This window comes from Miscanthus floridulus, chromosome 13 (assembly GCF_019320115.1).
Source record: "Miscanthus floridulus cultivar M001 chromosome 13, ASM1932011v1, whole genome shotgun sequence".
Lineage (NCBI taxonomy): Eukaryota > Viridiplantae > Streptophyta > Magnoliopsida > Poales > Poaceae > Miscanthus > Miscanthus floridulus.
In genome coordinates this window covers 9769838-9841926 of record NC_089592.1, presented here as the reverse complement: position 1 = coordinate 9841926, position 72089 = coordinate 9769838, and the positions used below count along the sequence as shown (strand labels likewise).

The 72089-nt window shown below is 44.8% G+C and overlaps 2 protein-coding genes, 2 long non-coding RNA genes and 1 pseudogene across 6 annotated transcripts in view; 3 read left to right on the top strand and 2 right to left on the bottom strand.

Moving 5' to 3' along the window:
* Positions 1-35829: 35829 nt before the first annotated feature.
* LOC136498853 (uncharacterized) lies at positions 35830-47808 on the top strand. 2 transcript variants are annotated; one of them, XR_010769806.1, is made up of 4 exons: positions 35830-36260; positions 36330-36519; positions 37375-37496; positions 47509-47808. It is a non-coding gene; the product is annotated as an uncharacterized lncRNA (long non-coding RNA). The 2 variants fall into 2 exon arrangements; XR_010769805.1 differs by having other exon boundaries at positions 35830-36519.
* On the bottom strand, positions 37736-38547 carry LOC136499205 (uncharacterized). Its single transcript, XR_010769940.1, has 3 exons — positions 38440-38547; positions 38247-38315; positions 37736-38172 (listed from the first exon to the last, which is right to left on the bottom strand). It is a non-coding gene; the product is annotated as an uncharacterized lncRNA (long non-coding RNA).
* Positions 47809-49645: 1837 nt separating the features above from the next.
* Positions 49646-57116, top strand: LOC136499428 (kelch repeat-containing protein At3g27220-like). The gene is made up of 4 exons (XM_066495086.1): positions 49646-49771; positions 49870-50043; positions 50369-50598; positions 56933-57116. Exons 1-4 carry the CDS (start codon positions 49646-49648, stop codon positions 57114-57116), a joined length of 714 nt encoding a protein of 237 aa, XP_066351183.1.
* A 603-nt stretch (positions 57117-57719) lies between these two features.
* LOC136500994 (cyclin-B2-1-like) lies at positions 57720-62131 on the bottom strand (annotated as a pseudogene).
* A 9263-nt stretch (positions 62132-71394) lies between these two features.
* LOC136501057 (uncharacterized) overlaps positions 71395-72089 on the top strand; it is a 4186-nt gene continuing 3491 nt past the window's right edge. For both annotated transcript variants that reach the window (XR_010770154.1, XM_066496546.1), the window contains exon 1: positions 71395-72089. This exon is cut by the window's right edge and continues 248 nt beyond it. Coding sequence is in view for 1 of the 2 variants with exons in the window: in XM_066496546.1 (XP_066352643.1) it covers positions 71837-72089 (253 nt within the window). In the remaining variant the exon portion in view is untranslated.

Sequence of the window (72089 nt, the reverse complement as noted above, 5' to 3'; positions counted from 1 at the left end):
ATAACAAGTGTATCTTGTTTTACTGAGTATGTGCATATCTCTTCTTAATTACTCAATCAAACACTTCAGCAGTTCATGTACCACGCTATAAAACAGCAGCTACTTGTTTTACTCATAACTGAAGTTCTACTTATCAAAATGTGGTGACCTTGGACTTTCTGGAAAGTTTATAAAATTGTATACAACTCTTATTTAATCACCAAAAGCTAATTCATAATTTATCTTAACCAAAACAGATAATCAATCCAGTGCTGTCCAGAAATTCCAGAGAGCAAGCAATTCAGAAATACTAACTTTAAATAGCTATAACTCCTAAACCCTGTGGCCTATGGTCCTAAAATTTTAACACAAGATACATGAAGAAGTTATCTACAACTTTGTTATTAACCATTTTTACATCAAACTTCATTTTCACTATGCAACACACCAAACTACAGAATCTGTCTGAAAACCCTCCCAACTCGAATTATAAAGCAACAATACTTTTACTTCATGTAAGCATTCAAATTTTGACAACACAAAGTCTACCAACAGTTCAAGCATACCAAATACACTCAAGAAAACATAATGGTAAAGCCCAAACTATTTATTTAAATTCCTTTATTATTTTGTTTAGATACTTAGGTGAAATAATAAATATATACCAAATGTGCATCATAAATTCTCCAAAAATTACAGTGCCTTACTAATGCTACGAACAGACTACTATAAAAGTTTCATGCTATTTTACCAATTAAAACATCCTATGCAAAAATGACAAGGCATAAAGGCTTAAAATAGCATAATTAGAAAACCCTAGTGAAAAGTGTCAAGCAATAGATTTTATATTTTTCTTAGCATCCATATTGTACTAGGACAACCTCCAACAAATTTCATGAATATAGGATTCATAATTAATTTATAAAAATTCATACAAGGATTACCTAATTATAAAAGGAAAATCTATAACTACAAATCCATACATGCACTGACCCTCACAACTTTACCAGAGCTCATACATGTCAAGAACAACTTACCACAAAAATTTCATAATTTTTGGAGCACAGGAACTCTAGATATAAAATAAACAAGTTTACATACATTCAAAAACACATTTCGAGTTTCAATTTAAATCCTCCAAAAATTCTACTACAAGGGTCAAGATTATATTTTTCCTAAATACTACACTTCCTAAGGAACACTACAAAATTTATTTCACAATTTTTGAATCTACATAGCTCAACTTATCAAATTTGAAAGATGCACATAAAACAGGAAATAAATGAACTGTCTTTTGAAACGGTGTCGCTGACAGGCGGGGTCCACCGGTCAGACGAACCCACACGTCAGCGACCGAAAATAGGGGAGCGGAGCTGCTTCGACACGGTCCAGCCATGACTCACCGCCGGTGAGCTTTTTCGGCGACGCTAAGGGCACCATCGTGACCTACAACTCAAACCGCGTCGGATGGTCAAGTGGTGACCGTGCAGGTGCGGTGGAGCGGGCTCGTCGCTGGCCATGGCGGCACGGTGGCGCTGCTCTGCGGGTGCCGGCCGTCTCCGGCCACGGCGAAGCCTAATGACATGCGCAATAGCACCATGGCGTCTAAGCGACTGTGACTAAGCAACCTAGGCGGCTAGAGGTACTCTGACGAGGTACGGCCACAGCAGTGGCCATGGGGCACTCCGGCGAGGGCGTACCCGCGATGGCGCAAAGCGAGCAGCAGCTCACCTAGGGCACAAATGAGGGTGCTGCAAGGTGGAGACGGTGGAGAAGGTTGAGGCGGAGCTGCTAGCACAACCGATTGGCAACTAGGGCCGAGGTGAGCACTGGCGAGCTTGGCGGAGTAGCTGCGACGGCAATGGCGTTGGCGACTGCGCTGGGGCGAAGAAGGAGACCAAAAATGAAGTGGAGAGCGCGGGGCAATGCGGGCGAGCACGGGGCTTGATGTAGTGCACTCTGGCCTGGCTTGGCCACGCGGGACAGGGCGCCGGCGACGCGTGGCTGGCTGCTGGCTCCACGCGGCGCGCAAGCTCTAATGCTGGCCGGCCACTGAATCGCCCGATTCAGTTCGTCAGTTATGCGATGCTAGGCCTGACAGTGTACTTTCGTGGTGCTTGGTCTTCTAATCCGTGAAGTATTAGTGCACATAATCTAAACAAAAGTTGTAGCTCTATGTACCGGTTGTAATTCGTCTTAAACGATCAAGACCTAATTCTCAACGGTTAAGGAGAAATGTCATCCCAAAGTTGAGGTTTTCAAACTGTTAGAGTACTTGACTTAGCAAAATTTGCTAAGTGTTGAAAATGTTGATTTGCTGATTTTTGTGAGCCTAATTCAAGCATGTTAGGAGCTAAACCAGTCAATGACCAAAAATAAAAGTTGTTACTCTTGCCAAATACTACAACTTTGCTTTAGTGACCACCTCCATGCAAGGTCTCTAGCACATAGTTCAAACTTGGTCAAACATGCTACATTCAAATGATGGTATTCATTCAAACTATGGCTTGGTGACCAAATTGCCCCTAACCATGAATACCAAAGTTGTTCATAATGATACTCTAAACATGTTTAAGCTATTTGCAAGGTCACACAATCATTTCATGCATTGGTCACACATAGGGCTATCCAGGTCAACACATGCAACATCACTTAAGTGCTTGATCATGAAAAGTGACCTTCATGAACAATGTTCCATTTGTTAACCTAAGTGTAGTTAATATGTTTTAGTGACTCCCATCAACCATCTACATGTAATCACTTATGGTCATATGCATATATACAAAGAGACATAAAATAACAAGCAATGTTGCACATGTTTCAATCTCAGGTTTCAATTGTAAATGCTTATATATGAATGCTTGATGCTCATGCTCATGCTATGGAAGTCAAATTGTGCAAGGCTAACACCTAGGGTGTTACAGCCCCTCTCCCTTATAAAAATCTCGTCCTGAGATTTGCAAGACCTACCATTCTTGGAAAAAGGCGGGATAAACCTCTCGTAAATAATCCTCTCTTTCCCACGTAGCATCTTATTCACTATGATTGTTCCACACCACCTTATAGAACTTAATGATCTTACTCCGTGTTACTCTTTCCATCTCTTCTAACACTCGGATAGGCTTTTCTTCATAGGTCAAATCCGATTGAAGCTGTACGTTGGTGGGTGCAATAGCTTCTTCAGGTACATGAAGACATTTCTTCAACTGAGAAACATAAAAAACATCAAATATTGCACTCATCTCTGGTGGGAGTTGTAGCTTGTAAGCAACATTTCCTTTCCGTTCTAGAATCTTGTATGGTCCTACATATCTAGGCAAAAGCTTCTTTTTCATTCCAAATCTCTTCACCCCTTTCATGGGTGATACTTTCAAGTATACATAGTCACCCACTTCAAAAGTCAGTGGTCTTCTTCTTTTATCAGCATAACTCTTTTGTCTCGATTGAGCTGCCTTCATATGCTGTTGGATAATATGCACTTGATCTTCAGCTTCATTGACAAAGTCAATACCAAAGTATCTCCTCTCACCGGGATCAATCCAATTCAACGGAGTTCTACATTTTCTATCGTACAAAGCTTAAAATGGAGCCATCTTGATACTTGCTTGATAACTATTGTTATAGGAGAACTTAGCTAAAGGTAACCATTTCTCCCACAAACCTTTGGAAGATATAACACAAGCTCTTAGCAAATCTTCTAAGATTTGGTTCACTCGCTCTGTCTGTCCTAAAGTTTGTGGATGGTATGTCGAACTTCTGATTAGCTTAGTTCCCAAAGCCTGGTGTAAGTGCTCCCAGAAATGAGCTACGAACTATGGTCCTTGATATGAGATTATAGTCCTGTGTACTCCATGTAGTCTCACGATCTGAGAAACAAACAGCTTAGCGTACTTCCCCACGTGATACCTTGTGTTCACTGGTATAAAATGGGCTGACTTGGTGAGACGATCTACAATGACCCATATTGAATCATGACCTTGCTGTGTCATTAGAAGGCCTGTGATAAAGTCCATACTAATTTCTTCCCATTTCCAACTTGGAATAGGCAATGGCTGGAGTAATCCAACAGACTTCATATGAATAGCTTTTACTCTACTGCAATTGTCGCACCTAGCGACATAGGCTGCGATCTCTTTCTTTATCTTAGTCCACCAAAAATGGGTTTTCAAATCTTGATACATCTTACTGTTACCCGGATGGATAGACAATTTGGATGAATGAGCTTCATCTAAAATTTGACTTCTAAGCTCACGGTCTTTCGGTACCACAAGTCGGTCCTCAAACCATAATACACCCTTTTCATCTAATCTAAAATGTTTGGTTTCTTGCTCTTACATTTTTCTCTTGATGTGACTTATACCTACATCTGTCTGCTGTAGCTCTATGATTTTGCTCTCAAGTGAACAACTGATAGTGATGTTGTGCAGTACAGTAGGATGTAACAAATTGAATCCATCTTCCAATAATGCTTCCATAGTGTTGCAATGAGACTTTCGACTGAGTGCATCTGCTACTACATTAGCTTTTCTCGGATGGTAGTGCACTTCTAAATTGTAGTCCTTAATTAGCTCTAACCATCTTCGCTATCTCATGTTTAGCTCTGGTTGGGTAAAGATATACTTGAGACTTTTGTGGTCAGTATATATATGACATACATTGCCCAACAAGTAATGTCTCCATATCTTTAATGCGTGAACAACTACTGCAAGTTCTAAATCATGCGTGGGGTAGTTGACTTCATGTTTTCTCAATTATCGAGAAGCATATGCAATAACTCTTCCTTCTTGCATAAGCACACACCCCAAACCTATACCTGATGCATCACAAAATACATCGAAAGGCTTCTCAATGTCGGGTTGTGCTAAGACAGGCGCTATAGTTAACAGAGTTCTAAGGGTGTGAAAAGCTGCTTCACATTCTGGTGTCCATTTGTACTTCTCATCTTTCTGAAGTAGTCTGGTCATGGGCTTAGCTATCTTTGAGAAATCTAGAATGAAACGACGATAATATCCTACTAACCCTAGAAAACTCCGAACTTCATGAACCGAAGTCAGGGCTTTCCAATCCATGACCTCTTGTACTTTTGATGGGTCTATAGAGATTCCATCCCTTGATAAGATATGACCTAAGAAAGGTACTTTGCTCAACCAAAATTCACACTTGCTAAACTTTGCATATAACTTGTGCTCCCTCAGTCTGGATAAGACAATCCTCAGATGCTCTTCATGATCTGACTCATTTTCCGAATAAATCAATATATCATCGATAAACACGACCATGAACTTGTCAAGCTCAGGCATGAATACCGAATTCATCAGGTACATGAAGTAGGTAGGAGCATTCGTTAGTCCGAAAGACATAACCAAATACTCATATAGGCCATACCTAGTGGAGAAAGCAGTTTTAGGTGTGTCCTCTGGCCTAATCTTTATCTGATGATAGCCTGATCTCAAGTCAATCTTGGAGAATACCTTTGCCTTTGCTAACTGATCGAACAAGATGTCGATGCGAGGCAATGGGTACTTGTTCTTGATGGTCACAGCATTGAGTGGTCTGTAATCTACACACATTCTCAGCGACTTATCCTTCTTTTTCACAAACAATGCTGGACATCCCCACGGAGATGAACTAGGTTGAATGAGACCCTTGTCCAATAGATCCTGTAACTGAATCTTAAGTTCTGCTAATTCATTTGGTGGCATTCTATAGGGCCTTCTTGAGATGGGTGCCATACCTGGCACTAACTCAATCTTAAATTCCACATCCCTATCAAGTGGCAAACCTGGTAACTCCTCTGGAAATACATCCGAAAACTCACAAACCATAGGGATATCACAAAGGGTAGTGGTTTGGATAGCACAAGCTAAGTGTTGGAGTTCAAAGTTGCGAGAGAGTGGTACTAGAAAAGCATTCCCTCCCTTGGGTTCTCTCAACATAACAGTATGAGTGCTAGTGTCAATGAGAACACCATGATCCTTCATCCAATTCATGCCTAAGATTACACTTATTGATAACCCGAGCAATATGATCAAATCCGTTATACCTTTATGTACTCCCTCTCTTGTATAGAGATGAGCATATTTTTGACTATCTTATTTGTAGAAATAGTAGCCCCTGCTGAACTTATATTATAACCCCCCTTGCTTACTTCAATTATTTCCTGATCATGTCTAGATGCAAATGCTTGACTCATAAATGAATGAGAAGCTCTCGAATCAAATAAAACAACAGCGGGATGCTTGTTGACAAGAAACATACCAGCCATGACAACTTCTCTAGTGGGCACTTCCTCAATAGCGGTATAGTGCACGTATCCCGGACATGCTCTTGAGTTCGCCTGCCTCTGATTGTTCTGATTTGGATTGCTATTCTTCTTGGGGTGGGGGCATTCCTTGGCCCAATGCCCCACTTGATTGCAGTTAAAACATGGTTGATTACTCCTTGGTCCGGTGGAGCTTCCCTGATTGCCATTTCCTTTAGGTAAGGCAATAGTGAATGCCTTACGGAACACTTTTTGAGGCCTGCTGTTCTGAGCTTTAGGTGGTGGAGGCCTAAACTTGGGTGCAGGTGGACGGAACTGTGGCCTAGATGTGATAGGAGCTCTAGACTATGAAGATCTAGAGGCACCTGCCTCAAATGCCCTCTTGCAACCCTTAGCGGCCAGATGCATGTTATTGTGGTTTTCCTTAGTCAAAGCATCACTAATAAACTCATTGTAAGTGGTGCACTTGGAATTGGCCATGGTCTTCATCAGTTTGGTGCCCAGGCCCCGCTTGGAGCTCTCTATCTTCTTCTCCTCGGTATCCACAAAACCTGGAGCATACCTGGATAGGTTATTGAATGCGTGCATATATTCTGTGAGGGTCTTTGTCCCTTGAGTGAGCCTCATAAATTTAGCCGCTTTCATGCGCATTAGGCTTGAGGGAATATGATGTCCCCCAAAAGCCAACTTGAACTACTCCCATGTTACTTGCACATTAGCAGGTAGAGATGACAAGAAATGTGTCCACCAGATCCCTGCTGGTCCTTGCAACTGGTGAGAAGCATACTCAGCCTTCAGATGCTCGGTGACCCTTAGCAGACGAAACTTCTGCTCAATGGTGTTGAGCCACTCGTCAGCCTATAGTGGTTCCTCTATCACCTTAAAGATAGGAGGCTTTGTATCCAGAAATTCCTTGAATGTACTGTGCCGATTTGGCTTGGGCCCTTATTGCTGTGGGTGGCCACGAGCTGTGTTCTGCGCGATGAGGCATAGAGCTTCCTCCATTGTCCTTTGGCTCCCCAAGAATTGGGCAAAGAACTCCTGAGCGGACGGCGGCAGCGGCGGTGGTAAGTCATCACCATTGCCATCATGGCTGCTACTAGCTCCTGCACGGGTGCGCGTCATCTGCGAAGTTAAAACAATAAGCGATTATTGGTTGATGCCACAAGATTGCAGATGAATTTATAATCATGCCAAACTGAAATTACTAGGGACAATCTCATATTCATACAATAAAAATAGAGGCATAATGATTCATTCTCGCAACATGTCACCACCAATTTGATCACTTATCGGACTCATAGCACATTAACATTCAACTCATGACCTCTGATAAATCAACTGGAATTTGCATTAGCGTTTAACCAAACATGCGATAGTCATGCAAATAATAATATTACATGATAGTTCAATTCATCAAGACCCAATTCAAACTACAGGTCCATTACATAACCAACGATGATACATTAAGCACTTCTACTAAGTACTAAGCGATCTAATCCTCATCATGATCACTATCGAGGTCAGAGATAGGATCATCTCCTTCCTCAGGCTCCACCTCTTCCTCTTCCTTGTCATCATCTTCTTCCATATTTGGACCATCTTCTTCCCCATCCAAGATTGGGTTCAGCTGGTTGTTCAAATAGTGTACTTTATGCTGAAGGTTCATCACTTGAAATTGAGCCTGTGCAAGCTGCTGATGTAAGCCCTTTCGGCATGGTTCTGGGCATTACTCATGTCGCGGTGCCTATCTCGCTCTATCCTTATTGTAGCGACACGGTTTTCTGCTGCATCACGCTGACGTCTAGCTATGGACACCTCCGCTTGGGCGATCTCCAACTGCTCCCGTAGCCCTGCAAGCAATGCTTGATCATTAGCTCTGGCTTCTTGGGCTGCTGCTCGCTGCTGATCCACTTGTTCCATTTGGGCATGGAGAGTGCCCAAAGCTGCATAGGCTTGGTCAGATTCCCATCGGGCTTTACTTGCGGCTTTCTTTTGCTTACGCACATACTTCTTGAGCTTATGCTGCGCGGCTTCAGCTCTCATGAGTTTGTCCATGCAAGTGGTGTATTATTCCTGCCAGAAATCCCTAGTGTCCTAGCGTGCACAAAACATCTTCATCACCGCAAACATTGCAGTCATGGAGGGACTAGAGCTATTTGCTCGCTCATCCCGATCTCTGATCAATGCATTTTGGTTGCGTTGTTCCCATATTGTGGTGGACAGATCCACCCAAGGAAACATACTCGCTGCACTGCCAGTAAGTGCATCTCCATGCTGTTGGCAGATTTGCCTCAAAACCTCAAAGGCTACAACTTGGGCAGCCTCCCAAGGAGTTTTCCCTTCCTATTCTACCTTCCACTCCTGCCAGAAGGGCGGTTGGGTGTGGGTTGGTATAGTTAGCCGCACCTCGTACCATGGCTGTCCCTCCAAGTACTCTTCAATCCAATGAAAAAGGGGCGGTTCATGGTACCCCACAAAGTGCAAAACTCTCCACAGTAGCGTAGGCGTTCCAAAAACCATCAGGAAATTCTCACATCCAACTGGTGCTACCATCTGTACCATCAACATGTACACTTTGGTGAGACAAGGCCATAATGGATAAGAGTTACATAACCGAGTAAGAAATTTATAAGGGAAGGAACAATGTAATTATTTGAATGGTAATTATCATGATGCATGCTCGTTCCGTACGTCCTCACAAACTTAGGAAAATTTTATTTCTAACGGTAGACACGGTGGCATACATATGTTCTCTCATATATAGCGTAACTAGTCAAGCTACACGTTTCGTTGTTAGTGTACCTGCATAAAAATTTCATTTCAGCCCAAACCCATAATGAAATATGCAGAATGTAAAGTTAAATAGTTCCATATATGTATACCCATACATATACTTCCGTATCAAAGCTACCCAATAACAGTTTATACCCACAATTAAATACGCTCCACATACACATGCAAGCATGCATACATAGTCGTACCAAAGCTAACTCTCTCCGACCGCATGCTCACATCTTGTGGTCATGCCACTCATCAACTTACCTTGGCGTAGAGGCATTTGATCCATACATTACCATTCAAGTGAATGTCATCCATACAATAGCACGCCGTATGGACGACGAAGTAAAACCCCCCATGTTAGTACTTAAATAACCACCTAATAGTCCTTAATTTGGGCATAAGGAAAGTGATCATTGGCACACTTTAGATTTCAAATACCTATTTATATAGCTATTAGTTGCTAGAGAAGGGTTTTTGGGAAAACAAAAACTTTTGTTTTAAATACACATGTGACAATTTACGTTGAATCTTGCTCTGATGCCAGCTGTTGCAGAACCGACCAATTTATAAGAGTACAAGTACAATGGCATCCCACAAGCGGTCGTACTGTCATACTTGAACCCATATAAACCCGGTAGTCCATCGAGTACCACGACGGGTCTCGATAAACGATTTACAACAACCAAGATCATACATGATTCAACATACATGTCACATATTATATAAAGTTCACAGATACATTTTCATCATCAGAGTATGAAACAAAGTTATCACAAGCCAAGTTTGATAAACAAAAGCGGAAGCAAATTAAGTTTGGAAGTAGCAATTGCCAACATAGTTTGATACAGTGCCAACATACGATCACAGTCCATAAAAGCATGTAGAGGGATTAAATAAGAAGCCTACCCAAGGCTTACTCCTCATCCACAGTGGGATAGAAGCAACTCTTGCAATAACCATGATAAAACAGTGCCATCTGCAACAATGGGGAAAATAAACCCTGAGTACGAGAAGGTACTCAGCTAGACTTACCCGTCATAAACCAGAAATAAAATGACTCCAAGGATCAAGCAAGGCTGTATAAGTGAAGATAGCTTGACAACATTTTGCATAAAAGCGATTAACTTAGTTATACAATTATGATTCCGTTATCAAGTTAATTATAACTATCCATCTCTAAATTAGCAACTATCCTATGCTAAACATGTGGTATATCATTTTTAATAGCATACAATAGTAACCATATCAGGTATTGTAATTCCATGTTCATTCGAACCATCATATTCCATAATACAATTACTACGATGTTGGGGCTAGCCAAGTTTCTCACTATCCGGGAGAGACGGTGATTCAAATCAATTTCAACTAGCTAGGAATTTATTTCTAACACAAACCTAGGCAGACCAGATCATTAGTCGCCTTAGGTCACCTTTAGTACAACTCAGGTCTACATTTCGTGGGTTCGTACCACGCCACACAGTCAGGGACACCAAATGCCAGGACGTTTAGGCCTAGCCTGCCCTTGGGCTCAGTCTAGCTCCCTACAAGGAGTGCATAATAGAACAGGACCTGGCCTGAGTTGAGCTACTCAGCTTCGCGGTTAGAATGAGTTATCTGGCCAGCTAAGTGATAGGCATGCATTCAATCTTGTCAGAAGTGCCAACAATGGTACGGTCCTTAACTGGCATAGGCAGAATCACATGAGTCAACCTACACATAGACTCCGTCCGGCCTTGATTTACATCACCCCATGGTTCTATTCCATGATAGCAAATATAGCCAACCGTGCTTCGGTATCCACCTAAATCTCGTAGGTGACAGGAAATCACCTGACTTCTACCGGTCTAAGCATGGCTAAGCATATATTTGATCCTGGACCTACATAGGGCTAAGGTAGTATTTGTATCTAGGCAAGGTAGTTCCATACATCAAGTGTTTCCAGACAACTCTTATACCTAATGCATAAATCATAAGGACTTAAGTAATCTTTTGTAAAATACTGGGAGACTTAGAATGCTCCGGGGCTTGCCTTTCAGAAAGGAAGTGGGGCGGTGATCAGGGCACTCCAGAAGCTCTTCTGGGTTCTACTCCTCGCCTTCGGGAGCTACAGCTTAAGGATTCTCCTGCTGGTCCCCTTCCTCTACTTCATCGAACTCCAGCAACGTTATCTCTTCCTCCGATCCTAGATGCATGAATATGGCATAAGGTATTGCGAATGTATGCATGCCAACAAGTATAATATGATGATACGTGATGAATGCATTCTTGTATATATTCTTAACATCATGGTGCTGAAGTAATAATAAGTGTATCTTGTTTTACTGAGTATGTGCACATCTCTTCTTAATTACTCAATCAAACACTTCAGGAGTTCATGTACCACGCTACAAAACAGCAGCTACTTGTTTTACTCATAACTAAAGTTATACTTATCCAAATGTGGTGACCTTAGACTTTCTGGAAAGTTTATAAAATTGTCTACAACTCTTATTTAATCACCAAAAGCTAATTCACAATTTATCTTAACCAAAACAGACAATCAATCCAGTGCTATCCAGAAATTCCAGAGAGCAAGCAATTCAGAAATACTAACTTTAGATAGCTATAACTCCTAAACCCTGTGGCCTATGCTCCTGAAATTTTAACACAAGATACATGAAGAAGTTATCTACAACTTTGTTATTAACCATTTTTATTGCAAACTTCATTTTCACTATGCAACACACCAAACTACAGAATCTGTCCAAAAACCCTGCCAACTCGAATTATAAAGCAACAATACTTTTACTTCATGTAAGCATTCAAATTTTGACAACAAAAAGTCTACCAACAGTTCAAGCATACCAAATACACTCAAGAAAACATAATGGTAAAGCCTAAACTATTTATTTAAATGCCTTTATTATTTTGTTTAGATACTTAGGTTAAATAATAAACATATACCAAATGTGCATCATAAATTCTCAAAAATTTACAGTGCCTTACTAATGCTACCAACAGACTACTGTAAAAGTTTCATGCCATTTTACCAAGTAAAACATCCTATGCAAAAATGACAAGGCATAAAGGCTTAAAATAGTATAATTAGAAAACCCTAGTGAAAAGTGTCAAGCAACAGATTTTATATTTTTCTTAGCATCCATATTATACTAGGACAACCTCCAACAAATTTCATGAATATAGGATTCATAATTAATTTATAAAAATTCATACAAGGATTATCTAATTATAAAAGGAAAATCTATAACTACAAATCCATACATGCACTGACCCTCAAATTTTTACCAGAGCTCATACATGTCAAGAACAGCTTACCAAAAATTATTCATAATTTTTGAAGCATGGAAACTCTAGATATAAAATAAACAAGTTTACATACATTCAAAAACACATTTCGAGTTTCAATTTAAATCCTCCAAAAATTCTACTACAAGGGTCAAGATTATATTTTTCCTAAATACTACACTTCCTAAGGAACACTACAAAATTTATTTCACAATTTTTGAATCTACATAGCTCAACTTATCAAATTTGAAAGATGCATATAAAATAGGAAATAAATGAACTGTCTTTTGAAACGGTGTCGCTGACAGGCGGAGTCCACCAGTCAGACGGACCCACACGTCAGTGACCAAAAATAGGGGAGCGAAGCTGCTTCGACGTGGTCCGGCCATGGCTCGCCACCGGTGAGCTTTTCCGACGACGCCAAGGGCACCATCGTGACCTACAACTCAAACCACGTCGGCTGGTCAAGTGGTGACCGTGCAGGTGCGGTGGAGCGGGCTCGTCGCCAACCATGGCGGCACAGCGGCACTGCTCTGCGGGTGCCGGCCATCTCTGGCCTTGGCGAAGCCTGGCGACGTGCGCAATAGCACTACGGTGTCTATGCGACTGTGACTAAGCAACCTAGGCGGCTAGAGGTACTCCGACGAGGTACGGCCACAACAACGGCCATGGCGGCACTCTAGCGAGGGCGTACCCACGATGGCGCAAAGCTAGCAGCGGCTCACCTAGGGCACAAATGAGGGCGCTGCAAGGTGGAGACGGTGGAGAAGGTTGAGGCGGAGCTGCTAGCGCGACCGATTGGCATCTGGGGCGGAGGTTAGCGCTGGCGAGCTTGGCGGAGCAGCTGTGACGGCAATGCTGCTGGCGGCTGCGCTAGGGCGAAGGAGACCGAAAATGAAGTGGAGAGCATGGGGCAATGCGGGCGAGTGCGGGGCTTGATGTAGTACGCTCTGGCCTGGCTTGGCTGCGCGGGACAGGGCGCCGACGACGCGCGGCTGGCTCCACGCTGCGCACAAGCTCTGAAGCTGGCTGGCCACTGAATCGCCCGATTCAGTTCATCAGTTATGCGATGCTAGGCCTGACAGCGTACTTTCGTGGAGATTGATCTTCTAATCCGTGAAGTATTAGTGCACACAATCTAAACAAAAGTTGTAGCTCTATGTACCAGCTGTAATTCGTCTTAAACGATCAAGACCTAATTCTCAACAATTAAGGAGTAATGTCATCCCAAAGTTGAGGTTTTCAAACTGTCAGAGTACTTGACTTAGCAAAATTTGCTAAGTGTTGAAACTGTTGATTTGCTGATTTTTGTGAGCCTAATTCAAGCATGTTAGGAGCTAAACTAGTCAATGACCAAAGATAAAAGTTGTTACTCTTGCCAAATACTACAACTTTGCTTTAGTGACCACCTCCATGCAAGGTCTCTAGCACATAGTTCAAACTTGGTCAAACATGCTACATTCAAATGATGGTATTCATTCAAACTATGGCTTGGTGACCAAATTGCCCCTAACCATGAATACCAAAGTTGTTCATAATGATACTCTAAACATGTTTAAGCTATTTGCAAGGTCGCACAATCATTTCATGCATTGGTCACACATAGGGCTATCCAGGTCAACACATGCAACATCACTTAAGTGCTTGATCATGAAAGGTGACCTTCATGAACAATGTTCCATTTGTTAACCTAAGTGTAGTTAATATATTTTAGTGACTCACATCAACCATCTACATGTAATCACTCATGATCATATGCATATATACAAAGAGACATAAAATAACAAGCAATGTTGCACATGTTTCAATCTCTTGTTTCAATTGTAAATGCTTATATATGAATGCTTGATGCTCATGCTCATGCTCATGCTATGCAAGTCAAATTGTGCAAGGCGAACACCTAGGGTGTTACAAGACACTGAGAGGGTTGGGAGGGGTGCGATGAAGCAATGGATGGCACATGCTTATATAGGCAAGAGTTGAAGGAGGAACGGGCGCCTCTGCATGCATGGGTGCAGATGCAATAATGGTAGCTGTATTAATGGCGACCAACCCCAACCACCGACCACCTTAGGAGCATTGTGCACACAACCCAAGCCGTCTCTTAGATGCATGGATGCATGTGTAAGTACAAATGTTCCTACATGGTCAGTGAATTGTTTTTATCTGATGGTAAGGAGGAGAGGCATTAAATGTGTCCACCTGCCCGACTTGTTTTTATCTGATGGTAGCATGGAGGGGAGGCATTAAATGTGTCCACCTGCTTTTGACCCACCCTACGTAGGTGAAGATATCCAGTGCTTTCAAATTTACGGAGTGAATTTCTAGATAGCTTAGGGAATGGCCTCGGACATTGTTTGTCTCATGCGCGTGAAAATCCTACCGCTTTCCTTTTATTGGTCTCCACGCTAGACTCATTGGTGGACTGCGCCAGGACCAATGACTGCTCTACCATTACAAAAGGCCTAGCCTAGCCACTTGGTACCACCACTCGGTGAGTCTTAGCTCACCTAGCCTTTCTCTCGAGCAAGCTTCTCGCTTGATCCTTCCTTGTAACCACCATCCACCAAGGATGGCAGGAGCCTAGGTTAGCAGCTATTGCCTGAACACTAAGGGTTTTCCCAAAATCCTGTATGTCACCTTACAAAAACTCGGAGTCAAGGATCACCCTGGGTATGAGGGTCGTGAGTATGAGAAACATGGCATTGAGCGATGTGAGGTCACCATCTACATTGGGAAGAGTGAGGAGTTCCTCGATATCACTGAAGCCTAGAATGTGACTGCAATCGGGTTTTGCTTCGTCGACACCTACCAAGTTGTGGCCCGCAAAGCCTTGCGGCATCTTTGCCAGATCTATGAAGAGCCCATTGCTTGTACCCCCATGAAGTTCTTTCCACCTTTGGAAAAGAATTGATGGGCATGGAGGGCTCGCATGGAGCCTTTGCAAGGGTGGGATGCGCAAGAAGACAGCCCAACTATGGTACATCTGGCCACGTATTTGATTACTCTAGATGAGTAGTATGACCAGCAGGCCTCGGAGCTGAGGAAGTGCCTCCATTGAGCCGAGGAACCCGAGATCTTCTCCAAGATGCTCGAAGTGCAACTCACTGATGCGCATGCTAATGTGGTAGCCATAGAAAGTCGTGAGACTGCCATGGTGGAAGCCCTAAAGGAGGCTAAAGATCGGCACACCCAGTAGCTGGAGGATGCTATCTGGTCACAAGGGCCAAGTGTAGGATGCTTGACACAGAAAGGCAGGAACCCATGGTCTTAGAGGGAATCCCTGTCCACCCACTGAAAAGGAGAACCGGTGTTGTAGTACCACCAGCACCTCCACCCTTGGAGGTATTAGAAGTAGAGTCCTTGCATCCCCTCACTCAGCCACCACCATGAGAGGAGGTAGATCCTTAGCCAGTGTAGAAGAAGAACCAACCGAGCCCGGGAATGAAGCCGTTTGGTCCAACGAAGTAGATGAGTTGTCCTAGGGGACATGTACCCGTAGTTAGTAGTACTTTTCATCGCTGTCCTCTAGTGTTGTAATCTTTCCATTGTATTTCATTCGTAGATGTTAAGAATCGTTGGGTCACAGGAGACAAACGATGTGTCAAGAATGGGAGAGTGAGTGTCTGTATGTTGTACCCATATAAGGGCATTTGGGACATGCATTTTGCTTTATCCATTGTGTTTGTCATGTCGATTTACCCTTAGACCTCGTTAGACTTACTTAGGGTTCTCGAGGCACAAATCAAGCGGGTTACAAGAAAAGCAACCATTCAGATGTAAGCAGACCAGCTATGATTGGATGACAGAGAACATTGTATCAACTAATTATAGATGTCCCAGCAGAACACTTGAATTTCCTTAAAAATTAAATTCGTTGTGGGATTTGATTTCGTGGCCCCTTGCCATGAAAGGAACCCTTGTTGTCTGAATCTTCCCTTGCAATCCTCCCCTAGTTCCGTGGTCAGTGACCCCACTGCTTTCATTGCGTGTAAGTTGGTAAAGTTGCCTGGTTAAATGCTTATGGTGTCACGATGAAACCGAGGGCCCCTATGGAACAGCTACCACATGGCGACGCTGCTCGGCACGTGCCGGTATAGAGGTGGTTAACTAAGCACCTTTGCCAAGTTACACCACCATATCGCTCTCGCAACAAAATATTCTCCTTTGGAAAAATATCCTTGTGTTCTAACGGAAAATCTACAACGGGTTGATGAAGTAGTGCTTTTTCAAAGTAACTAAGTTAATACGGTTTCTAAAGAGAGAGAAGAGCTACAAGGAAATGTTAGTATTCGAGTAGTCGGGAGTGATTGAAATGCTTAAATTGACGCCATGTCCCAATCCCAGTGTCCGGTTTGACCGCTCTACGCACGCATCGACACCTGCGGACGCTGTCGATACCGGGACCCACTTGCATTCAGCTCTCATTTGGCTATGCCACACTTGCCTTGTTCACTTGCACTATTTGTTTTCTCTCCTTTTCCCGCACCCTGTCGGCTCTCGACTCTCGCCCTCGCCTCCGTATCGAACCCCTCCTTTTTCTTCTTTTGGGGCACGGCCGCTCGCACGCCTCCTCGTCGAGCGAACCCATGTCACCTCCTTTTTCCTCCCTCCACTCAAGCTCGCGCAGGGAGCGCACCATGGCCGATGCTCTCCCCACCTCATGACCCGCCAGTGTTTCCCTTCCACGCCGCCTCCACTTCCCGGTTGCTTGGGTGCGCCCGAGTTAGCTACATTCACTCCACACCCATGCAACCAGCAAAGCGCATAGCACACCGCATGCGAATTAAAGCCACGCGTACCGCCAGTGGCCACTCATCCGCGCTCCTTTTCTCGCACACTGGTGCCATTCTCTCAGCGTCACGCCGCTATCTCTTCTACGCTGCCACCCACCGCACGTCGCACCACCGCCCATGACACCGCTCGTGATGTCACCTCCATTGGCCTGATGCTATCGTTGCTGTCCCCCACAAACCTGATTCCCTCAGCCCCCGATGTTGCTCAGTGCCGCCGATAATGGCGCGCACCCACCCTCTAAACCCGCCGTCAATCGCCTATAAAACGCCCCTAACTCCCCCTTCACAACAAGACACTCCACACTCAACACTAATCACCCGCATAAGCCCCCTATTCAAATGCCAACCTATTTCAACATTTTAAGAAAAAGCCTGAGATAAGTGCTACAAGCTGGAGACTATCAAAGAAAACATCAAGCAGGAGCCGGAGTACATTGTCAGAAGCAAGAAGCTGACACTCTCAAGATGTGCTTAGATGAAGATGAGCTCACCATGACCATCTTTGCTATCCTAATTCCTACTGTGGTGGCATCAATCATATTGTATATCTTTGTAATGCGCCGCTACCCTACGAGAGGCCCAAATATAGTTGTTGAAATAAGAAGAGTTGAATAAATATTCAAGTTTCACGGATTTATTCAAATTTCGAGGGCATAGGGCCTGTCCACAACTTGACTATGCATGATTAAGTTATTTCTTACATTCACCAAATAAATAACGGCGTAATTCCTATACCAGCTATATTGTGATGCGAGGTCCTTTGCAATTGTCATTGTGGTTAAGTTTTTACGTAGCTAGCATAGTACCAGTGCTGGTTATCCATGTGAGTTCCTTGTCAGTAATAACTAAATAAAGTTTGGACAGGCTACACTTTAACATTTATGAGGGATACTATGGCGGCTGTAATATGCAATATTATTTTTACTGACTCTGCCGTGGGCTATCATTATATGTGGAACCATTTCACGTGGTAGTACTTAGACCATATATATGGCAGCGATAATGCATTTGTATGGTTATATGCCTGCTACCACTGTGTCCTCCCATACTCGTCTTCGAAGCAAGGTACACATATTTGTCGCGCGCGTATTAGCTAAATTTAGCCCGGTATGCCCCTAAACAGGGTTCGGTCTAGTCACCGCGAACTCATTCACGGATTTATTCAAATTCTGAGGGCATATGGCCCGTACACAACTTTTGTATGCGTATCCCACTGACCTATCTAAAATGTCAGCACCGACCACGCCTTCGACGCAAGGGGAGTTCCCTATTTTTTATACATGTCATAGTGCCTTTGTTCTAAGGCAAATGTTTTGATTTTGTACCATTAATTTAAGTCCTTTGTTTCCCAATACTCGGAATAGATACTATCAAAACATTTCTCGGAGTGAACCTAGGAACATATAACCTCCATCGCAATACTAAAGTTATTTCGTAGATTCACCAGATGAATAGTGGTGTAAATCTATATAATTGTTTGGGATACCAAATGGTTTAATAAATACATATTTGACTACCCGAGCTAGGGTCCACATACAGCTGCAAATGAGTCGTCTCGACCATATCTAATATATCCGGGCAATAATTTAGCACGTAGATATTTGGGCCAAAAAAAATTAGCACGCAGTCACATATATGCCATTGTAGAGCTAAGTTTCTCTTTTTTCCCATGATGAGAAGGCTGTAGGCCTAAGGTTGCACACTGCTATCAGCATCGCACTGATCAAAGCAGCCTATACACACAGATACGACTTATTGCCATCCGGCCCACCAACAACTCCTGAAGACCTACCGCGTCAGCGTATCACCAAATCCATTGATTATCTACTATCTCCTACAAGTAAAAAAAACTAAAACTGAAACATTTTTTAGTGCCAGATTTGTGTTGAGTCGTCTTTCCCTTGGGGTTCATCGTACGCTGCGCAAAAAAGAGCGAAGAGAAGGAAGGTGGGATCGCCAAGTGCGCCCTCGTCCCCGTGGCGTTGATCACGAGAAAATTGCTATTATAGGACGCGAAACAATAGGCTTCGCTATTATAGGACTTCAATCGTCGACTTCGCTAAAACGACATTTGAAACGTTGGCACTTTGTTTTATATGACATTTGATCATTTTAATCACTTTTCTCATTTCAAATACATGTATTTTGCCATTGGATGACCGTATTGCCCTTCAGTCATATTCACCTAAGAGTGGACAGGCAGGTGTGTGGGCTGGCTGGCTGCTGCCGCCGCCGCCTAGCCTGGGCAGGCTGGCTGCTACCGCCGCCGCAGCAACCTGGCCTGCCTGGCTGGCAGGCTTGCCGCCGCCGCCGCCTGGGCAGGCTAGCTGGCATGCTTGTCGCCATTACTAGATCATCTCTTGCCGTCCATATACGTACTATAGCGGCCGGCCATATTCTGCGGTCAGGTATCCTCTTTAATTTACTTGCTTCTTATACCAATATTGATACTCCTGGGTAGGCTGGCTGACGGCTGCCGCCGTCACCGGGGTATGTCACACATTATTAAAATTCAAAAAAATACAGTAAAAATTCTCAGATAATTAGAGTAAAATTCTGGACATATAACACAATATTAAGTACACATGAATTTATCTCACATCATAATATTGTTCCAAATAAGATTCAAGTCATATCAAATAAATCATGAGTTTACATCTCATCACTGCTAAAATAATTCATCCAATGTGTAGCTTTCTTTTCGAAGTCATCTTTTTTGGTGCTGCTGCTGTAGGTATCCTCATGGGACAAGTGTTGTCGGTTTGTGAAGATGTGCCCTCTCCTAATAACATCGCAAGCTTGCTGCATATAAATACGATACCACAATTAGATGTATGGAAAGAATTAGTGTACGATAAATGTCTTAATATTCCTTACCTTCTTGTGACCCTTCCTGGACTATCCTGTATGATTTCTTCTCTAGTCGGCCTCCGTAGGGTGCTAGGTTCTGCTGATGCAGCTTTTGTAACATTCTTCCTAGGTTGCCTACGCTTCTTACAAGTAATCAAATAAATTAATATTGACATTTACGTTCAAGTTTCTAGATAAAGAAAATCAGTTCATACCTCTTTTTGCGGTTCCATTGAGTGGGCACTTGGCACTTGGCACTAGCTTGCCTATGACCTTTTTCTCTGTATTTTTTGCAAGTCATAGGTCCTCTGATCATTTTCTTTCCCTTTTCATTAGTTGGAGCTGCATCGTTGTCACATCCCTTCTCACCTTCACTATCGTTGATAAATTCATCATCTTTGAAACCTTTCTTCCTGTGTTCACCTTCCATCCATCCCTTCATTCTTAGTTTCCTTCGTCGTCCAACAGGTAGTTTAGCAAGAGGTGCACCAACTAAAAATGGTAGGTCAACTTGTGGCCATTGTGTTTTATCTGTCATCGGCTCAATCTCTCTTCCATAAGCAGCCCTTAATCTATTGACCGAGTAGTAGTCATGCACAAACTATTCTAGGTCAACTCCCCGATGGCGGGTTACATATGTGAAAAGTCCTAATGGCTAGAGGGGGTGAATAGCCTATTAAAAATTTCTACAACAACACTTAGCAAAAAGGTTAGACAATTATGAGGCGAAGCAAGTGTTGCGCTAGCCTACTAAAAATATAAGCCACCTAACACAATTCTAGTTTTTATAGTTTCTAACCACACAATGGCTATGTCACTATACTAAGTTAGTGTGCTCTCAAAGGCTAACTAAAAAGCCACACTAACCAAACTAACAAGCTCTCACAACTAGCTACACTAAAGAGCTTGATAACTAGTTTACGGTAATATAAAGAGAGTGCGCAAGATGTTTATACCGCCGTATCGAGGAAGGAGCCAATCAATCACAAGAATTCTATCTTAACTGGGTTGGCAAAAAAATTGTTTCATATAGATTTCTTAGCTTGTGTGACTCTTAAAAGATTTATAATGGATACTCTCTGACTCATTAATTCATTTACTTATTTCTTCTTACTCTTTTTTTGTCTTCGTTTCTCATTTCTGGAAGACTATTTTTGACATAACATACCTGGGGCCCCTTGGTCTGGCACTTTCTAGCAGCTACTAGCTTGTTATTACGGGCTGCAACTTTCTAGCACTAGCAGCTACTAGCTTTCAAGGTGGATGTCAATACGTATATACATCGTACATACATGGGGCCCCTTGGTCTGGGGGCTGGAGCGGCTTCCCCATTTGACCGCGCGTCACCCTCGCGGCCGCATCCCACGTGTACGCGCCCTCCTCGGTGGTCTTGTACGACCCAAGCCACACCAGACGCCGGGTGTGGATGTTCTGGATCACGGAGTAGTACCTGTTTTTGCGCTGCTGGACGCCGCAGTAGTTTTGCACCGGACGCATGGCCGCCAACCGCGCCGCTCGCTCGGTCCTTGCCAAGGCCGCCACCTTCCTCGCGAGCTCGATGATGCTTCTGCCGCCTTGCATCCTCGCGAGATCTGAATTCGATCGCCCCCTGCCGGATGGATGGATGTGCAGCGGCTACCGGCGATGTGAATGTGCTGCCGCACCAGAGGGCGGCGCAGCCAGGCCACAGCCGGCCGGTGCGGCCATGCCTGAAGGCCGAGCAGTAGGGAGCGTGACTAGGGCACAGGCGGCCAGGCCAGGGTCGACCAACGCGGCCACGCCTGAGGGCAGCGTGGTAAGGGCAGAGGCGGCCGGCGGCCCTTCTGGATCTGGTGGGGGTGAGTTCGTCTCCTCCATGGGCGGCGAGGAGGATTGGGTGGGGGCGGCGGTCAGACGAAACCTCGGAAGATGAAATGAACGTCGGGCTCATGCAAAAGGATACATGAGACCAGAAGGGTAAAAGAATCAATTAAGAAGAAAAATACATGTATTTTGATTACCAAAGTCATGAAATACACCAAATGTCATGTAAAATAAAGTGACAACGTTTCGAGTGTCGTTTTAGCGAAGTCGACGATTGGAGTCCTATAATAACGAAGCCCATTGTTTCGCGTCCTATAATAACAATTTTCTCATTGATCGCGGATCTCCTAGAAGGAAACAACGCCGCGCGGCACTAGGTTCATCGCGGCGACTGCTCCCTTCCTCGTGCGATCCATGGCCCTACTCCCTTCAGCGGAGCGCGCCGCGGTGCCAGTCGCCGGCGAGGTGGTGCTGCGCGTCCACACCACCCAGGAGGCGGTGCGCCGCCACCAAGACGTCATCTGAGGTGACTCCTCGGCTCCTCCCTCGGCTGCGAGGTGTGTCCACTCCGGCTCGCTCGATTTGGATCGGCTCTAATCACTCCCCTCCCCCTCGCACACCCCCGCTTCATTGCCACTCCGCCTCTCCCCGTCCGCGCGACTCCCCGCCGCCTGCCCCACCCGCTCGATTCCCCACGACACCGGTCGCTCCACTTCCTCTTCGCCTCCACTGACAGCGGTGCCCCGATCCGGCAGGGACGAGGGCGAATCGGGCCTTTGGTGGTGGTCTGGGCGGTCTCTCTGTTGGCGGCGGTGGTGATGCGAGGGTGCATTGTTACCGCTGATATCGTCATCGTAGTCACGGACGTGGGGCTCATCGGCAGCAAAATAGGTCCTGCGTAGTTGGATGCGGTGGCGGCCCTGCGTAGGAATGGGTCATGGCGTGACCTCCACGATGACTGCCAAGTGAAGACGACGCTGGACCGAGTGAAGACAGCCGGCTCCCAAAGGATGTCAATAGCATCGGCCATGGCTTCGCACGCATCACCTACTGCGGCCTCTTCGTTCTCGCCATCTTCGCCTCCTAGGTGCCCCATGAGGTCGCCCATCGCGGCGTCCCTGCCATGAGCAGTGCTTGGCAGCGGCACCTCGCTACAGACTACACGGAGTCCAAGAGGGGAGGCTAGAGAGCAGAACCTGATGGCTGCCACCACTAGAAGACTTCAATGGCAACCTATCCAACGACTGCCCAAGATCAGTGAAGTAAGGAAAAACTCTCCTTTTTTTGATCTTTTTGGTCTCTACCAAGAAATGTCTTTCAATTGATGAAATGTACCTTGTTGCTTACTCGTTGTGCCGAATAGATGGACAGGACATGGATCCACTCGTTGTGTCCAGTAGATGGACATGACATCGATCCTGGGCAATGCAATTGACTAAATGAAGGAGCTGGATAAAATCAAGCTGCAGGCATGAGGAAATCATTGGACATATTGTCAGTAATGCAATATGGAGCCTAAAAATCGTAGGCAGCATTTAGCTTTGTTCATCTAAGAATCTGATTCTGGATTTGGTATTGTTTGGCCGCATTGTCAGTAATGCAATCTGGAGCCTGAGAATCCTTCGCAATATATCCAAGTGATATGCACCTGTCATGGACCTGCAATTAGAAGCTCTCACCTGTTCATACCAAATTGGTGTCTCACACTGTCTACTCTTACACAAAGGTGAAAGAGAGCTCTGAAATTATCCTTCAGTATTGGCACCATATCATGTCAAGTGCAGCTCATCGATGTCTGCTTTTTCATCATGCTTTGCTATGATTTTAATTCATATAGTCTCTGGAGAACTCCTGAATTTTGATGGCACAGCTAAGTTCACTAGCAAAAAAGTGCATTTAATCATTTTAGAAGGGTGTGACTTTAGAAAGAGTAGAGGGGGAATAAGATGTATCACAACCCTTTAGCACCATAGAGGTTAAAGGCGATGTAACGTCCCGCCTCTCCGAGGCCGGGCCCGCTTACATCTGACAGCTTCTCTAGGATATAGACTGTCCTCACAGACCAACTAAGATCTTTTCTGCGCACTTTGTCCTCACTCGTGCGCACCCGGGAAGAACTTCCCGGTCGGTCACCCATCGCTCCAGGCCAAGCACGCTTAACCTCGGAGTTATTTGCAGATGGGCTTCCGGAAAAGAAGTTGCAACTTATTGGTATGAGTATCCTATTAATCCTGTTAAGCCTTGGGCCGGGATGTTACATCCTCACCCCCTTAAGAGATCGACGTCCTCGTCGATCAATCCCAAGCCAGGAGCGTCCTCTCTTGGCCACGTCCGTGTGTCCAGAGCCAGCGCATGTGCCATGCTGTGTGACCACGCCGGATCCACACTAGCCATGCACACCATGCCTGCGCAACTGCGACACATGCGCCCATGAAACCGCGAGAGTCGGCTCTGATACCATTCTATAACGTCCCGCCTCTCCGAGGCCGGGCCCACTTACATCTGACAGCTTCTCTAGGATATAGACTGTCCTCACAGACCAACTAAGGTCTTTTCTGCGCACTTTGTCCTCACTCGTGCGCACCCGGGAAGAACTTCCCGGTCGGTCACCTATCGCTCCAGGCCAAGCACGCTTAACCTCGGAGTTATTTGCAGATGGGCTTCCGGAAAAGAAGTTGCAACTTATTGGTATGAGTATCCTATTAATCCTGTTAAGCCTTGGGCCGGGATGTTACAGGCGACAAGCTCGTTTTGGTGAGCTTGATGGAATGCAGCTGAAGCTCTAATTTTTTATTATATTTTTATTCCAGTCTTGCAGTAGAGCACACACCAACAGACTAACATACCAACCTGCGGGTTTTAGTGTGTCAGAAAACTAGATTTGAGTTAACTTATCCTTTGCTTCTCATTTTTGGCTTTATTAAGATAAGGAAAATAGAGCAGTGAAGTAGTTGTGGATTCCTATGAATGAAGGAGTAAAACATAATCAATATGCAGTTAGAAGCTCTCAGGTGTCTCTTTAGTTTCTGGCGATGAGTCACCGGTCCTAGATGGGGATTCATGTGAGTTCAAAGTGGAGAAAAACTTTGATGGTAATGGGAATAAGGAAAAGAAAACGTCTCAGAAGATCAGTACAGGTGACGGCTTTGCTTCTTCAGAAGGCCATTTTTCATCTAGAAGGTAGTTTTCTAGTCTCGCTGCCCCCAATAATACTTGTTAGCATGTATGTGTATCCTATGCAATCTTATCATTGTTTCAGAATAATTATTTTAATATTTTCTTTTGTGCTTGTGTCTCTGATATCTACACAATACATAATTCCTTAAATTTGTCACAAGATAGCTATGAGATTCCTGGAATGCTGCTCCACCTGTAAAAGTGATAAATACTTATACTGATGCCCTATTGGCCATCTCAAACTTAGTCATGCCTATCACTTATCTTTATTCACGTTTTTTGTAACAATTTTTATCCAAGCTAAATAGTAAAAAACAAATATAAAACAAAAGGTTTTGGTAACCCACTTGAGTTTGCCAATTATTCAGTGGTTTGTGTGATGTTTATTTCCGTACTCTTTGTCAGACAGTGAGAAGTTCTAAATTATGAACTCATTTGGATAGAACAGAGTTATATGTTCAATTAGGACCACAGAGAACTTATACACCTTCCAAATTTACACTTAAATTTATACAGCTTCCAATTTATACGGTGGAGCATATATTTCTTTCTCGAACACGTAGGAGAGCTGCGTATCATTACATTAAAAGGAAAAGAAAGAGTCGTACATAGACCTAGACACACATACGCACCTCCTAAAAACTTGATAAACTGACCACCTGAAAATTTTAAAAGAAACGACCGGACCAAAACCAACAGCCCCTAAGAGACCCCCCTGGCAGTGAGGAGGGAGAGGCCCTTCGCTCCTACCAAACACCATAACTCGGCTTCTTCCTTTGCAAGGAACAGCGTTGTGTCCGGTCTGGAGGTGGCTTCATTGAAAACACAATCATTTGTATGCCTCCAAATGGTCCATGCACCAAGCGGATGAGGGTGTTCGACCCTTTCCTTCTGTCACCATCTACAGCAGCTTCTGCTTTCATCCACCAGTCCTCCTAGGAGAGTTTTGTTGCTTGTGGGGTGAGAATAGAGAGTACAACACGATGCAAAAGAGAATACCAAAACTGTCTTGCAAACACACAGCCAATGAGAAGGTGTTGAATGTCCTCATCTTCTTGGTCACACAATGGGCATTCGCTTGGATGGGGAAGGCCGCGCCGGACCAATCTGTCTGCTGTCCAGCTGCGATTATGAGCAACCGTCCACAAAAAGAACTGACACTTTGGAGGGGCCCATGTTTTCCAAATACGTTCGTAAGGCCCAAAGCTAACAGCACCCTGAAAAAGAGCATCATGGGCTGACTTTGTTGTGTATTCTGCTGACGCTATAAAGCGCCAAACTATTTGAATCGATGCTTCTAGTCGACCTCAAATTGTTTGTCGCTGGTTGAATGGAAACCTAAAACCTGGAAATTTGTAAAGACAGGATAGCTATTTTTATTTTGCCTTCATAACTCACCTGAAGTCGTCAGTGAACCTCAAATTGGCAACTTGTACAGTCCAGTCAGTCTTAGCTAATGAGAATCTATATGGCCCATATGCATTCAGAGTTTATAATAAACAGTTATTAGCTAACTGAATGTTGCATAGTGGATGCATCGATCATCAGATACCAGCGCAATTTAAGGTATTTGATTTTATTTTATCAGGTTGGTTGCTGAGAAAACTAAAACAATCATATTGTTTGTTGCATGAGAAAACGAAATGGTCTTTAGTATAACTCAGCTTCTAAAATAGAGAAAAATTCTAAGTAATAAGAAGGTTGTGAATTTCAAAAACAGAGAAAATAATTATCAAGAAGGGAAAAAGAAATTAGCTTCTCCCATCATGTGAAGCCACCTGTTGCAAGTTGCTATCCCTTCCTGATGATAAGAACACCTACCTTTTTGTTACTTGTGCAGTTGTGCTTCTTTATGAGTTGCTTTTCTGTTGTCTTTCTTAGTTCTACTTGTCATAGCTTGGTATGATTACTTTTTTTCAGTGATCCGACAGAACTTCCAATTGGCTCTATGTCCACCTGTTGAACTCTATAAAGACAAGGTAACAATTATTACTTTGCCATCACCACAATGTACCTCCACTCTCAGCCCTCAAATTTGTTTGAAATTTCTGTTTATTTCTATATTTCAGGGTTTTCTGCTTTGGGTTAGCAAGCAGAAACCGCTTACTTTTGACTCAAATTTGGTTTGTACCTTAACCATCAAAATTTAGTCCTTAAATTGTTGTATAGCCTGCAATGTAGTATTATCTTATCTACAATAATTCATCAGGACAGGAGACATGAAACCTAGAACTGAATTTTCATGTTGCATCTTATGGTTTATTCTGAATTTTGATTGCTGCAAACTTGCCTAAATGTAGAATCCTAAAATGGTCAAAATTGTTTGCATTGTGCAAAATAGGATTTAGCAGTCTGCAGTTCCTATATTAATAGATCAATTAGTAGTTGTAGATATTTAACAATTTGATCTCTGAATGTCAACTCAAGCAGAGCGCTCAGTTTCAGTGTGCATCTCAAGTACAAGGCTATAGAAATTGTGGAAAAACCTACCATGTTGCAAGTAAGCTTCGTCGATGTTTTTGAAAATCAACATCTCGTGACAAATGTATCCAGAAAATTGCTCAGATACTGTACATGAGACTATGTTAATTTTCACTTTATCTGTCAAACATTTTGAAAAAGCGGAATTTGTGAACTGTCAGTTGAATATACAAGAACAAGAGTGAGCTGGCAAACAAGAGCGCACGGCCTATATCGGCGCGGCGGCTCCCCAGCGCGGTGGTGTGCTAGCGCCCTATCTCTCTACCCCGAAGGCGAGGCAACCACGACCGGCGACGGTGGTTCCGCATGGAGGTAAGAACCAGCTGTTGTGGTTGCATACTGAAGCTAGGGTTGGCGGCGGCGTGACACACAGAGGCAACGCTAATCGGTGGCCGTTGTGCACGGAGGCTCAAAGGGGAAGGCCACCCCATGACCCCATCAGTGCTCGCCACCCCCTGTAGGTGCTCATGTAAGTTTCTAGTTCCTCTTGCTTCGAATTTTACAAAAACGCTAGCTAAATCAACTGGTTTTGTCCCCCATGTTAGTAGGTGTTGGGTGAATTTTGGTGCTGCGCATATTTGTATTTACCATTCCAATAGGTGTTTATGGTAGGGATTAAATTGGCAGCGTCAGGCGTGATCACAATTACAGTCAACAAATAGATCGATTGGACTTAACACCACACACACACACACCTAATTCTCATTGGACATAACACAATAATGGATAGTGGGTGTAGCATACGAAGAACTATTTCTCACCAGAAAGGAAACTACAAATCCAAGGGATGGTCCCTCTCAAAACAATTGTTCATTGCCTAGGCAGCTAAAAAAATACTTCTTGTTGTTCCCATGATGGTCAACAGTTAGGGCAGCTGCCTCAACACCGACGGTGGCACCAACACCATCAGTACCTGGCACCATCGCCATCAGAGGTGGTGTCGACAGCGCTCCTAGTACTACACGACACACGAGGGGTGCGAGGAACACAGCACACCTTCGGCTGTAGTCTGCAGCGATCGCCCTGATGGTGGCTATGGTGAGGTGGATGCGAAGGTGGTCAGGGTTGGCAGGACGCTGGACGGCCGGGAAGTTGAACTTGCATTGTCTAGGGAGGCACTCACCATAGAAGTAGAACATGGCGGCATCATAGGCCAGGGCCGCCTCAAGGGCATGCCAAAACCTGCCGATCCATAGCCTGAGTCGGGTGTGTGGGATGCAGATCTCTATAGCCCACCTGCCCCAACTCCGCTCTCGCATGCCAGTCTAGCCTAGGGCGTTCTGTGGGTGACCGCGAGTGGACATTGTTGGCACCATAGCCGGATGCCCTCCGTGGTGCCGCTGGGAACGTCCCCTCCCCGCTAGTGCCACGTTGCTGGTTGGCGCGGCTGCTGTGGGCATAGCTCATCACCTGTAGTGTGCAAGAAACTTGAGCGAGGGTAGAGCGGTGGTGTTGAGTGGAGATGAACAGGATAGAGGGTGTGTTTTTAAACGCGCGGCCAGAGATAGACCGGTGCGTTGGTACCTGACTGGTCAATTAGTGAAGTACGAAGGTAAAAAATGGAGGCGGCCATATTTTGATGTTTTGTAAGCACCGAGTCGAACCTGAACCTACTGGTGTGGTTGTGCTAGATTCTCTTCTTAGGTAGCAAATGCATACACGTACCATTTCAGAATTCTATAGGCTATTTTACTTGCTGGACAAGCGTAGTTTTCTGGGTTTGTTCTTGTTACCATGCTTGTTACCTGCCAGCCATTCAGACCTGCACCTCTTACACCACAGTGTTTATTAGCACACAAGGTTAGTGATGCTCTGATAAAGGTTTTAGGTGTGGGTGTACTGAGCGTGTTTCATTCGACGTCAAATTAGTTGTTCCGCTTTCTTGTATTTTTAAACATCTGATTAGATCACCACTAAAATGAACTGCCATTGTCCAGGCTTCAATGTAGTTTGACATATTACCAGATAATAGATCTAGATTAGGGAACATTCCTGTTGTTCCAATATGGAATACATGCCATCACAAACACCCAACACATATATTTATCTCAAGGCGGCAAGCAAGGACATTGGACATTACATATGCGAGAATACACACAACCAAAGGTACACACATAGGTACTTAATAACGTACATGCTAGAATAGCATAGGAGACTAACACTGCTAAATAACATATTGGAGACCGGGACTCTAGGTGGACAGAAGGAGCCATGGGCTTCTAGCTGCACATGTGCTGGTATTAGAGATGGAATATTCGTTGGATGGTATATAGCATTGTGCCATAGTACTAGGTTACAACGTTCTCAAGAGACTGCTAGGATAGCATAGGGCTCTAGACGTAGTACCTCCAGACTTCCTAGAGAGCTCTGGTGATTGTGTCCCTGCCAGGGAGTGCATAAGTACAGGTTAGCGAGTCATTTGGAAGAAAACAAAAGAGTGGTTGGAAACTGGCACAAACCAAGGAGCATGCATACCTTTAAAGACTCCCAGAAGGGATGTACATAGGGGTGTTCTCCAGCACAAGTCTAAATAGTTGTTCGACAAGCTGGACATACCGTGGGTCTGTTCCAGGAGAGGGCTCTGCTCCAATGGACGTAAGAGGAGTCGCTAATGAAAGGATATCACCATAGCTTGAACAGATGGAGCCGAGGTGGTCAAGCAGTTTTTTATGAGACTTTAATAGGCTATTCGTCTGTATGCATAGCATATCATACCTGGTCTGAACAAGCTAGGACCAGGACATGAAGTGGTTCAGTTGCTTGTACATTTCCTTAAAGGCAGGATAAGTCAGATTATTGATGCAAATATTCAGCCTTGCTATAAAATAGCAGATTGCTTGCTCAGAAACACTTTCTTGTGCCTCATATTCGGTCATGCAAGGGGCATTGTGGAAAGTCTAAACTTCTGGTAAGCCCTTGCTGCCCGGTTTGGAACGAATCTCAATGCTGAGCTAGGCCATCGTTTTCTTACTATTCACCTTAACTGCTCCCTCGGTGCAAATAACCGTGCCTATCTTGGGAAGGATCTGTCTTAGCATGCTTTTGCGTGATATGTCAAGTAAAACCGGATCCTACAACAAAGTTAAGCAAATATGAAGAGTCAGAACATCTTCGCGTGTATAGGTGGACCCAGGGAATTAAGCTACCACCTGAACTCATTTACGCACATGAGCGGTTGTAGCACAACTAATCACGGTGCACAAATAGCGGTGTCATGTTGCGAATAGTGTTAGCGAATGGCCGTACGGGGTAACACAATACCATCATGCTTCATTCAAAGCCAACTAAATAAAGTAATACTTGGGGCATGGGGACATGGGCACCCAAACCGCTCGATGGAAGTGGTGGCATGGGGACATGGGCACCCAAGCCACCCGATGGAAGTGGTGGCACGGGGACATGGGCACCCAAACCACCCGATGGAAGTGGTAGCACCGGGTCATGGGCATCCAAGCCATCCAATGGAAATGGCGGCGCTGGTTCCTCGATGGCACTCTTACCCTTATCCATGTTCCTGCTAGATGAGTGGGAACCTACTTTGTGAGATATAAAACATACACTGGTGCATACATAGGCCACATAGCTTTTAGATTTAAAACAAAAGCAAATATAGTTACGACTTCATGTTTGTAGGTATATTTGTTCCAAATAAAAATTCACACTGGCACATGCTAAGCTCTGAAAAGAGGACCAAATAAGATAAAGTTGCTGAAAGTAACATTAATGGTTTAACAATGTATGTTCTTGTAATTTATCTACTCGACGATCGCCTAGCACATGGACCACATCAAGTGCTATTTTCGTACCTATACTAGGAACCTATCACAAGGAGAAATTTGGAAGGCTGAATTACCTACTACTGACCTATGCCTGCTTGTAGACTGCCGGTGCAGTCCTAGACATGGAACCTGCCATATAAATAGAGAAGCCTGTGCAGGTGTAGTATTGCCGATGGACATGAACCCATGGGTAGGTGAACTACATGCACGACAAGGATGGGCTACTTGAGTAAATGTTGGTATTGTTAACAGTAGGTACCTTCAATGAGAAGCACCTCAGGCACGCCACCAATCTGGCAGGGCATAATACCAATGCCGGATGCAGTGCATTGCTACGAACACGTTAGGCCAGAGTGGGTGCATGCGTGATTGCGATTACACGAGTTGTACCTTTTGTCCACTGGCAGGGTCACTTGAGGGTCCTTCTAGGTGCCGCCTCCTACCCTACGTAAGCTTTTAGGAGTCTGTGTTAGTGTGTAGTAGGTGCACCTCAGCTATCCCATACCGTAGATAGGTTTGGGTGCCTACCCTAGATAGGTTTTTAGGAGTTTGTGTGGGTTTCACTATGTGCACGCGTGCACAAAGAACTACATTTTTGGCCGACGACATGCATCCATCCACACCATGACAAAACACACATTAGGTACCCCTTGTGTATTAGACCTTTCACCCTACTGATGGTAGTGCAGATGCATGGCCATATTTCACTTACTTAGTTGCTCTATTACTTCCATTGATCAGCTCGTGTACTAACTTAATGGTCAATGGTGGAAGCCTCAGCCACAAAAAACGACAACAGTTAATAGGAACCTATCTTGTAGGCCCACACTCATTCGGCAAGGTGTCATGACCTGCACACACACACACAAAGAAACATATATAACAATACATTAATGTAGCTTGTAAACCCTTGCATCAGAGCTTGGTGGATGCGATATTTAGAAGCCATCATCATGGCCTGTCCATAGAGCTAAATGGGTAGAGTGGGTTAGGAATTGGGTTCACCAATTACGACTTAGTTCCATCGATAGGCCATGCTGCCTCTTTCTTGGTCGGCGAGAGGAAGCCCCATATGCAATCAATGTGTCCCTGTGGAGGGTCTGAGGACTACAAAAAAGACGCATCCAATGAAGTGTATGAACAATCTATGGGCCATGCATAAAAGGACAAAAAAATTCATTTGCCCTTCCCAGGTAGGATAGTTACTATGGTAGGAGAAATTTACACCACATGTGTCTTCTTCCCTTATATATAAATTTACTATCAGCTACTCCTTTACACGCAGGAAAGCTACTATCAGCTACTGTATTCCTTTGCATGCAAAAAATTTACTATCAGCTACTCCCCTGCATGTAGGAAATTTACTGTCGGTGGCAGGAATTTATAGCGCATCTAATGCCTTGCATGAGGCAGACGAAACGAGAAACAGGAACACAACATGCAGGTGGCTGTGAGAAATAGGACAAGGTACGGTTAGGTAGGTCATAACTCCCCTCCTGTGTCCACATTTGTGGCACAGTACAGGCTGCCCAGTATACCACTTGGGCAGGCCATAAATCCCTTCCTGAGTCCACATTTATGAGACATTATAGGTTGTCTAGTATACCACTGTTGTTTATGGTGCAGTCTAGTTTGTCCAATATAGCAATGCCACCCAAGTCCATTAAGTAGCCATTCTCAGGACCGCAGTGCGCAGACAGTTCGTGCATCCTGTGAATCAAGTCCCCTTATTGGAGTCTAGAACAAACATTGTGCAGCATGCTAAGTGCTGAGTGCATGGCAGCGTTGCTCGGCAACCAGTTTTGCCAGCCATGCCCACTGCACCATAGAGCCTATAACTACATCTGCCTGGATTGCCAAGGACTACATCAAGAAGCTTTGTGCCTACATTGCCGAGTAGACCATGTATCCCACCGGACCCTACAGGTTCTAGGATTCGCCCTTTATAGACAACCCTAAGCCTTCCTTTATGGCCATCCCTAAGTAGCTCATGTTTAATTGAATAACCGCCTAACTCATCGTGTAGGTGCTCAAAAAAGCAACGAGAGACGTGGTACGTGTACGAGATGTGTCGAGTCTCATTGACATATCTGAGGTGCAACAGTACGTTTGTAACGGGTATAAAGTGGTTTACCTCAAGAAATGGTCTAGTAATAAAGGCTCCGTGTTTAGGCCCAAGCTTCGGTACCTCATGATGTCTGCATGTGTTGGCTGCAAACGGAGACTCAAGAGTGCATATAGGTTTTGCTCCATTGGGTGCAAACACGTAGGTTCCTGTTTCTTTTGTTTTCAAAAAAACAGTTATAGTCTTAAGCTTGGTGATCATTTCTTTGAGTCATTGTTATGTAGGAAGTGACTGCAACTCACACGGCACATGACGTTGGGCTGCCCAAGCGCCCATTCAAGCTGGAGGATGGAGCTGAATCTAGCTGCTCACTCAATAAGGTCGCAGCGCTTCCGAGGACATCACGCAAGGGGCGCCCGATACGCGCGCCATCTTATTGAGCCATACGCAGTGGGGGAGGAGGAGCGTACAGATGAGGGCCATTATGGAGAACATACTATTGTAATCAGATATGTCGCCGCATGTCATTCAACGTTTGTAATATATGGATGCCGCAACTTAGATTCTGTTTTAGGTAGGGACCGGGCTACTACATCGCATGGGCCACTTGAGCGCGTGCACTGCTGGTATGCTATGCATATGTTTAGCTTTTCAGCACGCAAATGATGCGTGGGCAAGGCCTAATTTCATTTCTAAGAATGGAAGCAAGGGCCCGCATAATAGGTGTTTACATGTGTTAGTAATACTATGTTTTTTGGCCATGGTGGCCTGTTCTCAAATGTATAAGTAATGAATCTCTGTATGTAAATTCGCGCATGTAAATACCTGCTGTCCATTTATGTATCTGCGGCCCTGTTCGCTTCGCTGAAAAAATAAGCCGAAACACTGTTCCGGCTGATTTGTTGTGAGAGAAAAACACTGTTCTGGCTGAAAAAAACAAGCTGAAAAAGACGGATTATAAGAGAAGCGAATAGGGCCTACATGTGTTGTTAATACTATGATCCTGGACGTGGCGGTCTGTTCTAAAATTGGCTGATCGGATTTATGCATGTAAATACCTTTTGGTCATTTATCTGTGGACCTGCTTAACGATAGCAAATGCTTGTATGTAAAGAGAAAAGGACATTGCATGCAAAATTGCTGATAGTAAAGTTCTGCATGTCCGCTGTTCATTTAGCAAGGATGTGTAAACATCTGCTGACAGTAGAGTTGTGCATGTAAACACTTAGATCTCCAACACAGCAAATCTTGGTATCTGAAGGGATGTCAAGTATGACAAAGGTTGGTGGTCATGCACACTATTATTAGTTTTACACTAACATACATCAATCAGTCTGAGTACAAGCAAGAAAGGTTTTACTCAAATTTTTTAAACCAAGAATCGAAAGCTGAACTTCAAATTTATCAAATCATTATCAATTTCCTGGTCCCGGTCAACCTAGTTGGTTACGGATGGGGACCAAATAGTAACCCCTGGTTTTTTGCAATTCCTGATTCAATACGATGGATCAAGCAAGGATGCTTTTTTGATGGCTTACCAGTTACATGTAATTCTAATTTCTAAGCACCATTTTTGTGCAGTTGGATTCTGACAAATCATATTCTGTTCTCGTATATGGCACATCTGCTGTGGTTGCAATTTGGATATCATCAATTGTGGTTTCTGCACTCGATTCAGTACCTTTGGTTACCTCTCATTTCTCTGCATATGTGATACTTGAAATAGCAGTAGGTAACTATCACCGAGACCATACAAAATTGAGATCATTGATAGTTTGAGCCAACTAAAGTGTTACTGTGATTTGACCAACGACTGGGAATTTGATGGATAACACCCCCCAACCCCCCCAAACAAAATGATCATTGTTTTGGATGAGCAGATTCCTCAGGTGATGGAAGTTGTTGGGCTTGGCTTCACAATTTGGTTCACATAGAGATATATGATATTTAAGGTGATTACTTGTGCTCCATTAGAAATATGGGTACCTGTTTACCACCTCCAGTACGGATATTTTGATGTTTGTTTTGTTCGTCTAGGAGAACCATGATGAACTTACCACCAGAGTCAGCTCCATCACTGAGTTTTAATGAAGATGTTTTTCCTGGGAAATAATCAGTACATTTTTCGGACTTACCCTGCAAATTGTACCGATCGAAAGGTAGTTGTGTTGTGGCATGTAGGTACGGCGCCCTTTGCGTTGATTCCAACTAATTGCAGGGCTGCTATGACGTGCTGACTCACACGCTGTGTATGTAGGCACGTAGACAAGGTAGTATTATGTGCGATTTTCTTTGCATGCGTTGCGTTGCATGCGTAGGTAAGCCTGTTCGGTTGGCTGGTTCGTATCGTTGCTGGTTCGTGAAGAAGTGCTGCTGGCTAGTTTATGTGAGAGAAAAATACTGTTCCGGCTGAAAATTTACGATCGTTTACGACAAGCCACAGCTAAACGAACAGGCTATCGGGAGGTGTCTCGCACAGCCACTCTAGCAGCTTGGCCTTTCTTCTGGCCTTAGCACATCCACTTGGGAGCAGAGAGCAGACGCTAGGCACTTAGCTTTCTTCAGGCCCAGTTAGACATTACACAGCACGGCCCACGCAACAATCCCACAGACCGCTTATCCCGACTCGCCGCTCGGCGGCATCGCCGTGCGCCCACGGCCGGCTTCCGGATACGGCGACACAACGATGGCGCGGGCGCGCGGCAGCAGCCATCGGCCGGCCTGCCAGGCAGGGTAGGGCCCAACCTACCAGGGGTGCGAGCGCGCGGCTTCCGCCTGGAGGTGACCGCCGGCAGGTGGTAGGGGGCAGCAGCGCGGCCGGGCCGGGGCCTGGACCGGCAGACAGGCACCCGGCTTGGGCGCGGAGCTAGGGCCGACTGACGCTTGGGCGCAGGAACTCGGCAGCCGGGTACGCAGGCAGCAGAGGCCGGGCAAGCAGCGGACGAGCAGCCGAGGCTGTAGCGCTACATGGGTTGTCCGTTTAGGCCATTCATTTTCAGGTGCACGCAATTGATCTTTGGTAACTATGATTGGTACACATGCTAATCTGTTTTTGTGATTTGATGGAGAATGACGTATCGAGGAACCTAAGGTCATCGTCACGCCGGCCTCCGCCAGAGCGCTGAGCTGGGACGACCGGCTCTTGGCCGCAGGAACCCAACAGCCTGGTACACAGCTAGAAGAGGATGGGCAAGACGCTGGACAGCAGCTGAGGCCGGAGTGCCTGATGAGCTGTCTGATTAAACCATTCACTTGCAGGTATACACACCTGCTTTTCTGTTACCCATGGTAGTTAAAAGCTAATTTTGTCTCTATGATTCGGTGGATAACAACACAACGGTGAGGCTAATGATACTTTAGATTGTCACAGCAGTCGCAAGACTCGTATAGAAGCTAGGATAAAGTGTGACGCCTTTACGAGACAACCGATAAAGGCTGGTAGACAAGTAGTTGGAATTAGCAGGGAGGAAGGGAAACCGACATATGGTCGTGACTACAAATGGAGTGGCATGCATTATCCTCTCGGGGTCTCAGATTCTAAAATTCCATATCCGTTTGACTAATCTGTTGCATCATTTCCTTTGCAGTACGTACCTAATTTTTCCCCCATTGATGTTCCAATATAGAAAACTTTTAAAGCCCATGAACAAAGACACACCAAGGAAATAAGCAGGACATGCTTTCTAGGACTCGGTTCCCAGCTCTCTCCCACCGTGTCCGAAGAGCCGAATCGAGGCGGATGAACACAGGAGAAAGGGAGGCGGCGACGGGGACACAGGGCACGCAGCCACCACGGTGGTGTGGGAACGGGGAAAGCAACGCTCTCATGTTGCCACTTTTGGATAGAAAACATATATGTTGGACAATAAGTGGGTGGCTCGTCCTCTACAAGTTAGGAGCTGTATAAACCACCGTTATTAGTAAAAAAATCATTGCCTTTGAACTGCCAGCAGCATTGGCCGTTGTTGGTAGTGCAGCTAGAATGGATCTCCTGATGACCAGACTAAATAATAAGATCTGGCATCAACTAAACATAGGCAATGGTGAGACTGGTAAAGCGCAACCATCATACGTACTAGACATCTCACTTTGATGCTTGGTAAATTTTGGCAGGGCTTTCATGCACAACTTGCCTCCGACGGCAATATATTTATGTCAGGAACCCGACGGGCATCCAATTTCTGGGCAATTGGTTCATGCAGACTGTTGAACGGAAGAAGCAGCAAAACAATCAGGTCAGCGTTCATCGCCCCTACTCCATCATCCTGATTTCCACAATCTCCATGGTGAAACTTTCCTGTTTTCTATTTTTTTCCATTCACCAACCAGAGCACAGCCAAGAGGTACAATCCTCATGTGGATCAAACCACACAAACTTATTACCACATAGGACTCAAGGTGCGAGTGCACGCATTGCATAGATAGTAGTGTAATGTACAAGGCACTGGATACGTCCACAAGGGAGACAATTAGACGTAACACTTTAATCGACTTGAAGCTAGTACACACAGAGCTAAAACAAACAGGGGGGCATACAAATTATTTCTTCGAGCTCAGTAATCGAAAATGGCTGGTGGCAACACAGTACCAAGCTACTCTGGCCGACAGGTAAAGGCCCTAGTTTAGGCACTGCACCTAAGACGAAGACATAAAGATCCTTATCTACTAAACTGGCATAGTGAACTAATGGATACGATGAGCCTAGGGATCTCCAAAGTCCAACACAAGTAAGGACTCATAGGCCAAGTTCATACCACAACGGGACACTACCCACTACATGACACACTTAAAACTGGAACACCGATTATGGCACCAACACGGAGCGCATAGAACAGCATCAGATTTATTGGATGAAGTTGTGTAGCGATAGGTGGTTGATGGTGGAGCCCAAGGACGTAGGCCTACTCATCGCTGCAAATTAGAAATACTTTGTCACCCAACTGATGGAACCAAACAATAAAATAGTATAAGAATGAATAAGCTACCTTGCTCCGGCTTTCTTTGCAGGGAATAGATCCCTACGAGCAGACCTCGGTCTCTTGCCTAGAATAGTTCTGCAAAAAAACTATATAAGCAAATCACCCATACATGGTTCGTACTTCACCCGGGAAGGTGACCATAGTGCACTACATGGGTATGGAAAATGATTTAGATTACTTAGTCCACAATTGTACATACCCATGCTCCTTATGGACATCAGAGGGTACCTCCTTCCCCTTGCTGGATGAGGTTTTGGTATCAGCTACTGTGGTAGGGGCAGGAGGAGGGGTCGAGCCACCTTCTGCATTGTTAGGAACCTCAGGAACGTGTGGCTGGTCGTCTTTTCCAAAGGCAACACTTGATGTCCCAATCTTGTTCATAGCTTTGGGATCCCTAGGATCATGCGGCGAATGTCCGGTAGGACCACAAGCCTCAGCAGACGTTGGATCGGGGAACACCCTCCTAGCTTGGAAGCAGAGCTGCCCAGTCCTAAAGGTTTGCTCACTGATAACCACCTGGAAGACATACCTTCGACCAACAAGGCCGCGAAGGGGTGCAGGCAGCAAAATCTGATTGGATGAGCTTTCTTCAACAAGCTCAGCGGCAGTCTACCGAACAACCTGTTCAGCTACTCCTCCGAAGAGAAATATTTTCACGCAACTAGTGGTATCCTCGATGATCACACTTAGCTTATAGCTTGGGTGGGAAAGAAGAAGACACATCAAGAACAAGTTAGCTACCTTGTCTGGTGGGGAGGGACAGTACCGTTTGAAACAAGGATTACCTGGGAATAACCACTGGTTTAGCCTCATCGTAGTTAGTGCATTCAAAGCCATCGAAAGTAGCCTTCAGTCCCGCTTGCATGTATTGCAACCTTTATACCACCAACCATTGGAAACATCTATTTCTCTTATGATTGCGTTGCAGGTGAAATGAACACCCTACATGGAAGGGCAGACCAAATTTCAGCAACCTGACCTGAGTAGTGCATATAGGTAATTGCTATGAAGGAGGCAATACATTGCTGTCATGGGGATCCAATGCTAGGAGCTCGGCAATAGTTTTCTTGTTGGCACCTGCTTCATCAACAACACCCGCCTCTGCATCATCATCGTCGGGCAGGAACACAACTTCAGAGCCTCTTCCCTGTAAACTAAGGACAAGGCCAACAACCATTTACACACCCTGCAAATCGGTAAAGGCTGAACAGCAGGGGAATCATATTACCTAACATGAAAAGCGTTCATTTCTGGAAGGTCAATGTTCATGTACCATTTAGTGTCATCACCACTCGCACATGTTGTGGCACCTACATTGGCAATGGGCTAGATAGGTTATAATAGGAACTGGGCATAATGCAGAGGATATATGGAAAGGATACGATAAATAGCATGCACCTAAGTATTGCTTCACTTGCACCCCAGCAAAAACCATCACAACGCGTTCATCTTTATCAATGGTTTCAATAAGGATCTGGTCCTCAAATGAGGTTGCATGCTCGCCCCACAATGTAATTTGTAAGAGACGATCGCTGCAAGAGTAGTCACAATAAGTTTATGCTAACCAGAATACTCATAAACTACCACGGAAGCAACCTTAGATCACGTAGCTCCACCACCCAACGCACGCACACACCATTTAGCCCACTAGATCGCACCACCGGATGTATGACTGTAAGTTGTCTGATAACATCTGTTGGGAATCCAAACACCATGTCACCTACGAAGTAAATCCCAGAAAATAGGAAAAGGGAATCTGAATAGGCAAGGCAAGGGCAGTGCATACCTACTAGGCCATGTCTGTTCCTCCTTCTATGGGTTAATTCCTCAAAGTCCACAAAATTGAAAACATAGAAGGGAAGCTGGGTGGCTAGCTCTGTAGGTATCTCCTCTGTGACAGTCCACGGTGTAAAATAGATTGTTTGTGGGTTTAGTACAAGGCTATACTTCCTTGCTTGCCTACTAACTTGGAATTTTTTAATCATATAGGAGCGGCCTTCAACTAAAGAATCAGCAAATTTGCTAAGGTTTTTATGCCTGATGCAAGACGTAATACCCACGCCCTGATGTAGAGTCTCAGATTGCACGGCCACAGTTAAGGGGAAATAGCATATATCCGCATGTAGCAAGGGACATACCTCTTCATCAACCAGAACAAGTTCCATGGCAGCTACACCCTTCCACTTAGGAGTCGAAGATAGTCTCCGCATCCTAGCAACTCTAACCTTGATGGTCCAATTGTGCCTTGTTGGATTAATCTGTGATACCAAGGTGTACTCCATCTGGTGGCGGCCCATCAACAAAAGAAAAAGAAGTGTATCAAATAGAGCACTATAATGCAGGTAAGCTAGGAGACCATAGCCTGCAAATGTGTGGGCCCAACATATATAGGGAAAAAATTACTAGAGCACCCAAAGGACTTCTTTGTAAATAATGTTTTTAGTAAGGTTAGAGGCCAGGTCTGTGCCATCGTCAATCAAAACACGTAGTCCATCTCTAGATGTAACACGTGATATAGCAACATACAACTGGCCATGAGAAAAACTAGGCACGGTAGGTATGGGTCAACGCTATGCAAAGTTTGTCCTTGGCTCTTATTTATAGTCATTTCATAGCACAATCTTACTGGAAATTGGCGTCTGCTAAGAACAAATGGCCATTTAGTGCTTAACACGTGCAACGAAACTCTAGGAAGGAGAACTTTGTTGCCAATGTGAGAGCCAGTTATTATCTGAGCCTCCAATACGCGGTCACCTAAATGGGTTATTATAAGACGTGTACCATTGCAAAGGCCAGCACTCTGGTTAAAATTGCACAGCAACATTACAGGCGAGCCAACCTTAAGCATAAGTTTATGAGAAGGGATGCCCTTGAACTATAGGGAGTTTAGGAATTCAACATGATAAAGTAGGTCTGTGTTGCCATGGTCCTTGGAGGTTTCAACCAAAGAATCAGACCTAAGGTATACCTTTTCATGTCCTGGGATTAAAGAAAGGACGCGGTTATTAATCTCATTGATGGTATCATTTTTTGGAGCAATGATAGACCGTTCCCTTAGGTAGTTTGGGTCTGAGTAGAATGTGTCTAAGTTAGGATAGGTAGGGATAGGTAGATCTTATGATATTATCAATAGGAGAGCCAAGTTTTGGAACCAAGATGTCATGAGGTATCTCAACCAGCTCAGAGTCTCCATCATCAGTATGATTACTACCCATAGCAGTGCCATCCCCAATACTCAACACCTAATCATTAAATGCTCTCACCTGATTAGTTGGCAAACCACTGCAAGACATCCCAAGTAAGCGCATATTGATTGTTAGCTTTAGAATCTTAACATGATTCCACAAATAAGAGTTAGTTATGGATGCATCAATGGTGTCTAACCTGCTGCCGCCCTCGACCATAGGTAGCACTTGGAGGAAATCTCTGCCGAGCACCATGGTCTTACCACCAAACAACCTATTAAAACATGAAGAGTCTGTCTCCCCAAGAATGTCACGCATGCTATGATCTAAAGATTCAAAGCAATGTCGGTGGGTCATAGGCGCCTCATCCCATATGATCAAAGAGATATGCGCTATTAAGTCAGCAAGAAAAGTTCCCCTCTTAATATTGCACATGGACGACTCGTCAATAACTATAGGAATTTTAAACCGGGAATGCGCAGTACGACCTCTATGTAGTAATAGGGAAGCAACTCCAGATGAGGCCACAGCGAGGACGATAAGCTTCTCGGATCGCAGGCGCAAAATAATTGCATTCCAAAGGAATGTCTTGCCGGTGCCACCGCATCCATACACAAAAAAACACTGGCCTAACTTCTCATAGACGGACTGTGTGACAACATCATAAACATTTTTTTGTTCAATGTTCAGCTGACTAACGAGGGTACCATGGATATGCACGAGGTCCTCACAGTCATAGGCTAGTTCCTCAGCTAGAAGCCTATTTGTAACTTTGCTACGCATGCTTCGATCAGGCTCTGGTAAACCATAATCAGTCATTAAACCATCGTTTTTGACAAACAAACCATCCAGTTCAAGCAAAACATAATTTTTTAGGTGATCCTCTGGAACATTATAGGTAGGCAGTTGCACCATCTTTTTTATGTTGTAAAGTATATCATCAGTAAAATATTCATAGAATTCATTGAAGAGGGAGGCTACGTCACAGACAGAGCAAAAAGGACTATAGTAACAAGAAGTTGCCGCATCTGAGCAGCTGATCCCCACATAGATGCTTCCCTAAGGGCCTCACGCCACTCACTATCATCATCAAGAAGACCCATAGCCTGGCACACATCCTTAAATGTTGAATATAGGACACCACTAATAGTTTGGAGGTCTTCGTATGAAGTATCACCCTTGGCAACATTGAGGAGCATACGAAGGTAATACAACTCACCACAACTAGGATTGATATATATAGCCCTACCAATTTTTGTAGGCCCCTTGCGTGGGTGCCATTCCTTGTACTTTTTATTCCAGGCCCACTTTGTTGGGAATTCTATATACGTTAATTCTTGAGCGCATGGGAACTTCCTATTAGCAGAAAACCATTCGGTGAGGGTTGTCTGCATGTAATGATGGTCATGTACAATAGCAGACAAGGGGTGGTTAGCTGGGTACACAACGTTATTCATGAAAGGAAGGTGCACAGCCAGCCTTTCCACCGCAGGGGTCCTATAGTGAATATCAAATTCAAACAAGCACCAGATAGTTTCATGCGAAGATAGATAGCGGCAATCGATGTACTCACGGACCTCATCCACATCCTCAGGCTACCTTTGGGAATCTAATGGCTAGGCACTAAGGCAGCTACTACCAACCTCAACTTGTGAATTGTCCCTAGTAATGTCAGATGCACATGTTTCAATGACAGCCCTAGCACGGTTCGGCCCTTTTGCAATATATTTAAATAGGTACTTGATAAGATGTGTTTTATTACACCATTCAACGTTTATATGTGCTCTAAATCTTTTTAACAACATCATATTATATGGGACAACCCATTCGTTATCAAGTTTAACACCATATCGCTCGATAAAGTGCCCAGTGTCAGGACGGCGCCTATACTGCACAAAGCTATCCTCACCAACAATTGTGTTTTGTTGAGTGCCCTTTGGGAAGAACTTGGAGCACCTGTTGTTTTTCATGCATGGGCAATTCTGATTCAGCTGACCACAAGGGCCATGCACCATGAATTCATCAACAAGACTATAACCTAGTGGGTTAGATGATTTATCCGGTATCTCTGCACATATTATTGAGTCAATAAAAGAAGGACGAGGGTCTTTAGTGTTACCTTCAAGCCAAACCAGGATATGAACGTGGGGCAGGCCACGCTTTTGGAACTCGATGGTGTAGAGTACTGAAACAGGAAATGGGGGTACCAGGATTAGAAAGATGGTAGGCAATCAAATAAGTTATTCCATGGGACACTGTTAGCATGGACGTCCCTAACTGGATGGCAAGGAATAATACATGGGACCACACTTAGACAAATCAGCTACCCAAATGGTTTGTCCTGGTAAATCCATTATGCAGTAAGCATCCACTAGATGCCTAGTGAGGCCTATCTTCCAAATAAGAAACATAGTGATGGAGGGTGGAAATTGGTAGCTATGCCTGCATGTGCCTTCCCAAAATAAGTTCCTTTCTTAACCCAGAAACAAGCTCGTCCACCTTTAGCTTGAAGACTCGACTAACTATATCAGGTCTAGCGTCAGGCCTTTGCCCTAGAACAAATGTAAGGGCATCAGCTATTTCCTACCACTTTTGATTACATGTAAAAGTAATAAACATATCTGGAGGCCCATATGATCGGCAGATGGCCATTGCATCCTGGTAATTCTGAACCATACACCGTTTGCTCCCTATAAAGCTAGCAGGCAAAATAACCTTCTTACCAACGCCACTGCCATCGACATCACCCTTGCAAAGCGCATCCTTGAGGCCCTTGTACACCTCTAACCTTAGGTTCTTATTGTTTTTTAACTATAAACCTAAGCCTATTCTCCTCCACGGATGCGAATGCGTCAACAATATATTGCTGGAATAATTGGTCGCCACGTATCAATGTGATTGCCTCACATCTATGTTGTTGTAATCTATAAGCATAGTACTCAAGCATTGTGACCTCACCTCTAGCTCCAACCCTCAAGGTCGCTGACCTTTTGTACTTAATTCCTATTTTGAAACCCTGGTCCCCATAAGGGAACAAAATCGGGTACTGTAATGCCATATAGATTGCATGTAGGTTGCTAATTCGTTTAAGGCCGCAACCCCTATCCTAAATGATTATATCTAGGCTCTTTTTTTCTCAGAGAAGTCCCCAACTATCAAAGCAGCTATCTTAGACCCTACCGGCGCACTATATTGGGGCGTGTTCTAGGACCTATCATGTAATAGCCTAAGGCGTAATGGCTGACACTGGCTCTGTACCAGTAAGTCCCTACCTACCCTAAATGATTTTACCGATGCATTTGATTCATCAAACATTCATACCAAGCCTTCAACTATCTGTTTGTCAACCTGGTTACCATCGTCAGACTCCCTATGCCTATCAAAAATCGATATTCGATTTTGAACTTTGTTTTCAGTGTAAAAAATATAGAGCTGTGCATAAACTGGGGCCGCACCCTCATCCGTCAGCAAAGATCCAATTCTATGGTGGACCTGGCCATTAATCTTAAACACATATGGACCAAGCCCCTTGTTTACACATGTGTTAATCTTAGCACAAAGCGATGTGAATGCAAACATAGAATTGTATGACCGAACAGATTTAATAAAATATTTGGAAAGAACACCACCATTTGGATTCAACAGCCCATCTAGGAATGGAGGAGGGTCTTTTTGGAAAGGCAAACTGACCTTCCCTCCCTTACAGCAAAGATGGAAACGAATAGCGACTGCGTCACCTGGATATGACCTTTTCACACGCTCTTGGTACCAAAACCGCGCACCACAGTGCTGGCACTCATGTGCTGGAGGCCCGTAATATGAAGTCTTAGTGGAAAGGCAATCTGCACAAGGCACAAGGCATCAGACAACCCAGGAATCTATTTTATCACCACCTAGTACATATGTCTATAGGGTAATCGTAGATTTGTAGGACATATATTGGCACCTGCTTTTTGCTGAGGCCCACCACAATTTCCTGCGTATGGAATCAAAACTTGCACGTTAACATAAGGGGAAAGCAACACAACACCTACGCACACACACCTATACAAACGAGAAGGTACACAACTAACCTTTTTTTCTTTAGCTGTCTTTTAGACCTCGGACGTTGCTGCCTCTCACGTACTGTCCTCTCAACTATAGCTAGAGGCAGAGGGCAGGGAAGACAGCCAGAGCGAGGAATGTCTAATTAGGGATGGGAACAACATAAATGAAAGGGGAACGATAAACAATCAAACACCTAGAACTGAAGCTACACTCTCCCCATGCTGCCTCTTCCTTGGCTTGCTAGAGGAAGCTCCTTCCATGTGCCATCAATGTGTGTCTGTACATGTTCGGAGCACCACAAAAATTACATACTGACGAGATGAAGGTTAGGAGAGGAGAGGACCGACACAAACAAAAGGAAAATAAAATAAGAGAATGGGAAGCTAGATGTATAGCAACAAGGGCACGAACAAGGCTGCAGACACCACTTCCCAGGATCGAGATCATGCGCTAAACACATATAGGCACAGCGGAATGATTTGGTCAGACATGATCACAACACGTGTATATGCACAAAGTGTGCCTGTTGCGTTCATATGCACATGCTAACTAAGTGACCTCAAATTCAAAGCTTTGTCTAGCCACTCGCTACGTTCATAGTTAGGCGTTAATGTTATAAAATCTTTCATTACGATAGGTTCACAGCACAGACCTACCGTGTCGTGCTTCCTATGCAATCTATTCTGGTTATGCCATTATCCGTGCCTGAGAAATGTCACGACATCTATGCTGGTGGTTTTAGTGTAATGAAGGCCAGAAACAACAACACAAGCTACTACAGGGGTGAATTATATGAACTACAAGGAGGGCACTTGCAAGCAATGGGAGGAAGCGATGAATCATCGGGTGGCACACCACATGCTTATATAGGCAAGAGCTGGAGGCTTGGACGAGGCATGGGCACCTCTGCCACCACCAGGTGCAAGGACCTCATCAATGGGAGTGGGGTCCAACCTAAATAAGGTGTGCATGCACGCTTGGATGGCTGTGTGAGTACAAATGTCGATGCATGTTTCTCGAAAAGGGAGCTGTTCTTCATGCACTGATAGCAAGGAGGCCAATCACTAGATGGACCCACCTACTCTCGCCTATGTTGTGCGTTTGAATTTTTTTAACCGAAGGCACATGAAGCTTAGCATGCATGGTGTAAAAGAAGTACTATTTTACCTCCAACAAAGTATTTAGGAGGCACTATTAGGTAGCTACGGTGCACATGTTCATGATAAATCTGAATGGCAAGAACACCTATAATTTTTAAATAGTCTAGGGAACACTCGTGCATGCAGGAAAGTTTACCACATTATCTTGAGCCACCTGTAAATTTTTAACCACGAGTGATGTAAATCCCTGCTAACCGGTAAATTTTCTATAGACAAAGAGGCCCTTGCTATGGTCTCACATGGGCTTGCTGCTACGGTGCATATATTCATGGTAAATCTGGATGGTAAGAGCACCTACACTTTTTATATAGCCTAGAGAGCACTTGTGCATGCATGAAAATTTACCGCAATGGCTAAAAGGACCACAGGCCTCACCTGGGGTTGCTTCCTTCCCTGTAAAAACTGGGTGCCAGTAAGTTCCTCTATATAAAAGGAGAAGGCAGAGTGATGTAAATTCTCATGGTAACTTCCTGCATGCAAAGGACACCTACAATTTTAGATGGTGCTTGCATGCATGCTCAATCAATTTTTCATCTGCTCCATTCAATGCATCCACTTGCTTCAGCCTACCATGGCATGCATGGAGGTACGACTTCATGTGGGTCATGGAGGCACTACTTCATCTAGATCGTAAAATTTCTATCTAACGCACCAACTAAATAGAACATACGTGGACACCCTGGGAGGCTGCCTCGACGGCGTGCCTTCATATTTGCACATGTTCATTTTAAATTTGAATGGTAAGAACACCTACAATTTTTAAATAAGCTAGGGAACACTCATCATGCAGGAAAGTTTACCACATTGTCTTGAGCTACCTGTAATTTTTTAACCACGGATGATGTAAATCCCTGCTGACAGATAAATTTTCTGCAGGCAAAGAGGCCCTTGCTATGGTCTCACCTGGGGTTGCTGCTACGGTGCACATATTCATAGTAAATCTAGATGGTAAGAGCACATACACTTTTTGTATAGCCTATAGAACACTTGTGCATGCATGAAAATTTACCACATTGGCTAAAAAGGACCACAGGCCTCACCTGGGGTTGCTTCCTTCCCTGTAAAAACTGGGTGTCAGTAAGTTCCTCTATGTAAAAGGACAAAGCACTGTGATGTAAATTCCCATAGTAACTTTCTAGTATCTATTGATAGTAAATTCATTAATATAAAGGGAGAATATACATGTGATGTAAATTGCTCCTGTCATAGTAAGTTTTTTTTATGTAAAGGACACGTGAAAGCACAGTGATATAAATCCCCTACCGTAGTAACTTTTTGCATGCAAAGTACACCTACAGGTTATATTGTCCTTGCATGCATGGTCATTTAATTTTTCATCTACTTTATTGAATGCGTCTATTTGCTTCATCTATCCATTGCCGAATGTATGGAGGAAGGCTGGTTGTGACGCGCTTCATCTGAGTCGTGGAATTTCTATCTAATGCACCAATTAAATAGAACATACGTGGACATCCTGGGAGGCCGCCTAGACGACGTGCTTTCCTATCTCTAATTTTTTTGCACTGTGTACATCGTGACTTTTTAATCAATCTGAAGTAGCTTGCCATGCTACGAAAACATTGGTGTGGTGTTCTCCAGATTGGAGTTTAAACCTTCTATTTCAACATTTTAAAGGCATTATTCTTATATCTGACATTAAAACATTGAAATGCTTTTTGCAAAGTGTTTAATAAGATTTCAAGAAAATGTTGAGACCCCCTTTAGAATATAGGATTTTTTCTATTTCCTACGTGTTTTTATAAAAATAAACTAATTCCTGTGATAATCCTCTACGTTTCATATAAAATTCATGCGTTCCAAAGTGCCCTAAATTTAGTTTTTTTTGAAATGTTGACTAGTAGCTCCAAATTTAAATATACTAAATATTTTTTAACTTTATTATTTCAAAATCGTCACATGAATGTTTCCAAACTGGTAATCAGATTTTGAGAATGATTAAATCAATCACACCAAAGTACATTGAAAACACAAAAACATAATTTTTTTGAGAAGAACAAAAACATAAATATAATAACACTAGAAGGCCTCTCAGGAGTCAGGATGCATGACTTGGGCTGACGGCCACGATGTGGGCCGACACCGACAGAACCGGGCCGCTACTTGCGAGCCGGATGGCCATCGGGCTCGTACTATCTCGCGGACACGTGCGCGCCGAAACCGGACGCCGTGACGTTGGTTACTGTCGCTAAGTTTGAGCTTAACTTAAATGCTCAAACTTAAATGGTATAACTGTTTTGCCCGAGAGGTTATTTGACGCCGGAAGTATTTTTTTTTGTTCTTTTAAGGTGAATGTTCGTTTTATGCTAAAAAAAGAATTTGTTTTAAGGTGGAGTTTGTTGAGTTGTGATCTAAATTCAGTTATGTACAAGATAAAGGCTAATTTCTGTCGGATCGAAGCGAGGCCCGTCGCCGGGAGGCTTGGGCTGAAACGAATATAGTGTAGGCCGGTCGCCGGTATGGATCGTCGTCTATTCTGGTTTTTCATCTCTATATATATACTTGCTGTAAATCGTCGTTCTAGGATAAAAAGAAAAATTGTAAATTCTCTACGTTTGTAAGCTCATCCGATATAGAATCGTCGTTCTAGGATAAAAAGAAAAATTGTAAATTTCCTACGTTTGTAAGCTCATCCGATATAGTGAAGATTTAGTAGCTAATGCTTATTATTTTTTTATTTCTTTCATAAAATGATTTTTCATGGTAAAATCTCGTGTTCCTGTTCCCGATGTTCGGTGACAGTCACCGCCCAAATCCGCCGCGGTTTCACCATCGTGCGGCCGCCCACCACATCAGCTTGTCGTAAACGATTGTAAATTTCCAGCCGAAACAGTATTTTTCTCCCACAGCATTACTTCTTCACGAACCAGCCAACCGCCAAAAAAAAAAAAAAAAAAAAAAAAAAAAAAGCTTCGCCCATGTCGTCGCCGCCGACGCGTCGTCCTCTTCTTCTCTCCCCACGCTCCTCCTCCCCCTCCATTCGTTCGAACCCGCCATGACCGCCTCCAAGCCCCTGCCGCTCCGCCTCGCGGTGCCGCTCGCGCTCGCCCTCGTCGCCAACTTCCTCTGGGCCTTCTCATCTCGTCGAGCCTCCCCGCTCTCGGCCTCCTCTTCCAGAAAGGTACCACGCCGCCGCGCGCCGCATTGCCCTGGCACGAACCAACATGTTCTGAGCAATTTTCGTCGCTCTATCTACTCTAACCATTGCTCCTCTCGCAGGTGATGCGGAAGCGCGACAAGGCGGTGGGACACCTGAACGCTACGTACGCAGACCTGCCGGCGCCGCACTGGGACTGGGAGATGTCCGCAGCGCCCGTGCCACGCCTCGACGGGGCGTCGGTGCACATTGGGGATCTCCTCTACGTCTTCGCCGGGTACGGGGACATCGACCTTGTGAGGCACATTTGCTTACTATCGCGCCCTCTGGAGTCTGGACGATTTCCTTTTCGCAATGTTTTCACGCTTCACTTAAAAGATCGAACGGCTAGTGCTCGGTTGTGCTGAATTATGAGCTAATTCCATTACATCGAAGCAACCTGTGTAGTATCTAGCTGTAAGGTTTCGACTTCTCCAGGAACTGTTCATAACGTTTAGGATTTCAAATAGTCTGTAGTAAATGAGCAAGATCAAACATTTCTTACTTGGTGAATGATTACTATTGCAAAATCTTGGTAGTATCCTTCCTTTCTGATATATTGCTTTGTTCCTTGCTTTTCAGGTCCATTCTCATGTCGATGTTTACAATTTCACTTCTAACACATGGTCCCAAAGGTTTGATATGCCCAAGGAGATGGCACATTCTCATTTAGGAATGGCCTCATATGGTAGATACATTTATGCAGTTTCAGGACAGTATGGACCACAGTGCCGCGCCTCAATCAATCGCAACTTCGTTTTCGACAAAGAGACTAGAGAGTGGCAGGAGTTGCCTCCTTTACCACTTCCTAGGTATGTATGTGTCGGTGTTTTAGATCGGCGGGTCCTCAACCAACGAGTGAAAATGTATTGCGTGTCCCTAATCCCAGATGGTGATGCAAAGAGACACAAGGTTTATACTGATTCAGGCAATAGGTGCCCTACGTCCAGTCTGAAAGAGCGATCTTGTATTTCTTGCACCGAGGTGCTTGTAGTAGGGGTTTACAAGCTGAGCGAGAGAGGGAGCCGGTCCTAGGTCTCTGTGAGGAGTAGTGCAGGTTGCTTGAGATGTTGATCTCTTATAGTGAAGGAGTGTGCGCGTTATAGGATGTTGTTGTCCGTCGCTTGTACGGGTGTGTGATCATGCCTAGGAGCGGCCCTGGTCATTCCCTTTTATAGTCGAAGGGGGGCACAGGGACGGTACATGTATTTGCTACGTGGCATTTTTCTTTTAGCAGAGGCGGCATGTCCGAGCCCTGCAGCTTGTCACTATGGCGGTATGGTCGGTGGAGCGGTCTTGTCTTCGGTGCACTAGAGCGACGCGCCGGTCACGCCCGATCCTGTGCGATGTGGGAGCTCCTGTGGTGGCCTGGCAGGCACGCCTTCTTCTGTTGGAGACGTGCTGGTCACTGTAGGTTTGACCGGCGCGGAGAGCCAAGGGCGGGTTGATGCGACGGCGCGGGTACGCTGATTCCGAGGCTACAGGAGCTAGGCCCTATGTACGACGTGGGAGCTCCTGCAGCCTGACGCAGGGCGTGGCGCGTACTGCGGGCGACGTGCCGGTCCCAGCGCGTCGTCAATGTAGAGAGCTGAGGCCCATCGATGTAGAGGCTGAACCATTGTGGGGGGCTCGGCGGGCGCAAGCCCCGAGGTTACAGGAACCCAGGAGCGGTTAGCCGAGGCTCGGAGAGAGCAGTTGGCCTTGTACGTCGATTCCGGGGCTACAGGGACCCGGGCATGACTTTCCACGCCGCGCTGTCCTTGGAGCAGGGGTTAGGCAGCACAGCGTAGCACGGACGTCAGCCGTGGGCACAGTGCCGAGCACAGTGGCCGGTAACCCTCGTCTCGTCCTGTCCCGGATGGCAGGGCGTTGATGTGACTTCCGTCTCGTCGGCCACTCCGCTGTACCGTGCCGTCGTGCGGCTGGCGTTGTGGGAGTGGTATGGTTCTGGGCCAAGCCTGCTTCGGTCGTGCCTGGATGTTGTTCGAGGTGGGCCGGGCGATCCAGCCGGGCCTCGGATGAAATGGGGTTTGCCTGCGGTTGTATTTTGGCTTCGATATTTACAAGTTCTAAGCGATTTTTTCAGTCTTTGCTTAGGGTACCCCTTTTGTGGTGCCCGACAGTATGGTACAGTGCGCTTAGTTTATATTAAACTCCCCATATGCCTCCTAGAATCGGCGCATTCTTAGCGCTCTAATTACTGTTTCCTGTACGGCTGTCCAGCCCCCACCCGCCGCGTGGCCACGCCGCGTTCACGTTCCCGGTCTTCCGGTCCTGGGTTAGCGGCGTAGACGGCTATAGCCATCCTCCGCTGTATACGTACGGTCCTCCAGCCCATATCCTCCACGTATTCCATGCCGCCAGCCCACCTCCTCTCCTCGCAGCTGCCTCCGGGGCTCTCTTCCTCGTGGTCATCCCAACAGCCGCGCCCCTCAGGCCCACCACCCGCGCGGCGCCTCAAGCTCGTGCGTGTGCACGCCTGATTTTCCTCTCTCATGATTCATGGGCCCAGGTCTGCTCTGGCCCAGTCTTAGGCTATCCGCACTCGTCCACCTCTATTTCTATCTCTAAAAAGGAATATTCTATCCTAGTCATCGAGATTCTCTACTCTATACCCATTTCTCCCGCACCCGTGTTATCTCTATCCCATACTCTATACCCACTATTTCATATTTTATTTCCCTCTCTCCTCCATTCTCTCTCTCATCAACTCTACCTCTCTCTTGATACAGTGCTGCTATAGTGTTGCTACAGTGTTTAGCGTGTCTGGCTCACGCCCGCGGTCTGTGGCGTTTTACTGTACAGCCGGTATGCTCCCGGGCCGTTTACAGACGCCCGGTACGCTAGCCCTGGCGTACCGGCTGCTTTACCGCGCAGCGGTGCGGACAGTCTCGGAGCCGTCGTCGCACTGCCTGGGAGGCGCACGCGCCGCGCTGCTGCCTCGGCGCTCGCGCTCGTGCCGGCCTCGCCGCATCCGTCCACCTGCGCCTTAAGTGCCTCCGCCTCCTTTCCTCGCTCCTCTTCTCCTGCTTCGACGGGACCGGCTGCTGGTGCCACGCCGACGCCATTGCCGTCGACCGTGGACCTTGCTGCGTAGGTCTGTGCCTCTGTCGCGTCCATGGACGCGAGCCCGTCCTCCTTCCTCTTCTTCGCTCGCCTACGCCGGCGGCCTTCTGGATCTCGGCTCCCTTCTTCTATTCCATATGACGCGCTCGGCCGATCTGCTGATTTTTGGATCCTTTATACGTAGGTTTGGGCTGTGCGTGCTCTGCTTCCGCCCGCCCGATGCGGCCGGGGCTCACCCAACCGTCAGGTACGCACCGTCAGCCGTGTGCTGCGTAGGTCTGTGCCTCCGCCGCGTCCATGGATGTCGGCCCGTCTTCCATCCTCTTCTTCGTTCGCCTGCACCGCCTTCCTTCTCGATTCTTTTATTTCGTATGACGCGGCTGTCCGTCTGCTCAGTCTTGGGTCGTTTGTATGCAGATTTGGGCTGTACGTGCTCTGCTTCCGCCCGCGGCCGGGGCTCACCCAGCCGTCAGGTATGCAGCCTCCTGCCTGTTTTTCCTCAGTTTTGTTCATGTCACTGCGCCTATGCTTTCCTAATTTTTCTTGCCTGTGCTCCGCGCTATTGTCTTCGTTCCTATGTTCCATGCTCACCTCTAAAGGAAATCACGCCTCACTCACATCAATGGACTGTACGAGATAGAGTCGTCAGGTTTTCTGAATGCAAGAACAAAGAACAGACACCTAAAATTGTCAGAGTAGATTTTATTCTCATTGATGAGCAGGTAATCTATTTCTACATTTCTTTGGTTCTGTAGTCACACATACCACTACTGCCTTTCTTACATCCCTTCCATGCTTACAGGGAACGACCATGGAAGCTCAGATTCCTCAGAATTGGATACACATGTTCATGCCCCAGCTAAAAGAGGCCTCTTTGTACTATATTCAGTTCTTCCAGGTGGTCAGTGCACGTACAACATATCGACCTGTTGATCATCCGTTTCTAGCACGCTTCACTGTGCACACAAGGGTCCGTGAAATCACAACGATACCACCCACATTTCCTGAGTATGCATACAGAGTGGCACCGTTCGAGGTCCTCAGGGCCAGAAAGCAAATTACTGAATACTGCTCAGGTATCACAGATTGGCCTTGCTAGCCTACACATCTGTTCACTCATATTATTCTAATTTAACCTGTCTGCCCGCATTCATTAACCGACCGTGTATGCAGATACTATCGGCGTGCTGCAGGGATGCACACATGTTAGAATGCAAAATACAAGAGGAGGACCAAAGCCAATCCGAAATGTACGCATAACAGATGGAAAGTACGTCCTTACAGTCGCTACCTACTGTGCTGTTTTCCATTTACCTTTTGCCTTCTGTACTTCCTACATTGCTCTTATCTAAACCCATGATGTTGCTTTAAAGGGATACCATGGTAGTTGCTCTTTGGGGTGAACAGGCCGAGAACTTTGATGCTGAGCGGTACATGGAAATGGCTACACGTGAACCAGTTATATTCCTCTTTGTTGGTGTTACAGCTTCTATGTTCAACGGTACATTGTTATTGCTTTCTCAATAAACAAAACACATGTTTTTCTGTGACGTCACATACTTTTTCGGTGTGCAAATGGTACGTCAATCCTCACATACCAGAGGTTGCAGCTTTACGAGACAGGTAAGTACACTCATCACATCTTTTGTACTCTATTCTATTCATAGTTGCATATGCATGACTAGCGCATTTACCACGATTTAGTCATATCCTTTTTTTTTATCATTGTACCTGCATTGGTCGAACTCCAACGCCCATATGGGATGGACCAGGCACGAGCCAGGCAGCACCAGAAAATATAACTGTTGCAGACCTTTCTACATTTGATAATCCCCATGTCATCTATGTGAGTACAGTGTATCCTATGGTTTTTGCCTTTACTGAAATTCCTGCTAAACTATTCTTCTTAAACAGGGCAATAGATATATTGTCAAAGTTAAAATAAAGAATGTCCTCACCGACACGTCGTGGTGGTACCTGGCCTGTCAAGTATGCAACAAAACATTAAAACAAGAAAGTGGCGCTACCCGTTGCACCGGCCGAAGTTGTTCTGGAACAAGCGGCGGACCTAGGTCAGCATCACTTTCTTTAGCATATGGTTATGTTTTATTACTCAGGGTGCCATGCTTAGGCCATAAAAATCCAATGTTTCTAACCATGTGTCAACACATATAGGTACCGACTGTCTATAGTTGCAGTAGACCCAGCAGCCTCAGCAAACACCGACGCTACGCCAACTATAGAACTGGTCTTCTTTGGGCCCATAGCAGAGGAGATAATTGGAATGCCGGTCGATGCTCTCATCGCCATGGATGGTCCTTCCAGTGCATTTCTGCCGACTCGAATCACAGCTCTCTATGGAAGACAATTTAAGCTTCGTGTCAGTGTCTCGCCCATGTCACTACAAAGAATTGGCATTATTTATCAAGTCGATACTGTTTTAGCCACCGGAGACACATCTTCCTTACACCAGAATCCACAACTGCCAGGTTGTTTAATTTTCCCATTCTGCATATTTCTGCCCATTTCCGTATCACACCCACATTGACCTTTTTTTTATTTCTTCATGTACATGTAACACCATCTGCCACAGAGGAGCTTCCTATTGTCTCTGCCTCTGACACACAGGCTACGACTGACACACAGGTGCGCACTACCACCTTGCATACATACTGCAAACATAGGCCCTGTGAACTGCCACCAATTTATAAATAATGCCTCCAATCAGACTCTTCACACACCCATACAGCCATGCTATATGTTTACTTGCAAACTGCTGCTACTTGTGTTTTTAAACAATGCTCTCTTACCGTTTTCGCAGTTGGATCAGCCCTCACTTTCTGATGCCCACGCAACCCCACCTCCTCGGCATGTTCACCTAACTCCAGAGGTATGCAGCAGCGACAATCCTATCTAACAACAGCATAGTCCACACCTGTGTTTCCTCACTCATCCATCGTATTGACTGTCCATTTACACATGTAATCTTTAGATCACAGACATCCATCCAGACGAAAAAAAGAAAAGAGCTATTGGAGACGTCGCCGCTCATGAAACTCATGATGGATCTAGGTTTGCACATACTATTTCTTGCCTATACCTCAGTTCTATAGATCGTTAGCCATTTATCTGTTTTAAGCAACAAATGTCACTGCAGTGGTACTGGTGCCAACAAGGATCGTAACGTCCATAGGCGCCTTGAGCTATAGACCAAGCCATATATATTAAAGGTACCTACATCTTCGGCTCCATGACATGTCTTATGGAATTGTATTTTTAGATGACATCATTACCACAGGCATAATCTATCGAGCTTCTTAGTGAGTAAAACTCAGCCAGTGTTACCACGTCACACGGTCTACACAATGAATAAAACGTGATCTAATATCAAAAGGAAAACGGGCGCAGCGAGGCGCGCCCCATTTCCTAGTTAGCCATAAACCCGTTCATGGAGTGATGCTTATGTCTTTTCTATGTTTTTTTCTTCTATATATCATTTATTATCATGTACGCGCTTTTTCAAATTTGGTTCTAGTCCATTGGCTTTACCAATTCATGCTCCTATTCAACAAACATGTTAAACACATAATGCCAGTCATCTGCTTGTTATAATTTTGCTTCTAATTTTCATTTTTTAATGTCTGAAGGGCGGGCCTGGTGCAAGCGGTAGTGTCTTACCGCCTGTGACCGGAAGGTCCCGGGTTCGAGTCACGGTCTCCTCGCATTGCACAGGCGAGGGTAAGGCTTGCCACTAACACCCTTCCCCAGACCCCGCACAGAGCGGGAGCTCTCTGCACTGGGTACGCCCTTTTAATGTCTGAGCAGTTAACTAAGAATCAAATTGTAGTATTTTGTATGGAGAATAATCTTTTAGTATTCAGCTTGATCGGCCTAATCCTACAAAATGAGATTAACCTTTTAGGAATACATGGAATTATTGTAATGTAAGGCCCTCTATATACTGCCAATGTTTATTTTCAAAATCTGCTGAAATGGTTCATTGCTTGCATTCTGTATTGCTCTAGTTGTTGCTGGCACATAGCACCCCAAAAAAAAACTTATTTTGTGAAAAAAATTCAGGTATGCACCAGCTACTCAGCTTTGGCGTGGGCGGCTCCATGTGATGGGTGGAGGCAAAGAGGACCGTCATGAACCCGGATTGGAGCATTGGGGCCTTGCTGTCAAGGATGGCAAGGCACTGGAGAACGAGTGGCAAACTGAAGTACCCATACCACGTGGTGGACCTCATAGGTATTCAGAGTGAACTTGTGTCATTTGCATGCAGTCACCATGAGGTCATGCCTGTTTTGAGGGATGAGTTGGTATCTAGTGGTTAGACACTCATACCGTTTATCCTTTGTAGTGGTACAGATGTTCTGTCGGTTGTATACATTTCTAAATGACGGGTGCACGAATAAGTGTCACTAGGAACCACATACACACCTCATGCCTCGGTATATTTCCCACTACTGGAAACACTCACATTTTTCTGTGTGTGCGAAAACACATAGAAAAATACGAATACCGTTAAAAAAATATTTTTCTAACGGTGTACCCTCAGAAAAATACCCACGGAAATATAATGACAGAAAAATCTAATTTTTCTGTGAGTTCATCGTCAGAAACAATTTTTCTGTGGGTCTCACACGCGCACAGAAAAATTGTGTTCACCCAGATTAAAACTAATTTTTATGTGTGTTAATCCACACAGAAAAATAAAATAAACACACAGAAAAACATATTTTTTTCTGTCGGTCTAGTTGAACTCACAGAAAAATTTATTTCGTCCAGATTAAAAATAATATTTTTGTGTAGCCAGCCTCACAGGAAAAAAGAGTTAAACACAAAAAAAAATATTTTAAAACAGTAGCAACAACATATTAAAATATATATTGTCCATACAGTAATTTCATGACACATCACAACATAATAAATACATTCATAGGTGTCTAAATGTTCAGCACATTCATAGGTAATAGATGATGTCCAAATGTTCCGGCATCAATACATTCAAATCCCTCAGACTAACCAAGATTCAGCTCTTGATAGTTCTTTATGCGCTTGTCCCTGAAACTATTCAACTTTTGCTAATTCTTCATGCGCTTGTCCCTGGGAGTGACCATGGCAGTTGAGTCTATCACATCCTGCAGATCAAGCATTGACTGAGATCTCATGAAAGCTGAGAACTGCTGGTATGACTACAAAAGTTCAACAAACCATAGAGCATAGCATTCGCAATTAGAACCTTTGCTGACACTGAAGTGAAATAACACTACCAAATGAAATCAAAGTAGCCCAATTGGAGAATCTCCATCATTTTCCCCATCAAAAAATAATATGCCATCTATGTATGCCAGCACTTTCTAAGACTTAAGATCTCGCAAGGTTCTTTGTAAGATAAAGCTAAGTGAAGACTAGAACATACCTCCTCAATACTGTTTGGGATATTTTTCTGACAATGAGATCCAAAAATTGCAGGCCTCTCATCGGTTATCACAACCATTTCATTGTGACTGTTAGTGGCCTTTCCTCCAAGGCCTGTCATTTCATCAACTTTTACTGGGACTTTCGCCGCTTCAGCCAAATTCTTCTGCCGCTCCTTATTATCCTGCAACGACTTAAATGCTTAGTAACAAATATTTATCATATTAAGGAACACTTGGTAGACATAAACAATATAGCTTCTACTCACATGAGCTTCTGGACGAGCTTCTTTGACATTGTTGGCATGCTTTCTTTCCATAGGTCGCGTCTGTTGTTTTCAAGCTTCTTCAATGCATTTCTTCTCTCTCCTTTTCCCTCCTTTCCTCCTCATCCCTCTGCCTCTTCCTTGTTGCCACATTAGCACCTCTTTTCTTCTTCTGTTCCTGTTTTTTCTTCAGCTGCCTCAAGTGCCTTCACTCTGACATCTTTTTTCACTACAAGACAGAAACCCCATTTGTAGAGGCCTTCTGTGAGCACCACTCAACAAATATTTCTAACTCAAGGATCAGTTGCCTACTAGATTTAGCATAATTTACTTATACTAATACTCCCTCTATCCCAAAATATAGGGTGTATTATGTTTGGAGAAAGTAAACCATACTACACTTGGACCATTAATCTCTCATAGAGTATATTACCGATTGATACAAAATCAATATCGGTATTAATGATATTCCAAGTAGGAATCTAGCGGTGCAACTCTTGTAGACTAAACATGTTCAAATTTTGAGTAATTATTGGTCAAAACTTGTGAACATTGATTCCACAAATTCCTAGTACGCACTGTATGTTCGAGATGAAATAGTGGAAGTAACAAATGAGACTTACCACATGCAGGTTGCACCTTTGGCTTTACAAGAGGTATCACTTGCCAAAGATTACATGCATCTGCCAACTACAGCAGCATTTGGTACAACTACACAACCATTCAAGTCCTAACTCTTAGCATCAATCGGAGCACAAAAACAAGCTCAGATACAGGTGTCAGCTTAGCTAATATATTGAATTAAAAAAAGTCATGTTCTTCTACAAATAGCAATGCAAAAATCACAGAGCTCTATTGAACTGAGCTAATAGAAAAGAAACTATTGGTCATTCCAGATCCATTAGAGAGCAGTATGCCAAAAGCACAAGAACTACATATATTTCACCTGGAGCAAAAGAACAAGAGCAAAAGAACTCGAGAAATGGCTCAGATTTACCCATTATCAGCATGACAACTGCAACTTAATTTCACCTGTGTGCAAGGATTTGCAGAAGTGGGAGAAATAATTCAAAAGATTACAAACTGACCAACTCTGTCATGTTCCACTTATGTAGAAAGGATATAAGTGCAATTTTGCAGTAAAAGATCCATGTCTGCTGTCAGGAAATGTTACTTATTTGCTTCTATGATCATTGTACGTTTAGATAATGCAGTATAAAAGAACCAAGCATGAATTCAGTGTGAGTGCAAATTGTATTTAGTGGATTACCATTTCTAGAATTTGCCCTTTTGTGTAGGCACGGTCAGAAATGAGCACAAGGTCCTCAACAACTGGAACTGAGACCTCCTCATATTTGCAAGCAAGAAGCATAGCTGTGACTCCAACCAGTTGTAGCTTCTTCCTTGGAACCACTTCCTTTTCCAAGAATCTATCTATTATGTTTACTGTAAGAAAGAGTGTCTCATCCATCAGATCGAACTTGTAGTGAACCTTGCAAAAGAACCAGCAAAAATATTAAAACTTGCAGTTTCAGATCAGAACAATTTGTAAGGTCCATGCTTTTTGTACCTCAATCAGCCAGTCATTCAGAATTGCTCTCATCTTTGAGTTTATATCTTGTTGACTGGACATGTAATCAGGTCTTACGCAACTCTTAGCCTGCATAAAGCACCACATTGGTAATACTGAAAAGATAATAGAACTGCAATAGAAAAGTCCAAGATAGTAGAAGCCTGCGTAAGTCTTTGTGAATGTAAGATTAGTCGGCAATAAGTTTCATTCTGGTGAGACCATGATTTGCTTCAAAAATACTGAAGGAACCAATTTTAGTAGTACAAAGACATTATGAACTGTTGTAGCTTTCACAGTTGTATAACAGATGAAGCGGTTCCAATCGTACAATGCAGTGATGATTTTAGCGCATCATAACTTTCCAATGTGTTGCACATGACAACTAGCACAATAGTTACCTATTCCTGGCTGTGAGGTGGACCAATGTGCTATATCAGTATCATTCGATTCAAAACATGTTGACATTTTTTTTCTTTAGATTAGTTGCTTAAAGTGCATAAAAGATGATAATTAACATTAGGCGTGCATTTCCACATTATACCATACTGCAGTTAAGATTCTTGTCTGAAGTAGAATGATCCTTACAGGTTTCTGGTCTAATTTATTCAGTTTCGCAAAGGAACTTGCTCATTCTTATAAGCACATTATAGATAAAGCATCTGCGCATTCGAGATATTCATCCAAAAATTCAGAATTCATGATTTGAGATTATTATCTACCAAAAAGGAACAAGATAAGCATCGTCTGACAATAAACCACCTCATTTTCTCTGTAGAACTTGTAAAGCTCTTCAACATATTCTGTTGCTGCAAGCGGGTTCCCCGAGTCTCCACTGTCAATATCCATGAGCGATTCATCTTGGTTCATGTCCTTGTTCTCTGTCTCACCCTGCATTGCCAAACATAACAGTAAGCCAGAGCCATGGCAAAGATGCTCAAAACCCATCCATTTCTGAGCAAGAGCACAAATCAGAAGTGCGAATACCATGTCGATGTCACTGTCACTATCGTCGACCGGCTCGTAGAGTTCCACGTCGATATCAACGGTGCCATTCAGGATGCTCTTTGCTCGCCAAGGAGGCAGCAAATTTCCTGAACAACCAAAGCAATACCCAGATCAAATCAATGCCTGCAAGAAACGTCAGAGGTGCAAGAACAGCTAGCACGCGTCCTAACCTTGTCATGGGCCGGCTGCTTGGCAACGCTGTCTTCTTTTCGTCCCTTCTCTTCCTGGAGAGAAGAAAGGAACGCCGCTGATAAACAGATTTGGACCCCAAGAACCACGAAAAAGGCACGATCTTGGGGCAGGAGATTACTGCAGCATGGGCTTCTTGGCGACGGCGCAGGGGTACGGGGCAACCTCGACGAGGTTCTTGATGTCCGTGAGGGTGCGCCGGCTCCCCATCTCTGCACAAATCAGGAGATCAGAAACCATGGGCTCGCGACGCAGCAAACAATCCAAGAGGAGATCAGCCCGGGCAGCCGCCCGCACCCACCTCGGATGCCTGGCTCCCCATCACTGCGATACAGAAGGGGAGGGGAGGGGCACCCGCCGGGGAAGAAGAAGGGGGAGGGGAGGGGCGCCGGCGGGGGAGGGGAGGGCCGCCGCCACCACCACGCCCCGCCACCGCCGCAGCCACTGGCCGGATCCGGGAGAGGGAGGGTCGGATCCGGCCGGGTGAAGAAGGGGGAGGGGAGGGGCACCTGCCGGGGAAGAAGAAGGGGGAGGGGAGGAGCGTCGACGGGGGAGAAGAAGGGGGAGGGCGCGGATCTGCTTGGTCGGCGGCGGCGGCGACGAATCCAGATGCGCTGCTCGGGTGAAGGGTGAAGAGGGAGACAGATCCGGCGTCGGGGGTGAAGGAGAGGGGCCGCGCCCGCTGCGTCGATGAAGAGGGAGAGGGAGGAGTAGCGGCGCTACTCGGGGAGGGGAGGAGCCCCCGCGCTGAGTCGCAGAGGGAGGGGCGCGGTGCTGAAAGGAGAGAGTGAGGGAGGGGGCGTGGTCTACTGCATGCGTGAGAGGGTGTTTGGGGGCACGGCGGCTGACGGGTTAGGGTTTGGATTTTTCTGTGCGTGCACATGTTTTTTTCTGTGTGTTTTTAAAGAACCGACAGAATAAATTGTATTTTTCTATGAGTGCTGAGTTTTTCCGTGTGTGTATTGTCACGCTGTGGGTTTTCGTATGTTTCTGTCGGGATATTTTGGAACCGATAGAAAAATCGTAATTTTTCTGTGCGTACCCAAAAAAACGCACAGAAAAATTTATCACCCTCAGAAAAAAGCGAGATTCCAGTAGTGACATTTATTTGGGGAATTCCTTGTGTGCCATTAAAAAAGATCGCAATTCTCCGTGAGCCCCTGGAAAAGTTCAGCGGTCTTCAGCGTCACTGCTCTAACTTTTTGTGTCCTCCATGCCACTGCCGTCAGTTTGGGCTATCAAACTGTAGGCGTAAAAAGTCAAAAATACCCTTAAGTCTAAATATGTCATTAATTTTTTTTAGTATCATAATGACTTCAAATGAAAAAACTCAAAACTAAAAAATTGTAGATCTCGTCGAGATCTATAATTTTCATATAAAAATTATCTTCATTTAATTCCGCAAAAAAAATGGTTTGATATGATTAATATATCTTAGAAAAATCATATCTTTTTTTGCGGAATTAAATAAAGATAATTTTTCATGCGCATGCAATAGGTTGTCGGGGCACGGATGCTTGACTACACATGTGGAAGTGGGTCACGCGTGCGGGAGACTGCCGCGCCGTGGTCGTTGGTGCGCCAAGATCGGTGGCGCGGCAGACTGTGCCACGTCACCGGTCAGCGTCCTGGTCGTCGCCATGTCAGCTCTCTCGCCGCGACACCATGCATGTCGCGGCACTGACAATAAATATGGCCAAAAGTGTTATATTTGAAAAAAAAAATTAAACAGTGTTAAATTTAAAATTAGTTTACAAAAAGTGTTAAAATTAAAAAAAAAATCTCTTATGACAGGGTTTCGGTATTATTATGGATCTGTAACTCATACTCTAGCTACTGTATTTTGATTAGATATATTAACTTTTAACCCTTAGGCTATTTATTGCTTTTGGATTACCTAAGTACTGGCAGTAAAACCTTGTAATTATCTCCTTTTCCAACAGAGATTTTTTGACTTAAGAAAGCAAAGGGCGTTTTACTTTAAGGTAGATCTTCATCGGTTTTCCATTCTCTTGCAGCCACGAGCCCCAGTTGTTCATCCCACTATTTGTATGCTAACACATAGTGTAACACCTCGGGTGTTAGTCTTGCATAACTTGATTTGCATAACATGAGCATGCTCATCAAGCATTCATAAACACGCATTTACAATTGAAACATTGGATTGAAACATCTGCAACATTTGCTTGTTATCGCATGTTTCTTGGAACATATGCAACTTTTCTCATTATTTCATGTCTCCATGTGTATATGCATATGATCATGAGTGTATACATGTAGATGGTTGAATTGAGTCACAAAAATATATTGGCAATACTTAGGTTAGCAAATGGAACATAGTTCATGAATGTCATTTCCCATGATCAAGCCTTAAGTCAGGTTTCATGTGATTACACTAAATAGCGCTATGAGTGACTAATACATGAAATGATTGAATGACATTGCAAATTGCTTAAACATGTTTAGAGTATCATTATGAACAACTTTGACATTCATGGTTAGGGGTAATTAGGTCATTAAGCCATGATTTGAAGTGTATCATCATTTAAATATGACATGTTTGACCAAATTTGAACTAGGTGTTAGAGACCTTGCATGGAGGAGATCACTAAAGCAAAGTTGTAGTATTTGCTATAAGGAACAACTTTTATTTTTGGGTCATTAACTGATTCAGCTCCTAACATGTGTGAAATTGGATCACAAAAATCAGTAAAATTAACATTTCAAGACTTAACAAAAATTTCCTAAGTCATATCGACTGACACACTGACAGGCCGACATTGGGGGTGATTTTACTCAGTCTCGGTTGCGAATTAGAGCATGATCTTTGAACAAGAATTGTAGATGGCACTTAGGGCTACAAATTTTGTTTTGGAATCATTCACTGGTTTGCTTTGCATCGAGAGATAATTTGAACGAAAAACTCGCTGTCAGGCTCGTATCAGGGTTAACTGACGAACTGAACGCCGGTTCAGCGGCCGACCGGAGTAGAGTCCGTGCGTCGCGTGGTGGCCAGCGGACGCTGCGCGTCGTCGGAGCCTCGCCGTGTGTGGCCAGGGCAGGCCAGTGCGCGCCTTTACCTCTCCCGCACTCAGCCGCGCCTCCATTTCGCATTTCTCGGCTCTCCTTCGTCGCTCGCAGCGCCCGCAGCAGCAGCGCCGCTCGCCGCCATCGCCGTGCCAGTCACCGGCTTGCCTAGCTGCTTTTTCATCACCGCAACAGCACCGCCGCCTCCCCAGCACCCCACTGCTCCTCCTAATGCCCGCTGTTCAAGCTCGGTAAGCTCTAGCCCCGCGCACAACCTCGCCGGAGCTCCGCCGCCAACTCCGTCGTCGTGGTCCCACCTAACCAGACCACCCCAGGCCACGCTAGAGCGCTAGCTAGGTTCGCCGTAGCTCTGTGATGCTCGGCGTAGCGTTTGATTGAGTCGTCGTGGCTTCCACCGACGTCTCACCGTCGTCCCGCATCTCCACCTCGCCATGGCCACCGCCGCCGTTGCTAGCACCAACGAGAGGTCCCACCAAGTAGTGCAATGTGTGCGCGAGGTTGAGTAGATCACGTAGTGAAGATGTCACCGTCGGCGAGTTCGCCATCAGCGAGCTCTGGCCGCGCTAGTAGAGTAGAGCCGCCTGCTCTGTTCTTGTCCCACTGACGCGTGGGTCCTCTGACCAACGGGTCCCACCGGTCAGCGACAGTTGGAGATAGGATAGGTCATTTGATTCCAAATTTTTGCATTGTTTTGTGATTTTTATATCTTCAGTTTGGTAGCTTCATAAATTGTCAAATAAATTGTGTAGTGTTCCTTAAGAAGTGAAGTATTTAATAAAAATATATTCTTGACATTTACAGTAGAAATTTTAGGAGATTTAAATAGAGATTTGAAATGTGTTTTTGAATACATGCAAATTTGTTTATTTTATGTCTAGAGTTTCTGTGCTCCAAAAATTATGAAATTTTTGTGGTAAGCTATTCTTGTCATGTATGAGCTCTGGTAAAAATTTGAGGATCAGTGCATGTGTAGATTTGTAGTTATAGATTTTTCTTTTATAAATAGTGAATCCTGGTATGAATTTTTATAAATTATTTATGAATCCAAAATTCATGAAATCTGTTGGGGGTAATCCTAGTACCATAAGGATGCTAAGAAAAATAGAAAATTTGTTGCTTGACATTTTTCACTAGGATTTTCTATTTATGCTACTTTAAGCCTTTCTGTCTTGTCATTTTTGTACAGAATGTTTTACTGTATTAAATGGCATGAAACTTTTACAGTAGTCTTTGAGTAACCTTAGTAAAGCACTGTAAATTTTTGAGAAGTTATGATGCATATTTGATATATATTTACTATTTAACCTATGTATCTAAATAAAATAATAAAGGCATATAAAGAAATAGTTTGGGCTTCACCATTAGGTTTTCTTGAGTGTATTTGGTATGCTTAAACTGTTGGTAGGCTTTATGTTGTCAAACTTTGAGTGATTACATGAAGTAGAAGTATTGTTGCTTTAAAATGCAAATTTGAAAGGATTCCGGACAGATTCTGTAGTTTGATAAGTTGCAGGATAGGGATGATGTTTGCTGTAAAAATGGTTAAATAACAAAGTTGTAGATAATTTGATAAGCTTTCCAGAAAGTCTAGGATCACTGCATTTGAATTAGTAAAACTCTAGTTATGAGTGAAACAAGTAGTTGCTATTTTGTGATATAGTAGATGCATTGTGGAAGTAGTTAATTAAATGATCGAGAAGAGGTATGCACCTACTCAATAAACATGATGCACTTGTTAACTTCATGCTATTACGAATACTTATATGAATGCATTCATCATGTGTCATCATGCTACACTTGTTAACATATATGCATTCACGATATCTTATGCCATATTCATGCATCTAGGATCGGAGGAAGAAATAACATTGCTGGACTTCGAAGAAGCAGAGGAAGGGGACCAGCAGGAGAATCCTCAAGTCGCAGCTCCCGAGGGCGTGGAGCAAAATCCTAAAGAGCTTCCGGAGTGTCCTGACCACCGCCCCACTTCCTTTCTGCAAGGCAAGCCCCGGAGCATTCTAAGTCTTCCAGTATTTTACAAATGATTACTTAAGTACTTATGATTGATGCATTAGGTTATAAGAGTTGAATAGAACCACTTGATGCATATACATTTCTTGTCCAGATATTACATCTTTAACCGGTATAGGTCCAGGATCGAATATATGCTTAGCCATGCTTAGACCGGTAGAAGTCGGGTGATGTCCTGTCACCTGCGAGATATAGGTGGATACCGAAGCACGGTTGGCTATATTTGCTATCGTGGAACAGAATCATGGGGTAAAAGAAAATCAAGACCGGGCGGGATGTCGATAGAGAAGCAACGAGACATGAAGGTCTTGGGTGTGGATCTATCCCCGTCTATGTCGATTAAGGACCATACCGTTGTTGGCGATTCTGACAAGATTGAACGCATGCCTCTCACTTAGCTGGCCGGATAACTCGTTCCGACCGCGAAGTCGAGTAATTCAACTCAGGCCGGGACCCGTTTTGTTGTACGCTCCTTGCGGGGGGCGATCAGACTGAGTCCAAGGGCAGGCTAGACCTGAACATCCTAGCATCTGGTGTCCCAGATTGTGCGGCGCAGTACGGACCCGCGAAATGTAGACCTGAGTCGTACCAAAGGTGACCTAAGGCTGCCTTCGCGCGATATGCTTGGGTTTGTGTTAGGAATAAATTCCCAGCTGGTTGAAATCGATTCGAATCGCCGTCTCTCTCGGATAGTGAGAAACTTGGCTAGTCCCAACATCGTAGTAACTGTGTTATGGAACATGATGGTTCGAATGAATATGGAAGTACAATACCTGCTATGGTTATTATTATATGCTTTTAAATGATATACCACATGTTTGGCACAGGATAGTTGCTAATCTAGAAGTGGATAGTTATAATTAACTTGATAAAGGAATCCGAATTATACAACTAAGTCCATTGCTTTTATGTAAAATATTGTCGAGTTATCTCTACTTATACAGCCTTGCATAATCCTTGGAGTCATTCTATTTCTGGTTTATGACGGGTAAGTCTAGCTGAGTACCTTCTCGTACTCAGGGTTTTATTTCCCATTGTTGCAGATGGCACTGTGTATCATGGTTATTGTAAGAGTTGCTTCAATCCCGCCGTGGATGAGGAGTAAGCCTTGGGCAGGCTTCTTTATTAATCCCTATCTTTGCTTTTGTGGACTGTGATTCTACTTGGCACTGTATCAAACTATGTTGAAAACTTTATTTTCGAACTTAATTGCTTCCGCTTTATCTATCAAACTCGGTTTGTAATAACTTTTATTCGTACTCTGATGATGAAATGTATCTATGAACTTTATGTAATATGTGGCATGTATGTTGAATCATGTACGATCTTGGTTGTTGTAAATCGTTTATCGAGACCCGTCGTGGTACTCGATGGACTAACGGGTTTATATGGGTTAGTATGACAGTGCGACCGTTTGCGGGCTGCCATTGTACTTGTACTCTTATAAATTGGCCGGTTCTGCGACACATAGCGTCCTGATTTCTTGTTAATGTTGCCTACTTGTCACGTCTAGTATCTGGAGTTCAGAGATGTCTCCAAACAACCAGAACAACAACTTCCTAATAAAGTAACTATCGACCTTTGTGGAAAAGATTATTCTTGTTTGAAATGTTCAGTGCAAAGCTGTGGAATAAAGGAGAACCACTATTTGCGCATGCATTCCTTCCGTTCCCTAGCTGTTGCAGAGAGTATGGAATTATTTCGGGCTTTTGATTTTCCCTTTGCCTTCCTTTTTTTTTCTATTTAGCTTTGAATTTGTTATTCTCACAAATTGACCTGAACGTGCCTCAAGCAAAATTCTTGATGCCTTGTACACTGGTGGATGTCTCAGCAAAGACCTCTCCTTTTTAGGTTTTTAATATTTGCCATCGCAAAATCAGGTTCAATATCAGATGATATTTATTTATTTATATATCCTCCGTTACAGCTGGGTTCGTTAGACATATGTTTGTACAGTTTTGTTGTGTCATCACTGACCATGCATGACAAAAAAAAAGTACATTTTTCTGAATTCATTATGGACAGAAATATTCTTCCCCAAATATAATTGCATTGAAGTACTATCAATTATTTGGATTTTTTCTCTCTTCTCATATAGGAGTACATCTTTTGCGTGCGAAAAAGATAGAGCTGATTTTTCCATGATGAAGAATTAGCTTGCCCTGCTAGAGAATAATCATCATATCCGCAATAACAGCGATAAATAATTCTTATAGCTTTTTTTTTCCATCTCATGATGCAGATCCAGCCCAGCTTTAGCTGTTGGGGAGAGAGGACACACACTCCGGATGATGGCGACTCATATAGCTCGTAAAATCTCCCCCTATTTCTCACATGTAAACATTGCCGGCGTTCACAGGGGGCTGTCACGTTTAACACCGACTAATCACGTGTGCCTAGCCTCAGCTCATCGTCTTCTTTAATTAAGTAGTGAATCTGAACGAGCTTTCGGCACCACCGTTTAGTTGTTGAACAGGCGGTGGCGGACGGAGGGCTGGCCGGCGATGAGCCGTCGCTGTTGCGGTCAGGCAAGCTGCACGGTCACCAACTCCCACCGCAAATGCAGTGCACGCCTTTTAGAAAGGTCGCTGTTCTCTGGTGCGACAGCGCCATATAGCTCATTTTCCTTTTAGAAACTACTTTTTCGTGTACATGCGTACGTACGTGCATTTCTTTTTTGTTTGAATACTCTCCGTATCCAGGCTTGATGCCTGGCAAAATTAAACCATAAGCAACATCGTAATCATGTGTGGTATCGTGCATGCATTGCACACCGGCAAGAGCCTAATAATTAATGAATGTTTCCCTCAACTGCAGGCTACTACATTTAATTTGGTCGCCGTCGATCGGCGGCGACGAGCATGCAACACCGCCCCGCCACACCGTTTGCCGCCCGTGTGCGGTGAGCCGTTTTGGATGAGTAAACGGGTGCATGCTGCCCCATTGTTGTGTTGACGGCATTATTATATTTATCAGAAATGTTGGGTTAGGGCATCCGATCATCCGGCCGCTCCACCCACCCTCTGCGCCACCATTGCTGCGCACGCCCGCCCGGCCTCTGCGCCACTGCTGCCCATGACGCCCCCACCCCGCTCTCTGTGTGCCGCCGCCTAGCTCCGCATTGCCGGCGAACTCCCCCCCCCCCCCCCCCCCCCCGAGCTAGCACACCGGTGACCTTCACGTGCCACCCACCCGCCCTCTGCGCGCACCGCCGCCCGTGCCGCCCCTACCCCGCCCTCTGTGCGCCGCCACCCAACTCCGCGTTGCCGGCAAGCTCCACGCCACCGGCGAGCGCACCGGTGATCTCCACGCGCCAACGAGCCTCCATTTGCCGAAGCAGCAATGAGATGTTTGTGTTGAAAGAGCATGTTGCAAACATATGTTTCAAGTATTTTATATCGATGTTGCAAAAGTAGATCGGGATGTTGCACATGTTGCAATGGCTATACACGTATGTTGCAAGTGTCTTTTCAAAATGTTTCATCTATTTCAGACATACGTTTCAAGTATATGTTCCAAATGTTTCATCTGTCTCAGATGTGTGTTGCAAATGTTTCATATGGATGTTGCAAAAATAGACCTGGATGTTGCATATACATGCGTGTTGCAAGTGTATGTTTCAAGTGTTTCATATCTATGTTGCAAGTGTTTCATCTGGATGTTGCATATGTTTGCAATGGCTTTCAAGTGTTTTCTAGGTGTTTCGCAAGCATTTCAGGCGTATGTTGCAAGTGTTTATCTAGATGTTGCAAAACTAGATCTGGTGTTGCACAAGTTGCAATGGAACCCACCTGCTGTAGCTGTTGGGTGACGTCCGAGCGGCGTGGACCTGTTGCTATACGAGCGGGCATAGACTGGCGCGTGAGAAACCGAGCGTAGGTGTGAGGGCACACGTGGTGGGGCTCGCGAAAAGACTTCTATTAATTCATCTCTAGCCTATCAGTCCAAATTTTCATAGGCACCTAATTTATAGGGAGGGTTAGGGTTTAGGAGACTAGGAGAGGGTCCATGTTTCGAATAGTGATAACGAGGGTTCGAGCCCACCTTGCCCGGTGATCTAGATCCACCTCTGTTTTTTTTCGACAATATATGTACCCCTGTTTATATGTGCAGCGAAGATCGATTGAATAATGTTTAGGGAGGGGCCTGAGACATGACAAACAGAATCAAACGTGTGTTGGATGTTGACGTGCTAATTCTGTTCCGTTGTGTGTTTCGTCAGCTTGGACTGGAGCACCTACACACACACACGCAAGAATGAACGATGACTTGGATACGGACATAACAAGTGGTTAGAGAAATGGCCATACTCTCCAGACTCCAGCAGAGCACTCCGGATGCATGCCAGCTGAACATAGGCTTCGTGCTCTCTGATTCGGAGGTTGCTTGTGGCTTCTTCGTAATGCTATAGTAGGCACAAAGATTGCGCTCTATTGTAAGCCATGGTGACAATGACACATGTCCTTGCAAATAACACATAACAAATAGCAATAGTACCATTTATAACTCATAACAAATAGCAATAATACCAACTTTGTGGCATAGCATGTGTTAAAGCCCGTTTGATCTAGCTCTGCTTCAATGGTGAATTAGTTTTACTTTAGCTCCACGAGCAAACTCCACTCGTGGAGATAAATTAGCCCTATTCGCTTGAACTTATCAGCCGTACATTTTCAGCAAAATAACAATATTTTTCTCTCCCAATAAATCAACATCAGCATCAGCATCAGACGTTTTTCTAGCCAGCCGAACATGGTTTCACTTTCTAGTAAAACGTTTGATAAAATAGCTTTTTGCAGTAGATAAAAACTATGAAAGATCTATATAATGTCTTTATCAATCAATGTACGTACATACTGGTTGTTGCTATAGAGGTCCCGTTCGGCTTGCTGAATCTTGACTGAAACTGGCTGAAAAATATTGTTCTGGCTGAATTGTTGTGAGAAAAAAATACTGTTCCGGCTGAAAAAACTAAGCCAAACAAACCGGTTTCTGGATAAGCCGAACAAGACAGATTGTGCATCAATGTAACCATCACCGGATATCCTTTCACTGGCTTTGTGTTTCAAGTGGACCAAACATTGCTTTCACTGGCTTTGCACCTGCCCTCGGGCAGCTGCGCACACCTCAGCCAGCCACGCGGGATCCTTCTGGCATCATCCCTCTCCCTCACGCCACGTGTCCTTCCCTCCCCACGCCGTCTCGGGAGAGCCCAAGCAAAGCACAAATCCCTCCCTCGACTCGAACCCACCTGGCACTCCACCGCGGGGCCCACTGGCTCGTGGGACAAGGTCTCCGTGGGCCCCCGAGCGCGAGCCTTAAAAGGCCGGCCCACTTCCTCCTCGTTCCGACCGGACCAGTCGACCCCTCAACCGCCGGCCTTTTACAGCTCTGACCTGACCCTCCGGCGAGGCCAGTTCCTTTTCCTTCCTTCCCGCCCGCGGTCCGCATGGCCTCCACCGGCGACGGCCTTGCCGGTCCGCCTCGTCCGCCTCCGTCGCCGTCGCCGTCGCGGCCACCGGCCGAGACCCCGACCCCGAACCACGCGGCGATCTCGTCGCCGCTGCTGGAGCCCGCCGCGCCGGGCGCGGACGCGCCGCTCTCGCGGTGGCTGCGCCGCCTTGGGGCGTTCCTGTCGGCGGCGGGGCTGGCGGCGTCGACGCCGCTGGGCGTGGCCGCGGCGGCCTCCGCGCTCGCCGTCG

What these genes read in the sequence shown, in the direction of transcription:
- LOC136499428 (XM_066495086.1), top strand. Translation starts at nt 49,646, where the DNA reads ATGACCGCCTCCAAGCCCCTGCCGCTCCGCCTCGCGGTGCCGCTCGCG. An exon ending in CGGCCTCCTCTTCCAGAAAG is followed by an intron (nt 49,772 to 49,869) that starts GTACCACGCCGC and finishes CTCCTCTCGCAG; the next exon opens with GTGATGCGGAAGCGCGACAA. An exon ending in CCTCCTTTACCACTTCCTAG is followed by an intron (nt 50,599 to 56,932) that starts GTATGTATGTGT and finishes AAAAAAATTCAG; the next exon opens with GTATGCACCAGCTACTCAGC.